The sequence below is a fragment of the Lissotriton helveticus genome, chromosome 1_1 (assembly GCF_964261635.1).
Source record: "Lissotriton helveticus chromosome 1_1, aLisHel1.1, whole genome shotgun sequence".
Taxonomy (NCBI): domain Eukaryota; kingdom Metazoa; phylum Chordata; class Amphibia; order Caudata; family Salamandridae; genus Lissotriton; species Lissotriton helveticus.
This window is the reverse complement of record NC_136057.1, coordinates 265,062,988-265,135,076: the sequence shown is the minus strand read 5'-3', so window position 1 is coordinate 265,135,076 and position 72,089 is coordinate 265,062,988. Positions and strand designations below refer to the sequence as shown.

The following is a 72,089-nucleotide window of genomic DNA, read 5'->3' as shown; positions in this document are numbered from 1 at the left end:
AAAGGTATCCCTTCAAACCAAAATATACTTTAGCCTCCAGGCCTTCGTCTTAGTGGAGGAAGGCGGAACAGGTTGAGTGTTTGAGTGGTAAGGGACTGCTTATTATCTTAAACTCACCAATATTTCTGTCTACAAAGGGCAGAAAGAGTTTGTCATTTTAATTTTTACTAAAAAAGATACCTTTTGGGACAGTTTGGAGTGAGCCATATAGGGTGGCAAGGGTTGCCCTTGGAATCTTTTTGTCCTTTGGCCAGGTTGTGTCCAGCAGTCATCCACAACTAAAGTCTAATGAAGTTAACAAAAACAGCTCCTCATCTCCAAACCTCATTTTTGTTAGGTGCACGAGTTAGGCCCAAGCAATGGAGCTACAGATTTTTCGAACATTGCCCTAATTCTGCACAATATCATTTTTGCAGTGAACGTTTGCTCATATTTGCATGCATGACAATGTGGGATAATTTTTCCTGGAACTTTTTTACACATCTAGCATTGCATATCAATATCATGATGCCTCGAAAACCATGCACAAGCCCTCTTGATGCACTATGTGCATCCAAGGGGCATCAGGGCTATCTACAAATTCATAACATCGCTAATTTCTATATACATCACAAAGATGCTTTCTAATATAAATATTGAGCATTTCAAAAGATTGGAAGAAGAGGCACTTCAGCTGACACCAAGGGTCTCTGCATGCCGAGACTTCACCATGCAGTGGTCTGACATCTCTGTGAGGGGATGTTCAGTTTGTGTCCAAGACAGGGTCCTACATTCCTCACCACCAGGTGATGGGGTTGGATTGTCCCTTGGGGTGATTCTTGTCTTCACACCTACACACACTCTAGGTTCATGCAGGTTTACAGAGTAGGATTTCTCCTGATTACTGCCTTGTTTATTTGCCCTCATATACATATATATATATATATATATATATACTAGTTGTACCCGGCCACGCGTTCATGTGGCTCAGTCTGGTTAAATGGAAGAGAAAGAAAAGAGTAAGCGCATGTTTCTAATATGTTTAATTTCACAATGCTTGTGGGTATACAATATGTTTTAGTGAGTATTGTCTCTATGCGTCCCTTGCAGTTGTTGCGCAGCAAGCAAATCAATAGGGTCTGTTCGGCCTTTCGATGAAAAACACGCGTGTATTGAACACGTCCGAATTCAAATCCAACGCTGTGTCTATATAAACACGGGCTAATGTTGCAAAGTAAACCAACTCCTCCCCCCTCCCTCCACCCACTTCCTGTTCTGCCATCCTGACACCAACTGCCCATCCTAATATATGTAGAATATTGTCTCTATGCATCCCTTCTTAATGTTGCAAAGTGAACCAACTCCTCCCACCTCCCTCCACCCACTTCCCGGTCTGCCATCCTGACACCAACTGTCCATCCTAATATATGTAGACTATTGTCTCTATGCCTCCCTTCTTAATGTTACAAAGTAAACCAACTCCTCCCCTCTCCCTCCACCCACTTCCCTGTCTGCCATCCTGACACCAACTGTCCATCCTAATATATGTAGACTATTGTCTCTATGCCTCCCTTCTTAATGTTACAAAGTGAACCAACTCCTACCCTCTCCCTCCACCCACTTCCCAGTCTGCCATCCTGACACCAACTGTCCTATAGAAATGATATTATTTATAACTTGAAGTATAATACTGAGGCTAACTCTTTACCAGTTCTTTACCAGAGTCTATAGCTACGACTAACAGATCCTATGGAAAACTTTTAAAACTCCAGCACACTAACTTTTTCGATTAGCAACATAGTTTATTGAACTTCTAATCTCTGTGCTCACTTAATTCTTCCATGAACTGTTTCTATGGGAACAGACAGTAAGCCGTTTAGGGGTAGGTTTGAAAGGTACTGGCTGTACAGAAACCGTTATATTTACCCAGGATCCTCTAATTGACAGAAAGGAAAGCAAAGTAAGACAGAACACTGTGTACCAGATTTACAACCCCCTTGCACCACATTTGCGTCAAAGGCCCCCCCTGCAAAATTAGAGTGTGGGGGCCTCAACGATACCCCTCAAGCCCCGGGAACCACCACCTCCTGGGGATTTGTGTATCGTGGGAGGCAGGCTACGATGCCCTCTGCCTGGAGCCCTCGAGTGCCCTGGGGACCGCCATGACGCGCCAGGCCGGATCCTGCAGTGTCCCGGGGTACCCCGGGACACTGCTGCTTGCTATGAGAGGGCGAAACTCTCGCGCCTTCCGTCCTCCCATAGCAAACTTAGTTTACATTTTGAAAGACACAGCAGTGAAATCTGTTCTCACTTTCAAAATCCAAACCAGATTGTATTTCCACATCCAAGTTAGCAGCTCCCCATGCGGAAAACCAATACCGGCTCCCGAAGAACGCGGGAAGCCGGCCGGACCGTGGGATCATTGTGGCTCCCCCCACTGTCCCCATTATTTTTTATAAGACCCGGGGGATAGGGTCCCCGGGAATATTAGAAATTACTGGAAGGGGCAATTTTTTACGGTAAAATTAAAAGTCGAGCACCCAGCGCAGCACTCAGTGCGACCCCCTGGTGTGCACCAGCTGGATGCATGACTCATAATCTGTAGGGTGCGCGACTCCAGCGCCTTTGGTGCATAACTTCTACGCGTTTGGAAGCCGGCATTACTTTTCCACACTGGGAACTACTAACATGCAGCTCCGCATGTGGAAAAGCAATCTCTTTGGAGACAAAAATGGCTACACCACTGGAAGAATCATCTGATTCTGATCATTTTGTTGCTGAAGAATTGATAACCATCAATGGTACTTTTTTTCCCCCTCAATGTACATGCAGTCCAGTATGCAACAGTCAATGCTTTGAGTGGAGCCTGTTCAGACCACGCATCATCGCAGGGTGAGCACATGCTAAACACCAGACGTACCACTAACTCAGTACACCATATATAATCACCACAAGGCTTTATTAAAGCAAAATTCAGTACTCAAAAAACAATACCCCCAGTGCGGCCTGCCCGGACCATGCATCATCACAGGTTACGTACACGCTCAGTCCCAAAGGTACTACTAACTCAGTGCACCATAATTCATCACCACATGGCCGTATTCAGGCACAATTCAACTGACTCTTCATTCATTATTTATAGAGTGCAGTACCAAACAAAGTAAAACTTCTGTTATATCAGCTCTAGGTTTTGTTGAAAACCAAAATTCACGCTGCAAGTGCAAAGGCACACTCAATGGTAGTCTACACTGCGGACAGCACAGGTCACAACTTGAACTATAATGTCCCTGAAACATACATATTTCGACAATGTATTCCATACATGTTTCATCTTTTATTTCCATCGTGATTACAGATTATGCCGTCCAGTAGGCAACACGCAGAGCACCATACGTACCCCTAACTCAGAGCATCAGTGGCCTTTTTAACGCAAAATTCAGTAGCCAAAAGACATTCTTACGAGTGCGGTGTGCCTGAACCACGCATTATCGCAGGTTCCACACAAACCGACCCTACCTTATTGCACCACAACTCATGAACCCTTTACGATAGAATCTTCTGTGTATTATTTCACATATAGTGCGCCTACCTTTGTACAGCAGAAGTCATAAACCGTTTATGATTCAATATCGGTGTATGATATCATGATTACTATTCTACTTGTTACCAACAGCAACGTAATAAAATGGAGTTGAGCACACGTACCCGTACCCACTTTAACTATATATCTGTGTCTGAGTATTTATTATGTTTGTAAAATACTGCTCCTGCACCCTACCATATTATATTGTACTGTAAAAAGTGTATGGAACCATCTTACCTCAGTCAGTAACAAAAACTTAGATTATACAACTTTCTCTCGCTCATTCTACAAATACGAACGTACAGACTGGATCATTGCAATACTGCAAAGAAAGTATATAGTAAATTTATAACTGTGTGCTATTTCTCATTGTTTTAGCAAATTTATATAGCGCGAAGTCGACCCAAAACTATAACAGCAATTTACATGAGCACCGTATTTACAGTACATTTTCAAGCACGCAATGATTATGTCATTTCTCTACAATAACAGGATGTGGACGCGTCTCGAACACTCATTTCCAGCACCAATTTCGACAGTATACCTGAATTACCACATACGTATATATATTAACTGCCCTTCATGTGCCAAAAACTGCAGCCTAAAGCTTACACAGCCCTGTATTACTACAACTACAACACTCCACTGAATGTACAACAAACATTCATCCTCACAGAAATGCATCATGTCCACCATCTTTTATGTGTGCAACTATGGATGAATATAGGATCATTGATACCCCGTTCCTTCCATGTTGCCATGTTGTAGTGCGGTGTTGGGTTCAAATCAGGCCTACATACTCTGCTAAACTCTCGAACACCTTAGTATAGAAGTTGGCACGGACACTGGAAAAGGTAAAAGACAAGTTTATTAAGACCCCATGGGGTGGTGATACATTCATACAGCACCCTTCGGTAATGTAAGAAGTAGCACACCGAACATCGGTGCGCGACCTCTTTTATACAGTTTAATAGCAATAAAAAAGATAGGCGGTTACAAGTTACACATCTTAGGTACATATAAGGTCATTTTTGGAACACAGCCAACATGTGGGAGGAGTTTCAACAGCACTGGTCAGTTAGCGTGAACATTCCTGGAGAGTGACCAATTGGTGCGAAATGCGCATGTGCGCTTGACCAGTACTAAAAATAGCCTGTTGCTGAGCAGACTAGTGACCATGGGTATCGAGAAAGGACAAAAGGGCACACTGACCACGAGGCAGCATGTTCATTGAAACGGAAGTCAGAGGGATTAAAGATGGCCCCCGTTCGTTTTGGTCAAGTTAACGGAAAAGACCGTGTAGCTGTGCTAAACGCTAACTCAGGAGCTGCCAAAACACGACAGACGGCCCTTTTAGCGTTTAGCAAAAGCTACCTCATAGTGGACATAGTCAGAACGTTCATCCTCAATGTTAATAGCCATAATTTTTAATACTTCATCATTGCTCAGTTTCTCTTGCTTGACAATAGTTCGTTTGGACGGAATGCAGGCTGTGATACATATAGAACATAATGTAGGGCCACATTGAATACATAGACAAAGGAAAAATAGTACTCCAATAAAAACACAGAGAATCGTTAACAATTTCCAGCCCCAAGTATTAAGCAGGGTCCAGAACCAACCAGAAAAGGTCCATGTTCCATTCTCTGGGTGGATCTCAGCAGCTATCTTGTGTAATTTTGTAATCGAATCATATACAGAAGGTGAGTTATCTGGTACGTACACGCAACAACTACTTCCGATGACGCGGCATGCTCCACCTCTATCAGCTAGTATCACATCTAGAACCATTCTATTCTGGAGCGCTACAATTCTGGTAATTTGCAATTCCTCAGTAATGTTCCCTAAAGCAGAAGCAGTTTCGTTGGCAACGGCTTCCACCACACGTGTAAGCCGCCTTATCTTTCTACTATTTAATGCAGCTCCTACGAATGAAAATAACCCCAAATTGAAATCTACATATTGTTGCAAAGTGGTATCAGTCTGGTCTATTTCATCAAGGTCTATTGATCGTTTCGCTCTATTCAATATGAAATCATGGTACAAAACATAATCATTGTGATACATGGGAGGAGCAATAAACACAGGTGGTAATACAAATGCTATATAACACGTTCCCAACCATCCCAATGGTAGACGATGGTATCCCTTATTTCCACAAACGAAATATGTGTTATGCGAAGCTACAAATGCAATTCCAGTTGGTGTATCAAAGGTAAGTGTAATATTACATTCACTGCGACCTACGGGGATTGTACCTTTATTTCTAATACACAAATCTGCTTTTGTATCAATGACTGTTATTATATGCATGTTCGTAACATTTATAAATCTTTTATTCGTATACACACGAGGTGTAGAAACATTGTCCGGACGATATTCTTCCCATTCAAATTTAGTTCCTTCAGCGTGTGGATAGCCATCTTTATCGTTATAGCATATTTTATTCAACCGAAAAAGTAATCCACCTTTCGTTGGCCATCGCATAGTAAAAAGAAGAGTGTACCAAGCATGACAAGAACCATTATGAGAAAACGGGAGAGGAATGAGTGGTGTTCCTCCCTTCTTCTGATGTCCGGGCAACATTCCACATACCCAACAATTGGACGTATTGGTCATGTTATGAGTATGATGCAAAATCTTAATAAAACTGTTGTTCAAATAAGTCTGCCTATGTCTTTCTTCGTGGAAAGGCAGAGTAAAATGAAAATGTTCAGACGGACTTGGAGTAGTGGGCAGTAAATGTTCTCGTGCAGGAAACAACAGTTCTATAGTCCAAGCTAATACTGCGATCACCACTACGGTCAAGACAAACAAAACAGCACCAAGAATTCTCCCTTTTCGTGTCGAAGGAGATGCCATGGCTCATAAAACAATACTCTTCAAAAAACGACACTAAGCGAGAAAAGAAAAAAACCGATGGTTCTGAACCGAGGCTGCCGTTGATTTGTTCTCCGGGATTCAAGACGGGTGTCGCTACACTGGACAGAACTGATCCCCCCCCCTTGATATTCCCGGCTTCCGTTTCACAAACCTCAGAGCGGTTACCAACCAGTTTCAAAAAGAACACAAAAGGAAGCTTATTTCCTGGGGCGTAGATTATATTTCACTTTATCAGAAACAACGTGGTCCGGGAAGGCTCCCTCCAATTCATCAGGCGTGACAGCTGGGCTCTTTTCTGTATCCAAAATCTTTCTGTAGTCGGATAGCACCACAGGGCTCACCAGATTCGGAGAGACACGTCGGCAGTGCGTTGAATGAATCCACCGCTTCTTGTTGGTGACTCTCACAGCAGTTCGCGTAGCCAGCAGCACTTGCTCAGGGCCATGCCATCTCGGTTCCAAACTGCTGGATCGCTCAAAGATTTTGACCATCACGTGGTCCCCAGGGCGGAGATCGTGAGCCTCACCAATGGAGTTATCAGGGAGCGCCTCTCGAACCTGTTGATGAATAGAAAGCAAATCATTTGTCAATCGTGCCAGATAATCGTTCATCATTATACAAGGCATATCATGTATCAGACGAGGCTTTGGAACCCCCCAAATATTCATAGGCCTTCCGAACACCACTTCGTAGGGTGTGAGGCCAGATCGAGAATGTGGCACTGATCGAATGGACAGCAATGCCAGAGGCAAAGCGTCCGGCCATTTCAGAGATGTAGATGCCACTATCTTTGCTAGCTTCAGCTTCAGAGTTGCATTGTATCGTTCTACTAAACCTGCTGATTGCGGATGAAAGACAGCATGGAATCGTTGTTTGATTCCCAATCCTTTCAGGACATATTCCACTACTTTTCCAATGAAATGAGGGCCATTATCACTCCACATAAGTTTACAAACACCGTAGCGCGGGAAGTACTCCTTCAGTAGCACCTTAGCTGTTGTCAACGCTGTATTGTCTTTCGTAGGGTAAGCCTCAATCCATTTGCTGAAGGCATACACCACTACTAGAACATACTTGAGATTATTACAGCGTTCCAGCTGGATGTAATCCATTTGTAGTACTTCGAATGGTGCAGTAGGTGGAACAAACCCACCTTTAGGAGTATGAGTCCCTTGTCCAGGATTATGCTGCAAACATACCAGACAGGTCTGCACTACTCTCTTAGCTGTGCTAGCAATGTCAGCATTTTCCCAAACTCGTGTAAGCAATTTAGTAATTGCGAGAGCTCCAATGTGTGCCAGTCCATGTGTCATTTGCACCATTGTTTGTAAATAGGCCATGGGTAGTTTCCATCTCTCCATATCTTTACTACGCCAGCAACCCTCATCATCCAATACTCCCTCGGTGGCCCATTTCACAAGTTCTGCCTCTGATGCTGACTTCTGTATATCGAGTATTTCTTCTCTAGCATCATGCCACCGCTCAGCTTGTGACTTCACCACATACATGGGGAAATTATTTTGTAGCATAGCGGTCTCTCTTGCAATGCGATCTGCAAAGGCATTTCCCTGTCCTATTTTGTCCGTCACCTTTTTATGTGCACTGCACTTGACTATTGCAACTTTCTTTGGGCACAACAGTGCATTCAGGAGATCGCGCACCAATTCTCCATGCATGATGTGTACTCCGTGTGAAGTCAGGAATCCTCGTTCCTTCCAAAGTAGGCCAAAATCATGCACTACTCCAAAAGCGTAACGACTATCCGTGTAAATGTTCACACATAGTCCAGCACTTAACTCACATGCCTTCGTTAAGGCTATCAACTCAGCCGCTTGAGCTGATTTTTGGGGTATCCGTGCTGCTTCTACCACAGTCTTAAGTGTCGTGATCGCATAAGCTGCGGAAGTCGTACCATCTGGTAGCCTCACACATGACCCATCAACCCACAGTTCCCCATCTACATCTGGAAATGGCGTATCCTGTAAATCAATACGACCCTTTGTCTGTTCCTCAGTCAGAAAAACACAATCATGTTGTTCTTCCTTCTGGGTCTCAGCAACAGGATCCGGCAATAAAGTAGCAGGATTTAGTGCTGCACATCGTTTTAGTGTGATGTGCGGCGCCAACAACGTTAGCTCATATCCTGTCAGACGGGCACTGGTTAGATGCTGTGTTTTCGTTTGATTCAGTAACGCATCTACCGCATGGGGAACTAGCACCAACAATTTATGTGACAAAACTATTCCCTCACTTTGTCGTATCGCAACTGCTGTTGCTGCAACTGCTCGAAAACATCCAGGCAATCCTCGAGCCACAGGGTCGAGTACCGCCGAGAAGTATGCACAAGGCCTCTGTTTGTCTCCGTGTGTCTGCACTAACATTGACAATGCGCACCCATCCTTCTCATGTACATATAATGTAAAGATCTTCGTGTAATCAGGTGTACCCAACACTGGTGCAGAACAAAGAGCTTGTCTCAATTGCTCAAAAGCATTCTGACATTCATCCGTCCATTCAATGGGAATCGGTGTATCTTTAGACAATAATGCCAACAATGGTTTAACGACATGTGAAAAACCCAGTATCCATTGCCTACAAAAAGACGTCAGACCTATAAAGGCGCGAACATCCTTCTGAGTGCGAGGGACTGGAGTATCTAGGATTGCTTGAATTCGATCTGGTGTCAATGCACGGCCCTCCTTAGACAAAAGATGACCGAGGTAGGTCACCTTTGGTCTACAATATTGCAGCTTTTTCTTCGAAACTTTATGATTATGTTTGGCCAGGAAGGAAAGCAAAGCAAAGGTACTCTTCTCACATTGTTCTGGCGTGTCTGCAGCAAGTAAGATATCGTCTACATATTGAATGAGAACCACTCCCTCTTGTAAGTCAAAAGAATCAAGCTGTCTTTTTAATGCTTGACTATAAATGCTAGGACTTTCAGTATAGCCTTGAGGAATTCGACAGAATCTGTACGATTTATTATTTAATGTAAAGCCGAATAGATATCGACTGTCAGGATGTACAGGGATCGAAAAGAAGGCATTCTTCAAATCGATAACTGTAAAAGTAGTTGCCGTCGATGGAACCAACGTAAGCAACGTGGTGATGTCAGACACCACTGGGTACTGAGGCACTACTATCTTGTTTATTTCCCTCAAATCAATAATGAAACGATAAACCTTAGTATCTGTGTCTCTCTTAAGGATCGGTAAAATTGGGCTATTGCAAACATTGTAAGAAACTTCCTCAACTACTCCTGCAGAAATCAAATCATTGACAATGTGTATTAATGCAAGTTCCCCTTCCCTAGAAATCTTATATTGTGGGACACGTGGTAAAGATACTCCCTCCTTTACAGTAATTCGTACTGGAGGGATTAACATCTGCCCCACATCCGTGTCAGAAGTGGCCCATAACGTATTTGGTAAGGAGGCCAATACTTCAGATTCATGGAGAAAACACACTCGCTCAAAGTCTGGGTAATTCTCATTCAGCACAACTCGCACTCCTTCTGGGGCACAGCGAATAGTAGCTCGAAAGTGTTTTAACATATCGAGTCCAATAATATTATCGGGTGTATTTGGGGACAACAAAAAGGGACAAGGGGCAGCAAATTTATCAACATGAAATGCAACAGGTTGAGACAGTGGGCTAGAAGTAGGTGTTCCATCGAACCCTATTGCTGTAATTACCTCGCCAGACAGGGGAGCCCTTGGAACCAAGTGTTTGGACAAAGCGCTACGAGTAGCTCCTGTATCGACCAGAAATTTATCAGTAGAACCCAAAACATGTGCTTCTATGTATGGACCCCTCTGATCAACTGGTACCTCAACCGATTCCACACCCCATCCTACGCAATCCTATGCGTAATGCTCATCCCGTGGTTCAGCAGGATCACCCTCATTTATCTGATATTGATTGCGTTTATCAAACGTATTATAATCTGACTGACCACGACCCCTTGCTCCATATCCTCCACGGTCATTCATGCCATAACCTCCTCGATCATTCGTGCCATAACCTCCTCTTGACCCTCCATAATAATTCCTAGATCTCCCACTTCCTCGTCCCCTCAAATTACGCTGCTCTCGAAACACCGGACAGTCTGTAATCCAATGCCCAAACTGTTTGCAGTATGCACATTGATTCACAGAAATGTCAGAACGAGGGGGAGGAGCATTACTGTATGATCCTCGCCCTCCTCTATTGTTCCCTCTCGTAGCCTGAACCTGAGCTAACATTACCTTCGTCTTCAAATCCTTCGCCTTCTTATCACTACTTTCTTTCGCCTCTAATTCCTGTCTTTCATAATATTGAGCCATAGTCAATAAAGAAGCAGGGGTTGCTGTGGTCCATGAACTTTCACTCGCTTTTAATCGTTTCGCAATCTCCGGTAGGAGATTAGCTACATACTTATCAACGAATAGATGCCTGCCAGTATCTTCTGTCAATAATTGACCACTGTAATCATGGAACGCTTCCTCGAAGCGAGAGAAAAAATCAGAAACTGATTCATCCGCTTTCTGCTTACACGAGGCTAATATAGTCCAATCAATCTTTTTAGCGGGAGCAAGAGTCTTTAATTTTGTTAGTATGGCACCTGGAAGATCTAATATTAATTTACACGGTTTACATGCTGGTTCTCTATCTAAATCAGCCTGAACAATATCTTTCCAAGTGGCCCCGAGAGTCGTCTGGTCATCAAACCTACGAATTACTCTCCACATATCAGGGGGCAATATCAACCCGAAAAATAGATCAATATCAACTAACGTCATGATACATGAAGAAATTGCACTTTCAACATTTTCATAAAAAGCCGCAGGGTTTTTACGGGGATCAGGTAACGCATTCTTAAGCGCCATAACATCTGCTCTATTCCAAGGCGTATAAACCCAATTATATACAAAATACCCTTTCGCGTCTTTGGAGCTTTTATCATCATCTGTGCCATCCCCTTTATGAGGGACATATAAAGGCGCGGCTTCTCGCATAGGTCTAACATTAATCGCAGCGATCTTATCTGTTTCAAAGATAGGGCATTCTTTGGATATCCCCGTCGCTCCGGACGTAGACGAATTCTTCGATTTTTCCAACTCCCGTAGCCGTGTCGTCTCACTACGCAGTTCAAGCAAACGCTTGAAGAAGTCGTCCGCATCTGAAAGAACAAAAAGACCTTTACGAAAATTCTCACGAGTCTTAGATATCTCCTTAGGTTCTAACTCGAGAGAATATTTTCTATATCGCTCAACAACTTCATCTCCAAAATGATCTAAAAAATACAGTCGTTCCTTATCAGACCACTGCTCCATTTGTTTAGTAACATCGGAAACAGTAACAGTATTACTATTTAGTTTTCGCGCAATCGAGCGCAATTCCGTAGCTCGTTCCGTATATACCCTGGTACGCTGTGTTCGATCACTATCCTCGTCCGAGTCCTCGTTCGGAGCCGTAGGTGCGACGTACGGAGGCGGACAACGATCTAGTAATGAGAAATCATCTGTTTCATTAGTAAGGACTGGATAGAGAGGACGCCTGATAGGGAATTGACCATTAACCTGTAGATTACGTTCTCGTCTCTCCCTCTCTTTCTTTTCCTGTAATTCCTTCTCCTGTAGCTGTAAAGCTTTGTCATGTGCAGCCTTCCGCTGCACTTTCTCCGCCAAGGCCTCCTCACGCTTCACTCGTTCACGCACCTCTTTCTCCCACGTACGCACACAATCAAACATATCTTGTCTAGACCTTCGCTGAAACAAGCACTGCTCTACATATTGTACCTTTCGAAGGTCAAACGACCCATATAGTGGCCACTGTAATTCACGATCAGTCTTAGTATACTTATGCCATAATGCACTATACATTATAGGTGGAATACCGTATTTAACATACATTTCACGATTTGGAGTCCCCTCTGGGGGAGCCGGCTGTTTTTCACTCAATCGATAATTGGTACCATTTTCAGAACAGCACATCCTACGGAGTGTGCTAAAAACAGGCATGTTTCAAAAAGTACCACGAAACCGCGATACTACAAAATGACACCTGACACGGTGCACTATTCAAATCAAATAAATCAGAGAAATATCCCTACATGCCTGCCTATGTGAGGTGCACTTCACATATTCAAATTCAAAATTCAAAGATTCAAAACGTTAGCTAACAGATTCAAATTCAAAATTCAAAGTTCCAAAAAAAAAAACAGTAAGTGTCAGTAGACTACCTCACCACTCAAAAGCTTACCAATTTTCTTTTCAAACGTCCAAAGTCCAACTGCCAAGTTCTGTGGTCGAATCAGCCAAAACGGCACATCACGACAATCCAAGATCAGAATCTCAGTCGAGGACCGGCGCCACCTGGAAGGTCAGATCGGAAGGAAGGGAAAACACACCGTGGGTGCCGAGACTCGGGTCACTCAATGGCAGCGATCGCGTCCATGGCGAGTTTCCTAACCTTCGTCACGACCTCTCCTTCGGGCCTCCGAGTCGCCGATGAGTCCCTTCGTGGTCGCCAATTGCGGTGTTGGGTTCAAATCAGGCCTACATACTCTGCTAAACTCTCGAACACCTTAGTATAGAAGTTGGCACGGACACTGGAAAAGGTAAAAGACAAGTTTATTAAGACCCCATGGGGTGGTGATACATTCATACAGCACCCTTCGGTAATGTAAGAAGTAGCACACCGAACATCGGTGCGCGACCTCTTTTATACAGTTTAATAGCAATAAAAAAGATAGGCGGTTACAAGTTACACATCTTAGGTACATATAAGGTCATTTTTGGAACACAGCCAACATGTGGGAGGAGTTTCAACAGCACTGGTCAGTTAGCGTGAACATTCCTGGAGAGTGACCAATTGGTGCGAAATGCGCATGTGCGCTTGACCAGTACTAAAAATAGCCTGTTGCTGAGCAGACTAGTGACCATGGGTATCGAGAAAGGACAAAAGGGCACACTGACCACGAGGCAGCATGTTCATTGAAACGGAAGTCAGAGGGATTAAAGATGGCCCCCGTTCGTTTTGGTCAAGTTAACGGAAAAGACCGTGTAGCTGTGCTAAACGCTAACTCAGGAGCTGCCAAAACACGACAGTAGGGGTTTACAGACATAATGACACCTTTGCCTTTAACACCTTGGCTGCTAAGGCTTTTCCCCTCCGGTGCTGGAGATTTATGTTTCCCATTATACATGACGAGTTGACCTTGTCATGAGCACAGCTCCAGTGTGCCTCATGACGAGTTCACCTTGTCATTAGCATGGAAAAGGTTAAGACCCAGGTGACGGCAGCCCTACAACACGGACACCCAAATCAGTTGATTTCTCATGTAGCTCATGACAGAACCACAACCATAGCTCTGGAGTCATCGTTCACAGCCTCGCGCAGCACTGGCATACATCAGTGCAGCCCACTCCGCTTACGCTACCAGGAAAACACAACAACGCTACATGGCCCAGATTTACATTGTAGTGATTTCTTACTTCCAGGTCTAGTAGTCAGAATGGCACACACACACTCCCTCATGGCTGGTATACACCCACACCAAACCCATCCAGCACATGCATCACTACACATGTGACACTACCAAACAAAAAAATGGGGCGCACGTGCACTACGCCATTTTAGAGTTGCTCCCATCGCAAGTGCTGTGATGGCCTGTCCTAGTGGTTTGGACACCTCATGTAGGCCTGAACTACCGAACAGGAGGGCCCACTACCACGTGCATGGCCTCTTTATTCACTGAGTTAGTAGTACTGCAAGGACTGAGCGCATGAGGAACCTGCGATGAAGATAGGTGCACGAGTATGTCCTTTGCCATTGTGATATCAAGACTCAGCACCAAATCTGAGACTTCATGGTGGCAGAGTGGGACTGCATGATGTAGAACGTACCCTCTCCACGAAAAGGTGAGCAGTGAGGCCAGGGTGCGCAGCGGACGGAGTAGATGGGGTGCATCAGACTGGATACAAAAAGGCGACGCAGCAATTAAGGCGTACACAGTCCTATACACCGTATCTTATTGCATTTGTTTTTTTTTCCTATAGCAGGAAAGTTTTTATAGTCGGTAATAAGTCTGTCGCTTGTGATGATTAAAAGCAAGTGTATCGCTGTACACCACTTGTTTTCAGAACCGGATGGAAAACATTACTACTCTACTATTTCTTCATAAATCAAAGCCCATTAAACAAGTTGGAACTGTACAAATAGTTGTTTTTTTATTACGGGAGGGAAGGTGTGTGAAAGGGCAATGTTATTCTACTCCACATTAAGATAGTGACAATTACCAACCATAACATCTTTCTTTTACTATCTTTTAGATATAGAGCTTCAGGGTGCGCTATGGCACGTGGTGGAAGACACACCGGTGACAGAAAGGTGAGCTGCAAATGTTCTTTTCAGTCATTCTCTCACTTCCTCTCTCCTTTGATAAACAACGCACAATCTTATCTTCCTTTTTATCTAACAGGTTGTATTTCACAAATTGGCGTCCTCCTCCCTAACACCTCCAAAGCTCAATGTTTGAGGATTCTACAATGATGCATGGCTATCGTAACAATGCCTGAGAAGGTTGCTTCGACACGTGGTGGACCCTCTTTGAATCACGCCTATAGCACAAGGGGAGCAAAGAAGCTTGTTTCCGAAGCAACGAGAAGTCACCTGTGGTCGGAGAGAGTGGGTATTGTGCAGCAGCTTGACTGCGTAAAAATGTACAATTACCTCTGGCAGTGAGAATGGAAAGGTTGGAACAGTCTGGGTGCGCAAGAAAAGGCACTCCCCTCCGGACTCTGGGAGTCAATGGGGTGCAACAGGCTGGGTACGCAGTAATAAGAACTCACCGCTATGCAGTGGGAGTGCATGGGGTATAGTACTCTGAGATAAAAAGAGCGCCCAGATACCACCTTGCAGTGGAAGTTGATGTAATACAGTATCCTGAGTTTCCAAAGGTATAAAACAGAAATATACTTGCGAAGTTTATGTACTCTGCTATTACTAACTCTATACTATCTTTGAGATCACTAAACTTGAGGTTGCACTATGAACCAGCACGTGCTTGGACACACACCAGAGGCAAAAAGGTGAGCTATGAATATTTTCTCCAGTATTAACACTACCTCTCCAGCTCCATCTATTTCTTTCTCTCTCTCACACTTTCAATGTCATTTTTTCTCTCTTTCTCTCTCTCCCTCTCTCTCACATTGTTTCTCTTTCTCTTTTCAAGTTATGGACGCTGCTGTTCACTCTGCAGATAAATAAATCAAGGCTGAATTTAAATACAGTCTGCAGTGTAGAAACAAAGCAGAACTCATGTTGTGAGCTCTGTTGAACACTGTGTTTACAAAAGGTAAGTGGAGCGGCCTAGATACACAATGCCTCCAATATCTCCAATTAAATATGTTGCAAATAAACGATATTGTCCTGCATAATGACGTGATCTCTCACCTAAATCTCATCTCTGAATCATTTTAAAGACATGCTGGACCATATAGTAGATCTGACGCATTAGGCACTTCCATATAGACACCTCTTCAACGTGGGCCTATGAGAGGGGTCGGATGTATCAGGCACACTGCACACATGCAAATAATCAATATTACCAAGTGTTATGTTAATTTGTGATCTTTGACCTCATTCAGTCATATCGATCTAATTTTAAACACTTATTTTCATTTTTGTTTTGCAGGGTATCTACCCTCCTACCATTGGAGTCCATCCCACCTTTTGTTTAATTCATTTTTATGTGAAAGTTATGTTTCTAGTTATTTATTTATGATATTCTTATGTTAAAGTTACTTTTCTAGTTATTTATTTTTGTTGTACAAAAAGGTAATTTTAAAAAGTGTATGCGTCTTCTTTTTCTGACAACATTTCACTATTATTTAGTGTGATAATCATATGCTTAGAGAACATTAAACAATAAAAAGTACAAATAATGTTTAAAACTAGAAGTATAATACTGAGGCTATCTCTTTACCAGAGTCTGTAGCTGCAATTAACCGTTCGTATGGAAAATGTTAAAAACTCCAGCACAGTTACTCTTTGGGAACATTGTGTGATGAACCTGTGACCTGTGTGCTTAAGTGTTCTATGAACTGTTACTATGGAACAGGCAGCAAGCAGTTTGGAGGTAGAGTTGAAAGGTACTGGCTGTACAGAAACCATTATATTTACCCAGGGTCCTCTACATGACAGAGGGGAAAGCAAACTCAGACAACAGAACACTGTGGAGTAGATTTACGAGCCCCTTGCACACTTTCGGGTCACTTTTCCCATGTTAAAAGTGATGCAATAGTGGCGCAGGGTACTTTTAAATATGACCCTATGTACATTACGGGCAAAAGAAGTACAAAACTCTTCGAATTCTTTATCGATCATAATTAGACAGTGTTGATTCACGATTCACAGGGTGCACTCCACTAAATACTTCGCGCCTATTTAAATAGGAGACGGGATTGTCAACATTACAAAACTTATGGGCATATTCACAAAGACGGCGTTAAAATTGTCACTGCTTTAACGGCAGCAAACTACATCTAAAACGGGGATAAAGGACTTCAAAATCCTTTGTTGTCTTACCGAAAGATTTTTTCAACACTGCTGTTTACTATGCCAGGGTGAGCGCCGAGGCTCCCGCCCTGCCATTGCAAACTTGGTTTGCATTTTGAAAGAAAGAACACGAAAACCTACTCTCTCTATATGGGGGTCTCTTCCATGTTATATTTTCATAGGAACTCCTACCTTGCCACTGGGAACGCCTACATTGCAGCTCATTGGAGATACGAGGAGAGCCGTTAGCAAACCGGCTGCTAACATGCATTAATGCATCTTAGCGTCGCCTAGTATTTTATTTGTTTATTTATTTATAGGCTTATATAGCGCTAGACTAGACTCCCGAAGGAGTATCTCTGCGCTCAGTTCACCCTACAGACAGAAAAACAATGCTTTCAAGATCTTAAAGAGAAAGAGGCGCTATATTTGAAACAGGAAAGTATTCAGCAATTTCCTGAAGGCTAGATGATTAGTGCAAAGCCTGAGGGTAGCCGGCAGATTGTTCCAAAGACTAGGACCCAAGAATGAGAGAGCCCTTCCGCCCAGTCTCGCACTTCTGATAGGGGGGATTTGTAGAAGAGATTGGTTGCTGGAGCGGAGGGTACGTACAGGATTGTAGGGGGAAAACTTCTCAGCCAGATACAGAGGGCCTAAACCATGAATACCCTTGTGGATGATACAACAGGTTTTGAATTTAACCCGTTGTCGGATCGGTAGCCAATGTAGCTTTTCTAAAAGGGGACGAGAGGGGGTTCTGGGCGGAGCATTTAAAACTAGACTTGCGGCGGTATTCTGAACCACCTGGAGTCTACTTAGCAAGTAGTCATTTGCTGATATTAGTAGCCCATTACAGTAGACCAGGCGGCTGAGCACTATAGCCTGAACAAGAGTATTTCTAGATGAGTCTGGCAGTAAAGGAAACACTCTTCTAAGTAGTCCAATTACTTGAAAACAAGACCCAGCTGTTTGATTGACATGCTCCTTTAAGGACAGCCCTTGGTCCAACCGAATACCCAGGTTCTTTACTAGCTGCTTAGGACTGGCAACGGGGCCCAGATCTAATGGCCACCAGTATGGCGACCACAGTAATGGGGCTTCCCCAAACAGCATAACCTCAGTTTTTCCTACATTACACTGAAGGAAATTCGAGGCCATCCATCGAGACACAGCCCTCATACCTTCTGAGAAGGAGTGCTTAATTGCAGCAGTCTGGGTCTGGAAAGGGAAGAGCAGCTGAGTATCGTCAGCGTACGACACCGGAATGAATCCGTAAGATCTCATAAGGTCAGCCAGTGGGACATGCATGTCTCTTTGTGGTGAAAAAGTTTAAAATCCCAAAGTTTGCTGAAGAGTACATCATCAGAATTAGTTACCAGAATGAGTGAGTTGTTTACTAAGAGGTTAAAGTATCTTTTTCTGCTCAGCCTTAAATTGTCTTCTATTTAAGATATTTGTTGTGCTTGGATGCCTTCAAGTGTTCATGTGTTCTGTGCTTGTTAATGTACAGGTTGGATTGCATTTGCTGTCAGGGAAAAATGAATTGCCCTCACTGCCATGAAGGTACTAAAATATGTTAGGTAAAGTCCATCATATCCTTATATTATTCCTACTATTGTCAAGTGAGAATGGCCTGTCTTCCCTGGGTAGGGCCAAACTGGGACCCGTAAGCAACCCTGCCAGCAGCAATATGGTGCAACGCGAGAGAGCCAGCGAGTGAGCCTGACCACTACAAGAGGGGTTGAGGAGGCTCTTCCCCAATAACATTTTAGAAAAATTGCAAAACGTGCATTCTACAACAACTTTTATGTTGTATATTCAATTAGATTCCTTTTTAAAGCATAGTAAATGATGACCTTACAGTGCACCAGTATACAACAAACTTTATTGGGGCTCTTTAATTATCCCCTCACTATGATCCTCCAACAGTGCCTCTCATCTCCACATAGCCTCTCTCTCACATGTATTTCATTTGTTGTATAGTGCCTCTGGTACCAATGTAGGGTGTTGGATCATTTTACATCAGACACACACACATACAGTGATAACGAATCATACATGTGTGAATCAGAGTATGGAAAATGTTTCATAAAACCAAGGGGACTACAAGGTGTTGAATTCATGTCATCCGTACTGGTAGTCATTTTTTTAGAGTGCGTTGTGTGGGGAAGCACAAACTCAGGATTCAGAATGTAACACAGTGGCTAAGGTTAGCTTTACTAATAAGAATGTATTTCAAACCCTTTTTAGCAAAATTGCGATAATGAAAGATTGGGAGAAAAACATAACTTTCTAATCTAGATTATGATTGTAAATTATTAACTACACTATAACAAATGGATCTCTGTGACAAAAGCAGTAACCTATTGAGCTATGTACATAAAATACTGGTCTTTGATCTGCATAGTACACACTCTTTACTATTAATCATCATCGCTAACTTACAGATATACTTGACTTTACTTGAGTTAAAGCTGTCACCAGACAAAACTCCAATCAGCAGGTATGATAATCAGCAGAGTTATCTTGGCAATTTTTCCTGTTACATGAAAACTGTTGGATATATAAGGAACTCTGTAATGGTTTTAAAACTACTGCAATGCTACAAAATCGGCCCCCAGTAAAAAGAGCAACACCCCCACCCTTGTAGCCTCATGGGGAAACGGCAGTCCAGACGTGACCCTGGGGCACTACAGCACATTTATACTTCAAATTCTATTTGTATATTGCGTTTTTTTCTTGCTATAGAGGGCTATAAATAAGCCAATTAAACTAAATAATCAACTACATACATGCATTGATTATGCATTGATTATCAGTACTGTTTATCACCAGTGTGCAGAAATGACTGCATCAGTTATGTATTGTATAAAATAAAGAAATTGGCGTCAATAAGTAGTGATATATTCTGTGGATGTATACTTCTGGGTTGGCAGATAGGATCCTCAATTTATGGTGGATTATCCTATGTCCCAAAGTCTAAATATAGCCCAATGATTCTTCAAACTCATTGGATTAAGGGAACTGAACATGTAATCAGCATTTACTTTAGTTGGTTTCTTAATTAGTTGTTGCTTTCAAGATTAAGGCACTACCACTGTTTACATACATACATGCAATCATACATACATACCATGACAGTGCAATACGTCCACATTCACTTGAAGAGTTTTCTGAATAAACTACTTAGTAAATATTGACTAATGGAAAACAGAGTGCATTATTTAAAAGAATGGAGGAAATAAATAGGTCCCCAAGTATCTAACAGATTGAAAATCTGTAAATCTAGGTCTGTTGTGGAATAGCTTGCTTCCCAAATATTTTTTTTAAGGCATTGATGACTTCCTTGTTCCTCAGACTGTATATTACAGGATTAAGTACTGGGGCGATGATGGCATACATGGCAGACACTACCTTGTCACTCTCCATGTTGTTACTAAATGCAGGGTGGATGTATGTGTAGATAACGTCCACAAAGAAGATGATGACTACCGTTATATGAGAAGCACAGAAGCGCCAGTCTTAGAGAAGGTGACAGAGGTATAGGCGGCAGCTAAAGCGTGTGTCAGGAAAAATAATAACACACGCTGTTTTACCCGACCTGACTCTTATTGCACTAACCTGTATTACACCGAAGGGGGAAGGCTCCACCAAGCAGACTGATCCTCGGGCTGTAGAGACCCCCCACCGCCTCTCTCCCGCCGTCCTGCTGTTTCTTTACACCAGACAGCGGGGCCGCCGAGTGGAGCGAGGCGAGGGGCTGCCTACAACTCCCGGCAGCCCTCGAGGTCTCCAGCCACACCCCCATCACGCCGCGCCAGGAGGCGCATAAAGGGCGTCACTGATACACGGAGCGGTGACACGCTGTTTTACCCGACCTGACTCTTATTGCACTAACCTGTATTACGCCGATGGGGGAAGGCTCCACCAAGCAGACTGATCCTCGGGCTGTAGAGACCCCCCACCGCCTCCCTCCCGCCGTCCTGCTGTTTCTTTACACCAGACAGCGGGGCCGCCGAGTGGAGCGAGGCGAGGGGCTGCCTACAACTCCCGGCAGCCCTCGAGGTCTCCAGCCACACCCCCATCACACCGCGCCAGGAGGCGCATAAAGGGCGTCACTGATACACAGAGCGGTGACACGCTGTTTTACCCGACCTGACTATTATTGCACTAACCTGTATTACGCCGAAGGGGGAAGGCTCCACCAAGCAGACTGATCCTCGGGCTGTAGAGACCCCCCACCGCCTCCCTCCCGCCGTCCTGCTGTTTCTTTACACCAGACAGCGGGGCTGCCGAGTGGAGCGAGGCGAGGGGCTGCCTACAACTCCCGGCAGCCCTCGAGGTCTCCAGCCACACCCCCATCACGCCGCGCCAGGAGGCGCATAAAGGGCGTCACTGATCCCTCTCGCGGGACGCGAGCGGGACTCTGGGCGAAGCCTGGGCCAAGGGTGGGCCCGTCCTAGCCCGTCACAGACCGGAGGAGACTGGGCTGGGCCCACCCCCCCAACATCTGCTATCAGCTAACACGTAACACGAACCCAAAAATATAAATGTGCTCTTTGGGGAGGGACCGCAGAGAACTCGCCTCTATTTTTCTACAGCAAACCGTCATTAACTACTCATTGGGACAAATCAAACATAATGTCTACAAGAGGTTCCAGGAGTAAAACGTTGAAAAATATGACGATTTCTACTGGCCCCATAGACCAATTCATCACCAAGGTGAATCAAACAATAGACCAAACTGTAATGCTGATCGAAAGACGAGTTTCTTACGAACTTGACCAAGCCAGACGCTCATCACTGGGTTTGCTGGCACAAGCACGAACACCAAGTGTACAACCACACAATATCACTACAGTGGATTCACATGCCGATATCCATGTAATTCCAAATACAGTTGATCTGTCGTTATCCTTACAACTATCTGACACACAACTGTCCCAGGGCCTTGAGCGAACCCCTGACATCTTTGCAAGCCCACAGTTACCTCAAAATGACCCCATACAGAGCGAAATCAGAGGGATAAGGGAAGGAGCAATCCCGAAACGTCCAACGCTCAATGAAACCCATTTAGGTAACCATGCAAAAACTGATATAGTGATTTCTGAATCTAATTTATCATCCTATCTTTATGACTCAAACAAACCTCAGAGTATGAACAATACCAATAACACAGCAGCTATAGAACTTAATAGTAACATCAATGCAAATGTTCTTACAAATGAAGATGATAATAATGGAACTGTAAAAAAGTAAGAGGCTTCTTTATATAAAAACTGTCGTTTATTTGAAGTTGGATAGAAGAAGCACAGCACATCCGTTAGGCTGAAGATGCAGGGAAATATCACAGTTGGGGTAGAATCTGGAACCAAGGATGTAAGATGCACGCACGCATCTTACATTCCAGGCTCCAGCACAATGGGTAAAATACAGAGAATAAACAAGCACAGGAAGAGCAAGAATGCAACACATCTTATCCCTATAAAAGAAAAGTCAACACAAGTACCTACTAGGTATTCTTTTAGGTCTAACTTCAGATTTGACCCTAGAAGCAACAGACAAATCTTTATGGGGAAAACTTTGGTGAGATTCACTAACTTTCACATGAGGAGACGCATTAACCTGCGCATGTGATGGTGATGGAAAAGAGTCCGGAGAACCAAGAGAACTGGACGAATTAGAGGAATTAGGACATCTGGCCACCCTACGAACATTCCAAACTCTACCATCTTGTGTGGCAACACTGTTTTTGAACACTTTGACCACTTTAATGGGAGGGAAGAATTAAGAAGATCCTTTAACCAGAAATCCAGGTTTTTTCACTCTCACCCACTCTCCTACAACAAAATCATGGAGTTTGACATTCATTTTTGAATCAAACACAACTTTCATACATTGTTGCTTATCTTCAACACGTTTAGCAACACTCCCGACATCAACTTTAGAAATATTCCTATTAAGCTTTTTAACCCACCAGGGGCAAATGACAGAAGTGGGTTCCCTACCTTTCAGAAGTTTGAAAGGACTCACACCTGTGACGGAATGAGGAGTGATGCGATAGACCCAGAGTCTATTCCTGACCACATTTAACCAAGAATCGTCAGAAGAACCCATCCCAGTAATGCAATCCTTGAGGACACGATTAAAACGTTCTACCTGACCATTCTCCCTAGGCTCATATAAAGAAACAGTATGATGTTTGATGCCACAGCTGTCAAGAAACTGTTCCACTTCAGAAGAAATGAGCTGTGTACCATTGTCAGTGACAAAAGTCTCAGGAAAACCTTCCCTAGCAAAGGTCTCTTTCAAGAAAAGCAAAACAGCCTGAGAAGAAATATTACTTACAAATTTAACTTCCGGCCATTTCGAATGGTAATCTACCAAAACTAAAGCAAAACGGGCATTTAAAGGCAACTGTTTAAAAGGGCCGGAGATGTCAAAAGCTACCTTTTGCCAAGGGAATTTAGGCCAAGCTACAGGTTTAAGAGGAGCAGAAGACAAATGAAGCATTTTATCGCTGCTAATACACTGAGAACATTCCCTTACCATTCTATCAATCATTTTGTCAATGCCCGGCCACCAGAAGTTTTCTCTAACCAGACGTTTCATAGATGACATACCAATATGACCTTGGTGGGCCAACAACAACATCTTCTCTTGTAAAGAGGCAGGAGGAATTAACTTACCAGTCTTGAAAAGAAGACCACCAAACTCTTCAATCTCCGAAGCAACCTGGGAAAAGGAAGCCAAGTCAGACGGAATGGACTTACTATTAGGCCATCCACTTTTGACAAAGACCAAAATTTGTTGACACACAGAATCTTTTCCCATTTCTCTAAACCATTCTGCCTCAGTTAAAGTTAAGAACTCCTGAGATCTTCTATAGAAGCAACTACATCTACATCCAGGTCAAAGGTAGAAACCTTATCAACACCACATGGTAACCTGGAAAGAAAATCTGCCGTGACGTTGCTTTTACCAGGAACATACGTGATCTCAAAGTCGTATTCCTGAAGACGTGAAGACAAACGAGCAATCCTTGCAGTCGAGTTCCAACCACCACCAGGGGACAAAATTCCTACTAATGGTTTGTGGTCCGTTCTCAAAATAAATCTGTTCCCCCACACATAATTTCTAAAATGTTCCACAGCCCAAATGCAGGCTAGTAACTCCTTTTCAATAACAGAGTATCTTCTTTCGGTGGAAGATAAGGTTCTAGAAGCAAAAGCTACGCACCATTCATCCTTCCCAGCACTCTGACTCAACACAGCACCAATGCCATACAAACTAGCGTCCACAGTGATGATACATCTCTTACTCTTACTAATACAAAATGATTTGAGTGTAGGAGCATTAACAATCTCACTCTTAATTTGTTTGAAGGCAATATCTTGCCTGTCCGTCCACACAAATTTGGCAGAACTCCTAGTCAGTTCTCTCAAGGGTTCCATCTTGTTAGCGAAATTTTGAATGAATTTACTATAATATTCGCATAACCCCGCAAAAGAGAGCAATTTTTCTTTAGTATCAGGGGCTGGTGCTTTCATAATGGCATCTACAAGATTTTTCTTTGGTACTACACCTTCTCCAGAGAGGGTATGTCCCAAATATTCTACCGATTTACAGAAGAATTTACATTTGCTGGCCTTAATAGTTAAACCAAACAGTTCTAACTTTGCACAGACCTCCTTAAGATGAGCATGATGTTCACAGTTATTTTTGGAAAATACAAGAATATCGTCTTGAAAGCATTTGACAAATGTTAGGTCTTTAAAAATGTGATACATTGCCCTTTGAAACACTGAAGCAGCTGACGCCAGACCGAATGGCATTCTCTTGAACTGAAATAATCCATGAGGGGTGATGAATGCAGTAAATTGTTTAGAGTCTTCAGTGAGTTCGATCTGGTGATATGCAGATCTAAGGTCTAATGTAGAGAATACACTAGCCCCATCTAACATGCAAAGCATTTCATTTATGTTAGGAAGTGGGTGACAATCCGTAACCAAGCTCTTATTAAGTGCCCTTAAATCCACACATAGCCTAATACTTTTATCAGGTTTAATGGCCAAAACAATGGGGGAAACCCATTCGGACGATTCCACTTCCTCAATTATATCATCTTTCACCATGGAATCAAGCATGTCTCTAAGCTCGTCCCTAATACTAATCGGCACTCCCCTTAATTTCTGTTTAACAGGGACAGAATTGGGTTTGACTTTGATCCTGTGACTAAACCCGTTCAATTTGCCTAATTTGTCAGAAAACACTTTAGGAAAGGTACTAGAGATCTCTGTGAACTCAGGTGATTCAGTAGAGTCCCCATCAGATATAGCCAGAACTAACACAGGATCTTTAAGTCTAGGGTTTAAAGAAACTCCAAGTTTCGCTTGATCCCTCCACCCCAAGACATTCACTCCCTTCCATGCAACATAAAGTTTTACATTAGCAGAATTACTTTTGATTGTAAGCAGAACTTCCTTAAAGCCAATAAAATTGATCATGGACCCATCACAATTGTAAGCACATATATCAGGCTTTGATAAAGAATTAATATCAATTAAATTCCCAAAAGACTTAATACAATACTCATGTGTGATAATGGTCCAAGGAGAACAGGAGTCCACCAGAAGCTCTAACACTTTGCCCAGAATAGTAACAGGACTCTTAGGAGAAGATAGTGTGTCTGCTTGAGATAAGTCTATTGATTCCTGTACAGAAACGACAATACCAAACTCCTTAATATCTGAATCATTACATGCTTTGTCATTGACATATGATACATTTCCAGAAGGACGTTTAGATGTAGGAAAGGAAGACCTTTTTGTGTCTTGGAACGGTCTTGCGGGAGTTTTACACATTTTGGAAAAATGTCCAGAGCGTCCACATTTATTACATTGTCTAGTAATGGCTGGACAATGTGGAAAAGAAGCAATGTGGTCAGGATTACCACATCTAAAACAAAAGAATTGTCTAGCCTTCACATCATTCCTGTTGGAAGACACAACATTTCTTTGTTCCTGGGGTTTAACTACACTAACTTCGCTAGAAGAGGTAGAAATACTCGAAGAGGTGGAAGCAGTAGACGCTTTATCTAATGTTTTTATCCATTTATCAGACTGTTCAAGAGCTTTAGCAGTACTGATCGCTATTTCCAAACTAGGATCACCTAAGATCCACAACTGCTCTTGAACCTTCTTACTCTTTACGTGTACAATGATTTGATCTCTGATCATTTCGTCTGTCATAAGGCCAAAATTACAATGTAAAGATAACGCACGTAAAGCTGTAAGAAAATCATCAAAACATTCTTTTTCATCTTGAACTCTGGTATAAAACTTAAACCTATTTAGTGCGACACTAGTAATAGGCTTGAATCTCCCTTCAATCCTAGAAACTGCTTCATCATAAACATTGCTATCACCCCCAGATCTTACATGAGGTAAGGTTCTAAAAACTAATTGCCCTTCTGAGCCGAGACAGTGTAGAAATATGTTCTTTTTCCTCTCCGCAGACATGCGTTCTCCATCGATGGCTTTGAGATATGTAAAAAATTCCTCTTTCCATCTTGTCCATGGAATGGGTGGATCACCCTTAGACTGTAAAAATTTTGATGGTGGATCAAACTGCATGTTAGATGCAGACTGAAAAATAAATGTCAAAATAACAACCTAAGAGCAATATTAATAGAAGTGAAACAAAATAAATAATAAAAAATTCCAGTAGATGGCAGTCTAATAAAAGGAGTACAAATTTCCACTGAAGATTTCCACAGAAAATACCAGGATAAAACTAGAAAAGTGGAAGCAGCTTGTAGCCAAGTAATAACAAGCAAGTCACTGAAATAATGTTCCCAAAATAGTATTGATGAGGAAATTGTAAAGTAAGTGTCAATAAAAATTATTCATGAAAATAAATAAATGTGGGGACACACGCAGTGAGAAAGAGTGTGTCCAACAGTACCTTTATCTTTTCAGTTAAAACGAAATGATTCAAATGCGCTTGCCCGGTGAAATTGATGCAATTCTTCGTGTTACACACACTCGGTGATAGGTCGCTATGGCAACGAACACAGCAGATCTGCGTGATGCGCAATGGCTTGGGGAGTAATGCGCCAAGGTACGCGATGACGCGTGATGACTCACAGAGGCTGGTTCCCAATAGCCAATCAGGAGTAGCAAGCACTGGAAGATGCTGATTGGTCGGCTGGTTCCCAATAGCCAATCAGGAGTAGCAAGTACTGGAAGATGCTGATTGGTCCGAGCGTCGGTGTTTGCTGACGTAGCGTAGCTATAGATTTCACAAAGAAAACTAAGGAAAACACGAAGAAATCAATAATAAGCTGAATACTTAGCGCAACTTCACCGGAGTAACAGGAAAACGAGTAGGAAATACTCCGCTTCCTTCCTGAAATAGACAGAATGACTTCTGAGGATGATAACGTGGATTCTTTAAACTTCTGCTCCTGTGCTTCGAAGAGATGTGGCAGAAAATAGATGAGAGTCCCTCGTCGCCAGTGTAAAAAAGTAAGAGGCTTCTTTATATAAAAACTGTAGTTTATTTGAAGTTGGATAGAAGAAGCACAGCACATCCGTCAGGCTGAAGATGCAGGGAAATATCACAGTTGGGGTAGAATCTGGAACCAAGGATGTAAGATGCAGGCACGCATCTTACATTCCAGGCTCCAGCACAATGGGTAAAATACAGAGAATAAACAAGCACAGGAAGAGCAAGAATGCAACAGGGACTAATTGTAATCAAATTCATCAAAAAGAATCATTGCCACCGCGAGCTAGAAACCCGAACAACGATAAGTTACAATCTTTTCTAACTAAAGAAATAGCGGAAATAGTTAAATATCAGCTACAACCTATCCAAAAAAGTTTAGAGCTGATAGAAAAACAAGTAGCAATATTAGTCGCTTTCTCAAAAAGACCTATAAACCCAAGATTACAAGATCCACCAACAGTGGCTGGGCCTAAAGCCCAAACTGGAAATGTACAACCTGCTAACTACTCAAAACAACCAGTTAACAATACTACGACAACAAACCTTCCAAATACAAAACCAGGTCAATCAGAGAAAAACTCAAAAAATTTAACTCCTTCAACTAACACTAAGTCTTCTCAAGAACCCTTAAAAACAGTACCAATCACACGAAACCAACCATTAGTCAGTGTTCCTTCAGACAAAGCTCCCTCAGTAAATGCATCTCCCAGACCACCTGCATCTTTACTTTCACAGCCTGACCACACACAAAGGCACTCTAATAAACCAGAACGACCAAAATCAAGATGGACTAAGCCAGCAAACCTCCCCCCCGGAGGCAGCGCCATTCGTAGTTATTCTGACAGGGGTCCCAGAACTAAGCAATAACACAGATGTACCAACCTGGTCTTTGCTAAATAAAACCCAACACTGGTTGAATACTAACAGACCTAACCATCCCAATAACATCACCAGGATTACTACGGTTAGAAGGGTCTCTTGGATAGGTCATCAACCAAAAACGATCTCTGGCGACTGTATAATAGTTAACCTTGTAAATCCCATGTGCGGTGGATTATATATGCTCATGGGACTCACTGGAAGGTAGCGGCGGAATAAACACCAAACGCTTATCTTTCTTCTACCCCCGACAAGGTCATCAGGCCGAGGACCACAACTGGTCATCAAACTGGTCCTGGAATCAACAAGAGCAGAGAAGCAGGAATCAGGGCGATTGGGGCTTTGGTAACAATCAAAGGAGCAGATTCCGAGGAGAATGTGGGTACGATCAAAGAGACCGGGACGACTGGAACATCCACGGCAGCAGGGCACAATAAATACCACAGAGGGAACTATGGGCCGGAATACCTACCTTTAACTCCTACAGCTGTTTGGAGATGGTCGACTGACCATCACCACAGATCTACGATAAGACTCCCGTGTGGAAAAAGAGTCTACCGTTAAACAACCTAGTTAGTCATTCCTCAAGTAATCTATCCAATAAAGAACACTACACTCAAAAAACCAGTACAAACGAAACAACTAGGATGCTAAAAACTCGAACCAATGCTAAAATGATACAGGACTCTCAATGTCCTTCTAAGGCTTACATGAGATCCTCACCAACAACACAAACTCTTCAAAAGTATCAGGCTAAACCCCTAAATATGACATCTGATTTAAAATCCATTCAATACGAAGAAACAACTGCTCAGAATACGACACCCACCTTAACTCCAGAAAACCCCGATAAGAGGGTGCTCTTCTGGAATATAGCGGGATTAGCGACCAAACACGCAGAAACAAGTTTCCTTGAATTGATAGAATCGAATGATGTCATCTGTCTACAGGAGACATGGCTTAATAACCCAATCCATCTACTGGGATACAAAACATTCTTCTCCCAAGCAATAAGATCAAATTCAGGGAGAAGTAAAGGAGGATTAACAGTATATATTTCTAACCTGTGGTCATGTCATGAAACAACTCCCACAATACTACATCAAAATTTTCAGATCATCAACCTTCAGGGAAACAATCGCGAGGTCTATACCATCATCAATTTTTACAATAATATGAACACGACGGAGTGGTCTAAGACCCTAAATGAAATTTTTAACCAGACCAATGATCTCAAAATAAAGTATGCTAAGGTTTCTCATACAATAATCTGGGGAGGAGATTTTAATCTTCACATATGCAACGAAAATAATACCTCCATTTGTGGGACTCCTGACGAACAAGGAAATTGTTTCATCCACTTCTCCCACACGACTGAAGGTAATAATATGCAGGCCATTATGGCCGAACTAGACATGGGGTTTGCCAATCTGTTAAAAAAACCCATAACTCAATTCACTCCCACTTTTCACGGAAGAGGTCTCGAAACTTTAATCGATTATATATTAATATCTAATAACAAAGCCACACGTTTCAAGACCTTTGAGGTGCTCAATAATGTACTTAGTGATCACTTCCCATTAAGATTGACGCACCAAGAACTGATCCACTGAAAGAACAAAGACAAGGTGAATTTCGGAACGCTCAATCAGGAAGCACTAATATTGGATAGACTAAATGGGTATACCCTTAAATGGAACACAATGGATCAAGAAGCTGTCAATAAAATAATAATTACCATATGTAAAAACCAAATAGACAAGTGCCTAGATCCCTCAACATCCTCAAAAGAGATTATGACCAACTATGAAGAGATCTTACTGAACATAAGAAATGAACTAACCAAACCCTACGAACCTAATAAGGCTATAAGAACAGGATGGTTTGATACAGAATGCACCAAAGCTTATTCCGAACTAAAGAAGGCCTTAACAAAAAAAGACAGAAACAGACAAGAGGTAACTAATTTACGAAAAATTTATAAACTAGCAATTAGGAAAAGAAAAAAGGACTTGAAAGCAAATCTCTGGACACAACTATTAAAAAGCAGCTCTCTAAAAGACAGCGCAGCATTCTGGGAGATAGTAAAAAATCCCTTCCTAAAAGACAACAATGATGATCCCTCCCTGGACGTAGCTATAAATGCACAGGATTGGGTGCAACATTTTTCAGGAGTATTCGGTGCAGATTTGACCATCCAGGGATCTCTTCCACCTGTGAATTATCCAATAGCTATCCACTTTACACTGAGTGAAACAATAAAAGCCTTAAAAACGGCAAAACAGGTAAAGCACCAGGACCTGACTCGGTCCCAATCGATTTCTATAAACTTTTACCTGACCTTTGGTCTCCGCTCCTTAATAAAGTACTAAACGCGGCACAGAAAACAAACCTCCCCGATTCCCGGTCCACTTCGATACTCGTCCCCATTTTTAAAAAGGACAACAGGGACAGTCCTTCTTGTTACTGCCCAATCTCCCTCCTGGATTCGATTGGAAAGATGGCGGGGCGCATACTTCTAGATCGTCTCCAGGAGTGGTCGAAAGAACATGGCGTGCTCTCAGACCTGCAATATGGTTTTAGGGCAGGACTGAGTACTGTGGATCAAGTGTTAAATTTAACATTACTGGTCGGAAAATACGTCAATGCAAAAAGTGCTTGTCTACATATGGTATACGTCGACCTCACAGCAGCATTTGACTGTGTCCAACACTCCAAACTTTGGAGAATAATGCTGCAAATGGGGATTGAACCATCAATTATCGACTTTCTCCACTATATACAGGAGCCACGGGAAGGGTTAGATTTGGGACTGGTGGACAATTGACAGACAGTTTTCCCATACAGAAGGGGGTCAGACAAGGGTGCGTACTGGCCCCCTTCTTATTCACGCTTTACACCAACGGCCTTGAGAGTGCAATGCTAAAGGACGTAAAAGATCTCCCTGAAGCCGGTCGTCGGCAGATTCCTGCATTATTATATGCCGACGATGCGGTAATTCTTGCTCAAACTCCTGTCCAACTTCAACGGGCCCTAAATAATTACTGCTCCTTTATGACCAGCTTAAACTTGAAAATTAACATCAAAAAAACGTATGTGATGCACGCGGGTACCAAGGGGAAAAAAGTAAAAACTATCTACGTGGACAATGTACCCCTTGCAAGAACAAAAACGTACCCTTATTTAGGCATCACTATGGACGAGGCTTTCAATTGGAAAGATGCAGTAAACTCTCGAAAACTGTCCCTCATAAGAACAATCGGGGCACTAAAATCCTTCTCCCTTCGTCTCGGAAAAAGACCTCCGACCGAAATGATCAAGATCTATAACGCTAAATGCATAAGCACTGCCACCTTTGGAGCAGGGGTATGGGGAACGAGAAATGTTGAGCAACTGCAAAAAGTCGAAAAATTTTTTTTTAGATTTCTACTGGCCGTCCCGAGAAGTACAACCACGTACGGATGTCATCTTGAACTCGGGGTCGACTTTATTTCCGACATCATCAAAATCCAACCAATCATGTTATGGCGCAGAATATGGGCCACGGACGAGTGTCACCTTACAAAAACAATAATCCAGGATTGTCTGAAATTAGATAACATGAGAAAGATAAAATGGTTGGCTTACGTGGAATCCTTCTTTATAGACATTGGTTTCCCGAGGTTCTTTGATGATCCATTGTCAGTTGTAGATATATCAAAAAAGGAACTTAAAACAATTTGTATGTTGCATTTATCCCAACTTCGGCTGTTGACAGAAATAAGGAAGCCATCAGTCCAGCAGTGTCTAATGATTCAGTTGGTCCCTACCATTCAACCTTACCTGCAGTACGATCTAACTCAATACAAAAAATTTCTTCTCACTCGTTTTAGGTTTAATTTATATCATTACTTGGTTCTGTTTCCTAAACAAAATGACTGGACACATAATATTGCAGTATGCCCATGTGATTCAATGTCATCCCAGTCCACAATTCATGTCTTATTTTTTTGCATATTTTATATACCATTACGCAAACGATGGATAATACCAGTACTAAAAGTTCTAAAAATTCGCAGATGCCGCCCTGCGTACTTGGCACTACAATTTCTGGAAAACAACCTGATGACTAAATCGGTTGTACAGTATCTCAACCTTTGTATCAGACATCGATTGAACTTATGATCACAGATGGCGAACCTTCTTTTTATATATATGTATCGTTTGATTTAAAATGAATGCAATTTTTTAATGTGTTTTTATGTACTTTTATGGTTTTAAAAAAAAAACGGAAACCGAATAAAGATGATTTGATTTGATTTGATTTGATTTGAGAAGCACAGGTGGAAAAAGCCTTTTTCTTCTTCTCAGCTGAGCGAATTTTCATGATGGTGGAGATAATGTATGTGTATGAGATGGCAGTGAGCAGAAAAGAGACCATACCCAATATTACATCACCGATTACAATCACAACATCATTCACTAAGGTATTTGAACTTGCAAGTTTTAGCACTGGTGGGATTTCACAAAAGAAATGATCATGGTGTCTTCCACACATAAGGACAGCCTCAAGATGAGGCTTGTGTGGGTTAGAGAATTCAAAAAGCCTAGCACCCAAGCAAAACCTGCCAAACACAAGCATGTCATTCTGTTCATTATGACTGTGTAACGCAATGGGAAGCAGATTGCAATGTAGCGATCATATGCCATTTCTGTCAGAACAATTAGCTCAGTGCTGAGGACAGCGGTGAACAAGTAGAGTTGAGTAATTCACCCAGAGTAGGAGATAGCTATTCTGTTCATAATTAGGATGTCCAGCATCTTTGGAATGGCAGCAGTTGTGGAGCAGATATCCAAGATTGACAAGTTGACTAAGAAAAAGTACATTGGTGTGTGAAGGCGGGGTTCTGAACTAATAGTGATGGTGATGAGGACATTTCCCACCAGAGCCATCAGGTATATGCAGATAAAGATACAGATTAGGGTGGACTGCAAGCTAGGGTACTTGGATAGACCAATCAGGTTAAACGCCTTTAGATCTGTCTGGTTCATATCATCCACAGCTGAAGTGTTGAGCCTCGGGATGTAGAAAGAAACATAAAGGGTTACATTGAAGTAAGCATCATGATTGATAAAAGATGCATATCCTGATACCAATATGTCAACCCTGAACATTTGATTATACATAAGTGTCTATTTATGCCACAGAGATAAAACAAATTGCCCAATTTAACAGGGTTGGTGGAACAATTGTGGGGCTAAAACTTAATTCACCCATTTATTAAAACAGTGGAAATATCAAGGTATTAACATACTGCGGCCCAACACTCAACAATCAATGGTTTTGCTTGCAAATTGAATCTCTATTCCGTGGATAACAATTGAGTTGATAAAGTTCATTTAATGTGTAATCATTTCATAGCACAGATTAACCCCTTTGTGGTCTTGTTGTCTTTGCTTGAATTTATTACAGACACACTAGAAAACAACTGCAAAGACTTATATCCTGTTCATTATCATTGTTGAGAGATGGACAATATGACCCACTAAAACTCCACCTTTTGGAGTATTGGTAAATTCCCGAAGTCAACAGTGATGTTGTATTGCACTTTACATATTCATACCCAGGTGTAACAAAACTTGAGGGAGCACCCCTGCAAGCAATATTGACGCCCCCCACACTGTGTCTTCTTGGCTCAATAATTCAGGATCAACCCTACTCATTTACAGCACCTAGAAAAGGAAATATATGGTAAACTCTATAGATAACAACATATTAAATTAGATTAATATGCTGCACTGGAGTGAAGAGGCTGGCACCATGTCCCCTTTCAGAATATAAAGGATAACCTGGAATCTGAAGCAGAAACTTCAAGATTGAACATTTACATTGAATATTATTCTATTGACCAAAATAATTATGTTACAATGTAATTTGTAAAATAACAGTTGAATATATTTTCATTCTTTACTTACCATAACCTTCTGCCATGGAACAAAATGCAACTCTTTTTTTCACCTTCAATTTTAACTTGCTTTAATCCAGTAAAACAAGAATAATACCATGAATTGCATTATGGTGCAACAGACAGATCACCCCTCAAATAGAACTGGAGATGAAACCCCTTCACTGCTCATTTAGGTGATTGGGAAGAGTTCAACACTTACAAATTGTAGGTTCCTGGGCAAATCACTTGCTCTTGCTACCCCTCAGTTCTTTTAGCTTCCACAACTGACCTATATAAGGTTCAGCATGGCAGGACATTACCCCACGGAATTATCATACTAGGGGGCATAGTCTCAAGGACCTATCACCGAGTTATCAGTACTCTATCGCAGCCAAAGTCATGATAAATGTATCACTCCATTCACAAGCTGTTGCAAACAGCTGATACCAATAGTTTCCCTACTATAGCAGCCTGTTCTGCCTGGATTTCCTGATTAGATAGAACCAGCTCATCAGAGCCTTACTAACCCAGCCAGAACGTTACCCTCTGCCCCTCCCTAGGACCTATTCACAACAGGTATCTACCCCCTAAGGACAGGGAATTCCTAAGATACATACCCAGACCTCTTATAATATCAATATCGGCGATATCGCGGTCTCATACAGACCCAGACAACCTACCCAGACGGCAGCATTAGCGGCGATCTCGCGGTCTCATACAGACCCAGACAACCTACCCAGACGGCAGCATTAGCGGCGATCTCGCGGTCTCATACAGACCCAGACAACCTACCCAGACGGCAGCATATCCTATGATTACCATTACATAAAGGGATCAGTCTCATTATTCATCAGGGGTATAGTACTACAATATTCTGGATCACACAATAGTTGCCAAATTAGGTGATGTACCACCTATCCTTCAATCCAAGAGCTCCTCTCTCCCTTATTCAGTTACCACTTACCTGATCAGGGTTAGCATCTGTTCACATAGCAGCATCTGACTAGAAGAACAGGTTACCTTTTCATACAAGAATAAGAAGCACACCGATTCACTATGCAAAGGTTATTATCAAATATAAGCTCTCCTCTACCCCCTTGCTCAGACCCACATGGACGGGAGATGCATCCGTTCACCTGCACCTGACTAGAAGAAAGGTTATCCTCACTAAGAACAACAACGCCTGCACAATGGTTCACTAAGAACTGGGGTATCTTTATTTCTCAGTACAATAAACAACATTAGCAACACATAATAGACACATACACAGATCTGCAGGGTCTCTGTGAAGACCACATCCACATCTAACTAACAGGGACGGTAAATAGACTGCACACTGCTGAAAGGAAAAGGATTAGTAATAATGTTTCATGGGCACTAACATAACAGGACAGAAATCACCTTATTAGCATGGAGTCTTGTTCTAGCTGTCATCTGGATTCCTCCCTCGTCTGTGATTCTCCTCTGCACTCTTGGACATGCATCTGCGCTGATCACTCTGCACTGGACACCTCTCCCCCACAAACTGTCTCCGCCTTCCAGCTTCAGTCTAATTGTTTCTGTTGCTCTGATAACCGTTCGCTCCACTAGCTTCTTCATTCTGTCTGATTATCTCTGTTCAAATGTCCAATTCACTCCAGCTGCTCTCACAGATTAGTATAACTTCAGTCTCTTCCAAAAGGCATCACCTCAGACTCCAGCTGATCACAACTCCTCCGGATAAGTAACTACTTCTAACTGCTGTCTTCAGCTCCAAACATTGCTTCATCTCTCTCTGTTCAGAACACCATCTACTCACAACTGCTTCTAGTTTCTCTCTCTCTGGTTCCAGCTCACTGGCTGTCTGTCTTCCCTCTGTTCCAAGCATCCACTGTCTCTTCTCCCCTGCTCCATCTCCTCTCCTTCTGCACTCTAACGCTCTCCGTTCCAATCCACGACTGCACTCCTTCCAACCCAAAGTCCTTCTCTCTGACTCCGCCTCTGCACTTCACTAATATGGAATGCTGTCTCCTCATGGAAAGTTCCAGGCATCAGCCTGCCGCCCTCCAAATTCTTGCACCTCCCCGTACCAAGGACACATCCCCAGCCGGCCGGCCCGATGTTGTGTCTTCAGCACGAAGAGAAATACAATCCTTCGACAAGGGCCGGCCTGAACCGGTTCTCTCCAAGCGAACAACACCTCATAACTAAAACATTACCTTTACCCTGCAAGCATCTCAGTCTGCAGGGACAGAAAGCAAAATGGAGTCTCTCTAGTTCTGGGCCTTGTAGGCCTGAGAAGGATGAAATAACACTTAGCTCTATCAGAGTACCTACACAAACCATACCAATATGTAATATGAAGTCAAGACAACAGGATCCACCCTCTACTATAGGTAAAGGACACATGTCAAAGCCAATAGGCAATAGATGGATTAGAGTCAACAATAAGGGATCTATCATCATATTAAGCAGCTATACTCTAGTTTATGCTTCTAGGTATGGCAAAAAGGCCTTAAAAGGACCAACACAAGGCAAGAATACAGATTCAGGATGGTAGCAAGCTTAAAGTCACCATCACTCATGAATAGAGCCCAAAAATCGAGCAGAACATTACACCCTTTGACTTTAACTTGCTAACATCTATAAACAACAACAACCAAATAAACAAACATCGACATGATCTATCATCATATTAAGCAGCTATCCTCTAGTTTATGCTTCTAGGTATGGCAAAAAGGCCTTAAAAGGACCAACACAAGGCAAGAATAGAGATTCAGGATGATAGCAAGCTTAAAGTCACCATCACTCATAAATAGAGCCCAAAAATCGAGCAGAACATTGCACCCTTTGACTTTAACTTGCTAACATCTATAAACAACAACAACCAAATAAACAAACATCGACATGATCTATCAACAAAATCAAAAACAAAAAGACTCCCTAAAATGAATGACAACCAAGGAAATACCACCGAAAGAACAAATCAAAATATCTGATAACCACAAAAACTAACTTAAGCACCCTTAAACTAAATGTGCCTCAACTTCTAGTACTAACTCACGAAATCTATTAATGTAGCTGTGAAGTAAAAATAACAAAGGGCCTAAATGAGGCCTACCTACTTCGGCCAACTTAAGAAACTAACCTAAGCACCCTTGAACTAAATGTGCCTCAACTTCTAGTACTAACTCATGAAATCTATCAATGTAGGGACATGTCTGTGAAGTAAAAATAACAAAGGGCCTAAATGAGGCCTACCTACTTCGGTCAACTTAAGAAAGGATTTGGTAAAGTCTGAACAAAGGGTCCTCAATGTCTGGGCAACTATTACTAGTAAATCTAGGACATGACCTAACTAAATGACACACCTCCCGGGACAACTTAAAGTCTAGGGTGACCACCCTTGGAACTAATCCCACTGCTCCAATTAAAAGTTGATGGATCAAAGTAAAAGTGTAATAACAGGAAAACAAGGACAACCCCATTCCTACAAAATAGCTGGTGTAGCACTATGCATATCAAGCAAGAAATCAGAAACAGTGATCTAAGTGTGGTGCATATACTCTTCTAAAAGATAATTCAGACATAGTCTGTCCAGAAATCCCTATAGCTAAAATAGCTGCAACTTAAACTTGAAAAACTAAGTGATAGGAGACCATGCCAAAGTCAATAGGCAAAGGTCATAAGTCATCTAACTCAGGAAACAGTGTGCACTAATCCCTCTGTATCAATCTGTGGAACACATGTGTGCACCATCATGCAGAACACTACTTTCCCTTCATTGGCAAAACTGTTTTACAGAAAACAGGAAAACTATCCAATAGGTGAAAGATAAACAAGTGTAAAGTCAATCTGTAATAGCATAGCATACTAAGATCAAAATATCATGTATCACAGGGCATCAGATTACTAAAGCAGCTCACTAATTATATACTGCACCCTATGACTTTCAAACAAAATCATTTGCATATATCAAAAGGAATCATTAAACCAAAGGCCAAATTATGAATGTGGCACTGCATCTTTCAAACTGGAAAATCAAAAGCATAAACAGGACTGCAAATTTAACATTATCATTGGGGCCTGTTTGTGGTAACTGCAAAAAGTGGCATTATGTCCATCTGAAATAGAAACATGGGAAAAAATGCAAGACTCAAGAATGCAGGCCAAGGAATTACATTGTAGACTCCTTTCATAAAGGAACATCATTATAACCAAATACCAATGGTTTTTTTTTTTTTTTTTAAATCATCACCTTACTATTGGCTTTGTCACCCAAAAATTTCTCTTAGGAATTAAAAGTGTCTCTATCAAAAAAAATTAGTCTGTTCTTTCTAAAACAGAAAGCAGGTATGACAGTTCTCCAGTGTGCAAGACACACCGCTCCAAAGTTCTTTGCCAGGAAGGAATCCCATCTGATCTTGTCATCCATGGAACTCCAGCTATCCGCCGTAAGACATCGCTTCTCGCCATCAGCTCCGGTGTAGTTTGGGCCCAAGCTGGTTCCGCATTTCAGAAAATAACAAGCTAACATAACAACAAGAAAATAAAAAAACAAAATAATAAACGGGGCGGGGCAGACCATCCATGCACTCCCGCACAAGCCATCAACCTGAAACGAGAGATAAGCATCAATCATCTTATAAAAGAAAATTTTCCATTCAAAAAAGCACCCCAAGTGCTTTTCATTTCTGTAAGAAGAAAACCTCCTAATTCCTGAAAAGAACTCTCTAAATCCAAGGGATAATTTGAACACTCTACCTATACCATAATTTGTTTGGGCAAAATCTCCCCCAAAAACTTTTTTACACAAGTCAGAAGGGCTGGGGCCTAGTCACTCTCTCACTCCTTTGAGAAACAGCCCCTCCCTCTAGAAAGATGGTCGCGCTCAGAGTTTTGAACCAGCTCCAACCATAACAAGCAGGAGCCGTGCAGAGAACGGGCCTGAGTTATCTCGTTCAAGGTTACAACAACAATTTTCTGCTTTGTGCTCACACATTTTTAAATGAAACTCCATGCAGCTGGTATTTTACCCTTCTCCTTTCAGACAAGCACCGTATTTCTCTAACTAATGTAATCAAGTTCTTAAGCTATTATTTTTCTATAGCCATATGAAAAGTTAACCAACATTCAAAAGACGGCATTCTGCACTAAAGCAATTTTAAACTGATGTAAGGGATGCGAGTGTACTAAAGTCAAAATCAAAATAGAACCTCATATCCACCCTTGACTGTATACATGAACATCAAACAATTCTGTCACAACGGTTCACTATTAGCTGAAAGGGAAAAAATATTAGAACAACAATGCATGCAGACACATTTCATTTTTTATAACATGTGAAACACCATCAAATTAAACAAGGGGCAACATAACATTTTGCATTGCACAACCAAGAATTCATAATTAAGTGTGCAAACTTTTCCATTCTACCTATAAAAAGGGCCAGATTCATCATTTCATTTAAAAGCACACGGTTGCATTTCACCAATTAAAGCACATTCTACATTGAAATAATTTCATTTTCACAACCGAAGATTGCACCATCTGTGCACAGCTGAAAACGATCAAAACACCCCCTCACATTCCGACAGGTTGATGTACACCTCCGAGTCAAACTCATTAAATCATGTGTACAAAGGGAAGACACACAGAAACCCGTGGATGCATTCCAAACAGTATGTAAAAATGAACACTGCTGTCTCAATTCAAGATATCAACCCTTCGGCAGCTGAAACCTAAGCCTTCCCCGAGCGCAGCAGACACAAGGGAAAGTCCCAGGACTAATCTCTCACGTTCTCACATAACAGTCGAGCTCCTTTCAAAAACACATTTTCTCCCCCAACAGACAGAAAGGATCCAACCCTTCCCTGCTCAATGGAACAAACTATTCACTAATCTCAAGCACAAAGCGCTATGCACATGGTCTGAAGAAGCCACTCATACATGTTTAGCACAAGGCGCTATTCACAAGAAACACAATGATAACACGCTATTCACAGGCCAAATATACAAGGCACTACAGACCATATGTACAAGGCGCTACACACAAGGCACACAAGCCTTAGTTAGAAGGCGCTATGCACAAGATCCTTAAAAAGCTACTCACAAGTCAGAAGCACAAGGCGCAATTCACAAATAATTCAACTAGTCACACCCGAGGCGCTATGCACATGGATTCAACAAACTATTCACAAGTGAGAAGCGCAAAGCGCTATGCACAAGGCACGCAAGCCTTAGTCAGAAGGTGCTATTTACAAGATTTTCAGCAAGTTATATTACAGAATACATTTCACACTTCACAGCATAAGCAAATGCAGCAAGCCATTTGATAAGCAATTTACAAGACTTTTTCATACACAGGCACCCTTCAAGCCTGACAGTTCAAACACCAAGATGAAAAGCATTTCTCCTACACTGCATAAGTCAGATGCCATGATATACTGCAATCTCCTCACACTCCAACTGTTCAAGCCAATAGGTCAGGGACCAAACCTCACCATGCAATCCACAGACCGTCCACAGATGACAAATTTGAAAGGGTTTTAAGTCCAACTACATAACAGGGGTCACTCCCCGCATCTCGTGCGAAAACTGCCAGACTACGCCAAATGTTCTGCCTGGATTTCCTGATTAGATAGAACCAGCTCATCAGAGCCTTACTAACCGAGCCAGAACGTTACCCTCTGCCCCTCCCTAGGACCTATTCACAACAGGTATCTACCCCCTAAGGACAGGGAATTCCTAAGATACATACCCAGACCTCTCATAATATCAATATCGGCGATCTCGCGGTCTCATACAGACCCAGACAACCTACCCAGACGGCAGCATTAGCGGCGACCCCGCGGTCTCATACAGACCCAGACAACCTACCCAGACGGCAGCATTAGCGGCGATCTCGCGGTCTCATACAGACCCAGACAACCTACCCAGACGGCAGCATATCCTATGATTACCATTACATAAAGGGATCAGTCTCATTATTCATCAGGGGTATAGTACTACAATATTCTGGATCACACAATAGTTGCCAAATTAGGTGATGTACCACCTATCCTTCAATCCAAGAGCTCCTCTCTCCCTTATTCAGTTACCACTTACCTGATCAGGGTTAGCATCTGTTCACATAGCAGCATCTGACTAGAAGAACAGGTTACCTTTTCATACAAGAATAAGAAGCACACCGATTCACTATGCAAAGGTTATTATCAAATATAAGCTCTCCTCTACCCCCTTGCTCAGACCCACATGGACGGGAGATGCATCCGTTCACCTGCACCTGACTAGAAGAAAGGTTAGCCTCACTAAGAACAACAACGCCTGCACAATGGTTCACTAAGAACTGGGGAATCTTTATTTCTCAGTACAATAAACAACATTAGCAACACATAATAGACACATACACAGATCTGCAGGGTCTCTGTGAAGACCACATCCACATCTAACTAACAGGGACGGTAAATAGACTGCACACTGCTGAAAGGAAAAGGATTAGTAATAATGTTTCATGGGCACTAACATAACAGGACAGAAATCACCTGATTAGCATGGAGTCTTGTTCTAGCTGTCATCTGGATTCCTCCCTCGTCTGTGATTCTCCTCTGCACTCTTGGACATGCATCTGCGCTGATCACTCTGCACTGGACACCTCTCCCCCACGAACTGTCTCCGCCTTCCAGCTTCAGTCTAATTGTTTCTGTTGCTCTGATAACCGTTCGCTCCACTAGCTTCTTCATTCTGTCTGATTATCTCTGTTCAAATGTCCAATTCACTCCAGCTGCTCTCACAGATTAGTATAACTTCAGTCTCTTCCAAAAGGCATCACCTCAGACTCCAGCTGATCACAACTCCTCCGGATAAGTAACTACTTCTAACTGCTGTCTTCAGCTCCAAACATTGCTTCATCTCTCTCTGTTCAGAACACCATCTACTCACAACTGCTTCTAGTTTCTCTCTCTCTGGTTCCAGCTCACTGGCTGTCTGTCTTCCCTCTGTTCCAAGCATCCACTGTCTCTTCTCCCCTGCTCCATCTCCTCTCCTTCTGCACTCTAACGCTCTCCGTTCCAATCCACGACTGCACTCCTTCCAACCCAAAGTCCTTCTCTCTGACTCCGCCTCTGCACTTCACTAATATGGAATGCTGTCTCCTCATGGAAAGTTCCAGGCATCAGCCTGCCGCCCTCCAAATTCTTGCACCTCCCCGTACCAAGGACACATCCCCAGCTGGCCGGCCCGATGTTGTTTCTTCAGCACGAAGAGAAATACAATCCTTCGACAAGGGCCGGCCTGAACCGGTTCTCTCCAAGCGAACAACACCTCATAACTAAAACATTACCTTTACCCTGCAAGCATCTCAGTCTGCAGGGACAGAAAGCAAAATGGAGTCTCTCTAGTTCTGGGCCTTGTAGGCCTGAGAAGGATGAAATAACACTTAGCTCTATCAGAGTACCTACACAAACCATACCAATATGTAATATGAAGTCAAGACAACAGGATCCACCCTCTACTATAGGTAAAGGACACATGTCAAAGCCAATAGGCAATAGATGGATTAGAGTCAACAATAAGGGATCTATCATCATATTAAGCAGCTATACTCTAGTTTATGCTTCTAGGTATGGCAAAAAGGCCTTAAAAGGACCAACACAAGGCAAGAATACAGAATCAGGATGGTAGCAAGCTTAAAGTCACCATCACTCATAAATAGAGCCCAAAAATCGAGCAGAACACAGCCACGAAACACATTGCCACAGACAACCCACGGAAACTATCGTCAATGAGATGCAGAGTAGGCGTTCCCGAGAAAAAGCTGCGACAACACCACACCACAACTTTCTCAATGACCAGTCACATCGGTGATAAGATCACCAAACAGGCGGTAAGGTGCGTTAGGAGCAGGAAATTAATACCTGCTCTGACCTGGTGCAAAGTGGGACTGAAACCTGCACCAGAAAAGGGAACCCAGCCCACAGCCACACCTAAAGAACAGCAGATCCATGGAGCTACTCATCATGCAGCTCGGGCCCCAAGTGGGCCCAACACCCGTCGCCATCATACCCAGTACCCCCCCACCCCCGTACCCGCATGCCTCTCCCGGACCACCACAGAGGCAGTGCAGACAAAGTCAGTGGACCTTCAGGAAACACCTTCAGGAAACACCCCAGTCTCACAGACTTAACACCAGAATATTTAATTGACCACTACAGGCTGAAAAGTACAACCATCCTCTACATCCACAGGCTGTAGTACCAACACAGCGGACAACTAAACATCCCTCCGCAAACAAAGCTGCTTGCTGTGCTGCGCCTGTTGGCCTCTGGGTCATTCCAACCAACAACCGCCAGAGTAGTAGGAGTCTCACAGTCAGCCCTATCCAAGTTCCTCAGACCTGTCCTGGATGCCATCATCAGCTTGGTACCTGAGTACCTATACTTCCCCCACACTGAGCAGGAACATCTGGAGACCAAGCAAGGATTCTATGCCATAGCCGTATTTCCACACGTGTTGGGGCAATTAACTGCACACATGTCCTACTTGTGCCCCCTGCCGACACTGCACACAATTACCCCAACAGAAAGCACAAGCATTTCATCAATGTACACACAATAGTGGACCACCGGGGACTCTTCACCAATGTTGTTGCCAACTACCCAGGCAGTATGCATGATTCATACATCTTCGGACAGTCTTTCATCAACTGGCGCTTCCAAGATGGCACCTACAGGAATGCAGTGCTCATTGGTAAGTACCAAATGAACACACTGATAAATCCCACAGATAGATAGTTGCACCACAAACAGGTCTGAGGAAATTAGCCCCATTAAAACAAGTTTGACCAAAGGCCTGCCCTCCCCAAAAATACCACAATGCTAAATACAACATTTAGATAGAAACACTTAGACAATCAGGACACGACATGCAGAACAAATGTAGTGATCACGCGCTCCTCATGCCAGATATGTTCACACATACACTGGGGCAAACACTAGCTCTCCCAGAGGTTGAGAGCCATCTTTGACCTTAATTGATGCCCAGGCTTGGTAATTTATGACTGAGATGCTTTTCAGGAATGCAGAAATTACTTTATTGTACCTCAAAAGATGTATATATTGTCAGTCAAAACTTTGGACACCGAGACACTTTCCTCAGACGCATTCCTTCAAGACTCTCACAGCTGCTACGTTTAATTAAACCAATGTATTCCCGTTTTGCAAAATGCCTATTGTTGTTTCATTTATTTAAGGTAAATTCATATCCAAGCAACAAGTCTCAGGAAACCCTCATCCCATTTTTTATACACCCCCCAGCATTATCTTGTAGTCTTCAGTTTCTATGCAGCATGTTGATAAGCAGCAACCAACATAATATAAAGCTAACTATATGAGCAAGGCAAAAATAGCGAAGTCAACAGTCAGGCTTTTATAAGCCATACAACTCATAGGGAGACCATATACCTCCATCTGGCTGGTCTGGGTGATATATGCTCCATCAACAGGATGGGCAGGAATCACCACAGAGGAAGGCTAGAGGACCATTTTGTCTCCAGGATTCAGACACAAAAGAAAATCTGTTGGCTCTCATTTTCAACATAGAACAGGGGGGTCACTTATGCAGCATCTCGAAGTTGCAGTAAAGCCTCATCCTCATCCATCCCGCATATTGCTCCTCATGCCCCAAGCACTACAAGCCCAATGGAATATCTGCAGCCAAGACTATCATTTGTGTCTGGTGCCCCTTAGTCTTCATGTATCAGCTGAGACTTTCATCGGTGTCTGATGCAGAATCCTGGCTAACAGCATGAACCTCTGTACATTGAAACAGGATGTTCTAAAAAAAGGTCTTTTTTTAATAAAGTTTTATTTTCATGCCATGCTTTGTGTAATGAAATCCATCTATAGCACAGAACAAAAATGCAATGAGAGTTAACAATGAAAACATTTTACCCCCTTTTAACTGAACTAACTAAAGTAAAGAGTGACTTAAGATTGAGGGAGAATCAATAATGGTTAAAACAAAAACTCCAAATGATATGCAAATCACCTTTTTAAGCCCTACCTTAGCCCTAACTTCCCCACTGACATCATATTTGAACGGTGGACAGGAAATCTGAATTAGAGACTAAGGGCCTCATTTATAGTTTAATGGTACAGGAATCCCCCTGCAAACCAGCAGGTCTCCTGTCTTACCATGCACACTGTCCCCCCACCTCATCTAGAAGTGGAGACATGCCTCCTTTCCGACAATGGAATCACAGATGGTTCCATTATTGGAAACACGTAAGCTTGTGGCCCATCTGCCCCCTAGAGTAGTGCCGACAAGTAACAGAGGTGGAAGCTGACTCTAATTTGAATAGGACATCCACCAAAATGTTTTGTACCTATGACCACAATGCAAGTTATTAGGATATTTGGCAGGGAAAGAGAACATTTTCCTGATACACAGGAAGAAAACTCTCTATTTATCAGGAGAAGGAAATACTTATTGTGGTGGCTCATTTATGCAAATGCTGAGTAAACCGCTATGACATGGACTATCCAGCATTTCATTTTGTCCAAAGAGTAAACACTGCAGCAAAGAGACCATTGCAGTGCATGGGGATATCCCTAATGAAATTTGTAAGTTCTCCACTGAGGACGGACAAAAGAGCCTCCACTGGTTAGAGAGCCTGGAAGACTTGCCCCATGTTCATAATGAGCCCCTGAATGAGTATGCTGTTAAGTGGGTAGGAGTTGCTATTTTTCTTTCCATGGGTGTGTAATGAGGTTAGCATATTATTTGCATATATGCATTGGCATTGGAGAAGTGTGGCTCACTGGTTAGAGGAGGCAGACCCTGAAGCAGAGGTCAGACCGGGACCAGGGTTCAATTCCCAACACGGCAGGGTCTTGAGCTCAAATGTCCACGGACTCGATAATTCTCGCTTCGGTGTCTGCGCCGGGTCTGCGCCGGGTCCCGACTGATGAGTAGGGGATGCATCAGTTCTTCTCGGATGGGGAGGTGATGCGTCGGTTTCTTACTGCGCTTCCGTGGCGATGGGACCAGCAGTGGTGTGATGGGATGAGGATCCGGTGCAATGAAACAAAAATGGTATATTCTCCTTGATGCAACACAATGCGTGCACGCCCAATGGACGTGCAGTGACACAACAATTCTTCTGAGCTGCAACAGGCCCTGTGACACGCTTTTCCGCTGATGCGACGGCATCTGATACGACTGCGACACTCTTTTCCGGTTATGCGAGACACTTCGTCAATGCAATGCGACAGCTGCAACTGCAACACCCTTTTTCAGTGATACGACGACAGCGGCGGTGACACGCTTCCCGGTGATGCGACAGCATCTGATGCGACGGCGACACTCTTCTCTGGTGATGCGAGGTGCTTTGCAAGGCGAAGCGGCAGCGGCAACACCCTTCTCCAGTGATGCGATGACAGCGGCGGCGACACGCTTGTTCTTCATGAGTCGCGCTTCCAGCTCCTTGCGACATGCAGTCCCTCAGAAAGCCCAACACGACTGCTGCCACTTCCAAAGAACTCTTGGGGAGCTGGTGGGTGAAGACTGTTGTCCCTGAGACTTCAGCAGTAGGCAACCTCTATCTCAAGCCCTTGAATGAAAGTAGCACAGAGTCTTTTCTCCTTTCTTTGGCAGTCAGGCAACCACTGCAGGCCAATCCCCCAGACAGCACTCAGCTTAGGAATAGTCTCTTCATCAGGTCCTCTCCTCAGCAAAGGTTTCTTCTTGTTTCCCAAAAGTGATCTAAAGTTCTGGGGTCTGGGTCCCCATATTTATACTAGCAAATACTTTTTTCCCCTGAAGGCAGAGGGTCCTGTACACAGTCCATACCAGTTCTGTGCCGTCCTAGAGCACTTTGTTGACAAGACTCCTTCTTTCCTTTGATAGGGTGGGCCAGGGACATCAGACGCACCACAGGAGTTGGAGCCAGCATTGTTGAAGGGAGGCACAACGCTATTCAGGTCCCAGGTGCAACTCCTCCCACCCATCTACATGCAGATAGCTCTATTCAGCCCTGTGCTGACTCACCCTGTCTCCTGGAATCCCCCAGCCCATGTCACTCCAACTCGAGACAAGGAATACACAACCTAGCAGAGGCTGGTTTGGACAGTTAGGCAAGAAAATACCTACTTTCTAAAAGTGGTATTTTTAAACACAGAATGTAAAAACCACCTTCACTAAAATATGTATTTTATCATTCTGAGTTCAGGCATACTAAACTCGAATTTTCACATGGTACCCTGAGTCATTTAGGATTATAAGATGTAATAATCAAACTGCCCATTCCGGCCTTTGGGGAACAGGTAGCCTTGCATTAGTGAAAAACGAAAATGGCTGTCATTCACTATTAGGACATGCCACACACACCATGAATTACCTTTACTTACAGGTTTAGGGACTGGCAAATGGGTGCACTTGCCCAGTCAACATGGCATACCAGACTGCACACAGGCTCTGCAATGGCAGACCTGCAACAAACTTTACAGGCTGCTTCTGTAGGTGTCAAACCAGTGCTGTAAGCCCACCAGCAGCATTTGATTTAAAAGCCCTGGGCACTGTACTAGGGTCTGACAGTAAATCAAATAAGCCAATCATTGAGTTACTAATCCATACATCAATTTACAATAGGGAGAACATACGCACTTTATCACTGATCAGCAGTGGTAAAGTGCCCAGAGTCATAAAACCAACAAAAACAGGTCAGACAAAATACAGGAGGAAGGCAAAAAGTTCAGGGATGACCCTGCAAAGATGGCCAAGTCCAACAAGTAAACAATAAAAATACTAAAACAAATGCAAAAAAGTAAATATAATTAACAAAATGACAAGAATATAATAAGCTGATCCGGAGATTTGTATTGAATGAAAATAGTGCCAGGAAGCACAAAGTGCCAAATATAGACATTGCTCTCAATAGACCTGGACCTAGGTGCAATGTGAAACTGACCACAACGGAGGAACCATCCTGGTCAAAGATTTTATCTCCTGGCTTTATTAGTTTAAGCCCCAATCCACTATTGGAGCACATTTCAAACTCCTTACAGTAACTCAGGGGAGGCACTGACCGGCACTGACAGATTCACAGGGTGTCAGGCAGAGGCCAAACAGCTGAGTAGAGTCCAGTTGCTGGCTCAAAGCCTTAAACGCCCTCAATGTTGATTTTGTTCCTACAACCTTCGTCAAATCACTGGGGATCACTCTGGACCCAAAACTGGACATGAAAGAACACATCTCTAAAACTGCCAAAAGTGCTTTCCTTAACCTGAAACTTCTTTACAAACTTAAACCCTTCCTCCCCTTGAAAGACCTGAAACAGGCCACTCAGGCACTGCTACTCTCTAGTATTGACTATGGCATTGCTGCTCTGACTGGAACAGCCAATTCTCATCTAGGTCCTTTGACTGCTACCCTGAATGCAGCAGCTAGAATGGTCACAGGAACTAAGAAATATGAGCACATCACCCCGGCTCTCAAGGACCTGAAATGGCTTCCTATTAACCTTGGAGCCAACTTCCGCACAGCCTGCCTCACACACAAAGCCCTGCATACAGGTAAACCGGAATATCTGGCCAATAAACTCAAGAGAGACGGTCAGTCCAGGACCCTCAGAAGCTCCAACATGCTACTACTCATACCTCTGAAATCACAGAAACGCAAAAGATCTAACAGGTCCTTTGCGGGAAATGCTCCTAAGATATGGAACTCCATCCCCCCCACATCAGGATGACCGCCTCCTTCCTGAAATTCAAGACACTACTCAAAACCTTCTTTCTTGAGCGGGCTGGAACGTAACGAGAACCACCATCTGACTTTGATAGTTCACTATCTCTTTGGTCCTAGCGAGAACCTGATGACTCTCCCTTGATCTCCGCCATGTCGCCTTCATGCTGACACTGTATGGACTTTTACTTGCTACCATGATTTCCCATACTTTCCCTACCCTGCTTCGACCTACCTGTTATGTTGATGCTTATTTGTATCCTTTGTGAAGCGCTCTGATACCTTCGGGTCTAGCTAGCGCTATACAAAACGTACATAAATAAATTAAAAAATAAAGTTGTAATCGGTCAGCTGGACAGTTGCAGGGAAATTCTTGTTGTGTACCTTTTGCTTTAAGAGGAAGTGAGCCTTAGGACCTTTTGGGGTAAGTTGATGCCTGAAGGTGCCACTTGTATGCCTGGCACAAACTAGTGGGTTAGAATGATGCCTGGGCATGCTCTAACCAATGGGGTGATCTTCCTTGTGGCTAACTTTACACTTTTTTTTATCATTTTCAATATGGTAAAAGTCTTCAGCCACAGTACACCTGGACTGTGTGTGAGTGGGGAGTGTGTTATGGCAATCCTTTTGTCCTCCTACGTCTAACACTAAAATCCAGTTTGAAGTTTCATGTCTGGTAAAACAAAATCAACGTTTTACAGCAGCCAGGCAGTAGATCCTAAAGAATTGTTTTTTCGTCTGTTATATGTAAAAACCTATAAGAATTGTCCAGGAGGGTTTGATACTCCAGCAGGATTTGGCACTGTAATTCCCTCTATGATTGGACCTGCCTGGCTGTTTGGACAATGGAAGGGGACAGCTCTAGGTGTTGATTAAATCTACTTGTGACAGGGGAGGCCTCTTAATCAAGTTTCTGGGGCCAGCCCAAAGGCCATCCTATAAAAAGAACAATAACACCTCCCCACATCCAAAGCCTGTGTCTCAAATCTGGGAGTAAGTTCACATCAATGGGACTATCTGAATGCTTGTTACTGATTGACAGAAATGGTAGAGCAAAATCCAGATTAGCTTCCAGGAGCTTCAAGCTTGAAAAAGGTCATTTTCTAAAGGTACCTTTTCTGTAATGACTTCACCATTGTATCGGATGTTTAATAACTATTGAAAATAGTGTTCTTTAATTGAGATATAGTATTAATATATGATGTTGCATCCCAGTGTTTTACTGTGCAAATGACAGCCTTGCTACAGTAAAAATAACTTACAGAATTATTTTCTGGTAGGAAGATGTGCAACATTAAACCTTTTCATGTCCTACTTTTTAAATACCAGACATCCTGCCTTGTGCACAATAAGGTCTACTTCGGGGTGATTTATACTTATTCAAAAGGAATGTGTAGGGCTGACAAAAGCTGCACAGCCAGGCTACAGAGGATAGGCCTGCAGCCATGTTTACACTATCACTGTGATGGATAGCACTACAGGTACTGCAGCCCACTTGTGGCAATTATCTTACAAATCCTGAGTACATTTTGTATCACATATCAAGCAACTACAGGTAAGGTAACTATGCCAATTAAAAGCATTTAAATGTTATCATGTTTGAATGGAGGAGTGCAAGGTATTTAGCAGTGGTAAAGTGAATGGAGATCTACAGCCAGAAAAAATAAACAGCCCACCAAAAGGTAAACAATTAGGGGTGAGCATAAAAAAATCAGATTTCCTACAACAGTCTGTCAATAAGGCTTTCAATTTGTGCCTGAGTTCCCTTGCAATTATGGGCAGGCTTTTCATTTATTAGCAGAACACTTTAAATAGTTTGTGTCCAGAAAAGCCTGTGGTACAATCAAACATCTTTCCGATTCGCTGTGCTTAAGTTTCTACATTCTTCTCAAACTGAACTTATGTTGCATTTTTATGTCCAACAACTTCTTAGCAATACGTTGGAGTCATTTAGCTCAATTCCATCCTCACTTTTCTGTTTTGCATAGACAGCAACTGCTTATGTCTTACTGAGATAGGCAGAGTTGCTGCAGTCAATAGTGAAGATATGACATGGAGTGCTTCTATTGTTTTCCTAAAGTCTAATCTGTACCTTGCCTGTAAGTCCCTTGTAGATTGTAGGGCATGTAGTTTTAGAGGCCCGGTAGATTTAATGCACGTAGTGTGCACTGATGTGTTACCTGCTAAAATTTGAAAGACAGCCCTGCTTTGCAGGCTGCTTTTAAAAGTAAACCATATGCAAATGTGACTTTGAAAATAAAGATACTTCCAAAATCTCAAACTACCATATCGGTACTTATTGGTCACCCCTAATGTCTCCCCTAGGTCTCCTAGGGGTACAGGGCCATATAACTATAGGCAGGAACATTATAGAGGATGTTTTAAATGCCTTGGTTAGGGAAAGCATTTGTTGTACCCCATTGTAGCACATTGGCTCTATAGGCTAATAAGGGAATACTTTAAAAATATAAGTATTGGTAGAGGTGAGCTAAAAATATACTTCAGAATATTAAAATGATAGAATAAATCCAACAACCTGGCATGGTTATATTTATTATAACTATCACAGAAAATAAATTATTGAACTTGCTTTAATGATGTGCCATAATCCAGACTTCCAGTATCCTCTCCTGATTTGCTAGGCTTTTGCAGGGTGGTCCAAACTGCTCTATGAAGTGTGAAGTGGCCTGCATAGAGACAGAGGACATCTGGTGGGAGGAGATCTGCAGCGCAAAAGGCTGGGTGAGGAGAGCTAAACTGTTCTTCAAAAGGGGAATGACAGGATAGGACCCAGGCTCTCCTCCACATCCTGCAGTCGCAGCCAGATAGGATCCAGAGTAATTGAATTGTAAAAAGAACAGTTGATGGACAGACTGCAGCACAATGTCATACAATCACACCAGTACAGAGATCTGGGTCTAAATCCATCGTTTTTTGCTCACCATGCCATTCCAGTTTGAACCCAGCCATATGCAAATCAGTCTTGACCCTGTGCCTCATGGGAACAGTCCAGCCTGAACTGTCAAATCCGGTCCTCCCTGGAATGGAAACAAGCATTCTAGGACCGGTTTCAGGGTTTCACCCCTTATCAGCCAGGATGGCTGGACTCCAGTGGCATGGAGAGTACGGGACCCACGTCTGGGCATACCCACCCCACTCGTGGTGATAAATGCAAAAAGAACAGTTGATAGACAGAATGCAGAACATTGTCATTCATTCACCCCAGTACAGAGATCTGGGCCAGAATCCATCATTTTTTTGCTCACCCTGCCATTTCAATTTGAACACAGCTATATGCATATCAATCCTGATCCTGGGCCGCAAGGGAACAGTCCAGCCGGAACTGTCAAGCAAGGTCTTCCCTGTATCTGAAGCAAGGATCCTATGAACAGCTTCGGGGTTTTATCCCTTATCAGCCTGGGTAGCTTGACTCCAGTGGCATGGAGAGCACGGACCCACGTCTTGGCATACCCGTCCCACTCGGGGTGACAAATGCAGATGATGGACAGACTACAGCACAATGTCATACAATCAAATAAAAACAGAGATCTGGGCCTAAATCCATCATTTTTTGCTCACCATGCCATTCCAGTTTGAACCCAGCCATATGCAAATCAGTCTTGACCCTGTGCCCCATGGGAACCATCCAGCCCGAACTGCCAAGCCAGGTCCTCCCTGGACTGGAAACAAGCATCCTAGGACTGGTTTCAGGGTTTCACCCCTCACCAGCCAGGATAGCTTGACTCCAGTGGCATGAAGAGCACGGGACCCATGCCGTCCAGTGGCTCACTCTGCCACTGGATTCAAGCTAGTCTGCTGATGATGGGTGAAATACTCCAAACCCGGTCCCAGGATACTTGTTTCCGGTCCAGGGAGGACCTGGCTTGGCAACTCGGTCTGGACTGTTCCCATGAGGCACAGGGTCAAGACTGATTTGCATATGGCTGGGTCCAAACTGGGTTGGCGTAGTAGGCCACAGAACAATGAATTTAACCCAGATCTCTTGACTGTATGAGAAAGATTAAATAATTCAGCATTCCATCCATCATTTTTTACAGTTACACTTTTAGCCCTAAATGGGACGGGTATGCCCAGACGTGGGTCCCTTGCTCACTGTGTCACTAGAGTTAAGCTGGCCTGGCTGATGAAGGGTGAGATACCCAGAAACCGGTCCCAGGATGCTTCTATCTGGTCTAGGGATGACCTGGCATGGCAGTTTGGTCTCGACTGTTCCTATGAGGCATAGGGTCAAGACTGATTTGCAAATGGCTGGGTCCAAACTGGGGTGGCCTAGTAGACAAAAGAACAATGTATTTAACCCAAATCTCGTGACTGTGGAAGAATGTTTTAATAATTTAGCATTCCATCCATCATTTGTTGCAGTTACACTTTAAACCCTAAGTGGATGGGTATTCCCAGACGTGGGTCCCTTGCTCACTGTGCCGCTGCATTCAGGGTAGCCTGGCTGATGAAGAGGGTAATACCCCAAAACCGGTCCCAGAATGCTGGTTTCCGGTCCAGGGAGGACATGGCTTGGCAGTTCGGTCCGGACTGTTCCTATGACGCACAGGGTTAAGACTGATTTGCATATGGCTGGGTCCAAACTCGGGTGGCGTATTGAACAAAAGAACAACGGATTTAACCCAGATCTCTTGACTGGGGGGGAATCTTTGAATCATTCAGTATTCTGTCCATCATTTGTTGCAGTTACGCAAGTAAATAAATTAGCAGAGGTGTTGACAGGGGAGTGTTACTGAAACTTAATCATGCTCATGGGTTGGCTTAGCCTGATCTTAACCTCCTGGTAAGGGTTTCTTCATTTTGGACTTTAAAGAATAGTGCTTTCTGGGACAAGTATATCCACAGGTTGGAGGACGTTGTCATACCTTAGGGTGGAAGACTGGCAATGGTATCTAAGCAGCATTAGGCCTCCAACCCTTGGATGGGAGGGAACGTCCTGGGTCTGAGGTTCACATCCGGGTCCTTATGGTAGAATCAGTACTTAATCACACTGTATTGGTTGAGAATATATCCCTTTTTGCATCAGTATCACCATTTTATCTGAAACCTTTTGCAGTGTGTTTGTTCACACATCTGGACACTACTGGAAATATTAGGGAGAGGTGTGGCGCCGCGGCCAGGGCGACTGACGCTGGAATCTGGGGACCACGGTTCGATCCCCGGCTCCGGCGGCAGGTTAGCCCAGCACCCTGTGACTCTGGGCAATAGCTCGCTTAATCTTCCCGACGGCCCCGTAGCGCCTAGAGACCCTTACGGGTGATTGTGCGCTTTACAAATGTGGACTTTACTTTACTTTACTTAGCTAACTAAAACTTGCTAAAAATGGGCTGATTACTGGTGGCTAAGGCACCACTCAAGATGGCCGGCTAGGGTTTCTGCTCCTCTGCACCAGGACCATTTTGAAGTTCGCCGGTGCGTTTATCTGCGCACTTTCTCCTGGAAACCAGCTGTACTGCAGAGCGGACCATGCGCTGGTGAGCCGTTTCCCGAATTTTAGCGCAATGCGCTTCATCTTTTCCCTGCCCCTGCCTTTCTCTCCTCACTGCGCCCGCCATATTAGGCCAGTGCCGGCTGAAGCTACTCGGCAGGCTCCGATGGCCGAGTTCCTCACCATAATTGCCTCTCAGCCACAGAGAATGAGGTGTTTATATCTTGTCCACGCTGACTGCTGATACTTTATTTCTGCTGGTTTATTTCTCAGAAGCTTCTCATTTTCTGTGAACTGTGCTTCACTACAAATGCCTGAATTTGGAATGTTTTCTTTTTGAGAATCCTGCTGCTCTCTTCATCATACAGGAACATATGCTCAACCCAGCTTAGACTGTTTTGTTTCAATATATACTACGCTACAGCTAACTTTTATGTTGCACCCTTTTCTTCATGGTATCTGCCATTTTAGGTGTATGCTCTATCAAGGAAATGGCATTTACATGTTATCCACAAGCTGCTCTGCACATTTAACAGACCTATAACATCTGAACTCGGAGTTTGTCTGTTTCATGGACTGCGTCTCCTTTACTATCCAGAGATATTAATGCCTCTATGCTGAATATCATTGTTCTCACATGAAACTCACTATAGTGCAAAGTAGATTTTATGCTGTTTGTGATTAATCCTACATTTGCTTTATCCTGGGACACAGACCCCTATCTCACCTGGATCATCCATATTTTCTTGCAAATAGTCACTGATATTAATACCTGCTGTTTTGCTGTTCACATCTAACTACTTTGCACTGTCTTCTGGATATATTAAGAATCTGACGCCTATCTGCTCAGTTCTCTTTTGCACATATTGAGAATTAACGTTCTGGGTGTGAATTTCATTTTATTCTACTATACATTTGTGCAACATTCATTTTGAACACTGAATGTAAACCACTTATGGGAAAACTGCGCAAACCGAAATTTGTCTTTGTGCCATCAAAGAGTACCTCGCTGGCAGCATCTTCATCCTCACCAACGTCAACATCGGCCCCCTCTTCCATTTCAGATCAAATGGTTGGAATATCCTATAATCGCTCGTCCTCAGCGCAACCTACACCAAGCAAGTCCTCCCCGCCAATCACTTCAACTTAACGTCTGAAACATGATCCTCCATCTCCTGATAAGACACCATCTACAATCTCTATGGAGCTACTTTTTGAAGAAATACTCGCTTTGGCCCAGTTTGTGGAGGAAACAAACAACAAAATGCAATTCCTTGAAGAAAAATGGTCTACCATGGATAACAGAATTACTTTATTGGAGCAACAAACCTCAGAGATACAGGTTAACTCCCAACGGATCTCCTCTTTAGAAAAAACTGTTCTCAGCCTCCAGCAACACAATGAGGATTTAGAAAATAGAAATAGGAGGAACAAACTGCGTATTTATGGCTTTCCAGAATCTTTGGAGGGTGATGATCCTGTGTCATTTTTCTCCTCTTTCCTCCCAAAGCTCCTAGAGATCCCATCATCTACTTCTCTTAGTATTCAAGGAGCTCACAGACTTGGTCCTCGATGTTCCTCTTCAACTGCTCCAGCAAAACCTTGAGGTGTCATCATTCTTTTTTTTAAGTTCACGGACCTCCTCTCGGTCCTCTCTGCAGCTAGATCCAAACGTCAAACTTCATGGTTTGGTCAAAGGGTGTTTCTGTTTCAAGATGTATCCAATGCTACTGCCTCAAGAAGAAAAGAGTTCCTCAATCTTCGTACTCCTCTCGATCTCTTGGTGCCAGATATGGTTTATTTCATCCATGTATTTTCAAAGTGACATATCAAAATAAAACATGGACTTTCCAGAACCTGCAGAACTCAAGAACTGTATCCTTAATCATACTACCAGTGACATGGACACTGCTAACTCTTCTAATGGTTGATCATTTAACTTTTCTTTTTTCCTTGCAGTATTCTTGTTGATATTTTACATGGTTTCTCTTTATAGGTTCTACAGTGACTTATTTTTTAAGTTCCCTAAAGCTTGTTAGCATTGTTCTTTATCTCTTTTTGGATTGCCTCTTTTGGTAATTGCTCATTATAGACAGTAGTACATTTCTCAGGTTTATTATACTTTTTGTTTCATGTTATTTAGTCATTCTTTTTCCTGCTTCCATCCTCATGTTAACTGTTTCCTTCTATTTTTCATATATTGAGATGTTTATATTCTCCCAACACATACTATAATTTCTTCTTCGGTTATATTATGCTCTGTTTTTTTGACGATGATATATTGGTGTATATTCCTTCATTCCAAATGATTTCCATACTATTTCCCTTTTAACCTGATGCAGCCAGGACTCCTGTTTTCAGGTGGCTTGTCTTGTTGAGTGTCACCATTGCCCCATTGTCCTTTTTATGTCCCCCTCAGGTATGTTACTGTCAGTCATCCTTTTTGGATATGTACTGTCTCTTCTTGTATTTTCTTCCTCTCTTCCTTCTGCTTCCTTCTCTTTCTCTCCTTTTTATTCACTGGTTAAACTAATTTTTCTTCTACTTCTGCTCTTTTTTTCTACTCCCATATTTGTACAGATTTATTTTCCTTTTGTTTCCTTTACTTCATTCTGACCTTTTCTTTGATGTTATCTGTTATATTCACTTCTTCTCTCTCTTACTTTTCGGCCGTACTTTACCTATATGCATTACTGTACTTTTTGCTTCTATTGTTTTTATGCTGTTTGTAAATTCAAAGTTATCTCCTGGAATGTGAAATGTTTTATTAGCCCTATTAAACGTCAGAGAGTCCTTTCCCATCTAGCCTCATATAACCCTGACATAGCTCTTTTACAAGAGACCCACCTGCCGAAATCGAATCCCTTAAATTAAAGAGGGTGGGTACAGTCTTATTTTCACATTCCACCAACAAAAAGAATGGGGCTGTCATTTTATGTCACAAGAAATTAAAATGTAAAGTTTTAGCACAAGAAAAGTATACTGATGGTAGATGGGTACTAACTAAGTTACTAATTAATTCTGTTCCGTTAACTGTTTTTAATGTCTATGGCCGTACCCAACCCGATTGCTCTTTCTGGCCTTTATTCAACAGAAGGATGACTTATTTATTTTAGGTAGGGATTGTAACCAGATTGTTGATCCGTTCCTTGATCGTAAATCCACAGTTCGCTTTATACCTCACAAGACTCACAAAAAATTTCTTGACATCCTGATACTTTGGACTACTCCTTTTTCTCTTCTCCTCACACATCGTTTTCTCGCCTTGATTCCATTTTTCGCTCTCAACCTTTATCTCAAAACTTATTGTCTTCTTCTATTGAACCTATAGTAATCTCGAACCATGCCCCTATTGTAACTGACCTTGAATTACTTCCGCCGCACCCCAAGTCTTGTCGTTGGTGCTTCAATAGCTACCTTCTTACTGATCCTAACTTCTCTTCCTCTTGTCGTTCCTTTACTAATGATTTCTTTTTGTTTAATTGCGACCCAAGTGTTCCTCCCCACATCTTCTCTGATTCCTTTAAAGCCACGGCAAGAGGATTCCTTATTGATTTAGTCTCTAAAAAAAGAAGCAATATTTCCAGAAGCCGAAATCCTCACTGCCTCATATTAAACTTTTAGAGCATACATTTTATACCTCTTCAGATAAATCTATGTCACCAGATCTTTTACGAGAAAAATTGGAGTTCAATAAATCTACTACTGACAGCGCATCTTCGATTCTTCTTCGTAGTAGTGCTCATTACTATGGTGGTCGTAATAAATCAGGGAAATAGTTAGCTAACTACCTTAAATCACGTAAAGAGCGTACTGTTATAGTATCTAATTACTCTTCCTATAACATTATTCTGCATATAGATAAGGAAATACTTGACCAATTTTTATTGTTTTACCAACATCTTTATACCCCAGAATCTCCTCCTACTCCTTCCCTTATTCAGGTCTACTTTGAGAACTTCCTAAACCCTCAATTTCTCACCTCAACTTTCCGGACCTTGAACTTGATCCTTAACTACACAAACTTTCCATGGCTTTGAAATCACTCACTAAAGGTAAAACACCTGCAGCCTGATTCATGAAGCTAAATTGCACTCGCAAAGGGCAAGATTCTCAGAATCTTGCCTTTTGCGAGTGCAATTTTGGCATTTGGGATTCACAATCCCAAATGCAAAAATCGCTAATGAAGAATTAGCTAATATGCGAGGATTAGCATTTAAGGAATCTCTATTAGAGATTCCTTAAATGCTATTCATGACACTTTCAAAAATTGCGATTTTGCAAATTTGCGCCGCTATTTACCGAGAGGTCAGACCTCTCGGTAAATAGCAAAAACTTAGAAAAATGTTTTTAAAAGCATTTTTCTAAGTTGCATGTTGCACACACACATGTCCTTTGGACATGTGTGTGCGCAACACCTGTTCAAATGTGCATTTTTGGGGTGCTACAGGGTGTCCTTTGGACACCCCTGGCACCCTTAAAATCGCTATCTTATTTGCGAGTAGTAAATTGCTACTCGCAAATAAGGGATACTCCCCATTCATTCCTATGGGCCTTTTGGCCCATAGGAATGAATGGGGAGTTATTCCTTTTTTTGCGAGTAGCAAATTTCTACTCGCAAATAGAGAACATGTAGGAATCGCTATTTATTTAGCAATTCCTACATGAATACCGTTTTGCGTGTCCTCAATAGCGAGTCGCTATGATTCGCTATTAGGGCCACGCAAAACGGCCCGTACATGAATCAGGCTGCTGGTCCTGATAGTTTCTCAGTTGAATTTTATTTACATTTTTCTGATCTCTTACTTCCTAAACTTTTAACACTTTTTCAATCATTTTATTCATCTGGTAAGGCGGAAGGCACTTTTCAAGATGCTACCATTTGTCGTATCCCTAAACACGGTTGTGACCCCCATTTCTGTAAAAATTATCATCTGATTTCTTTAGTTAATGTGGACTATAAATTATTTGCTAAATTGCTTGCATTACGCTTAGACCCCTTTATGCCCCATCTCATTCGTAAAGAGCAATGTGGCTTTGTTAGAGGCAGACTTACCTCCGATAACTCTCGTCTTTTCCTTAATGTTTTTAATAAAGCCTCATCTCTTCAATTGCTTTAGCCGCTATCTCTGTTGATGCAGAAAAAGCTTTTGACAGGGTTGATTGGTCTTTCTTGTTTGCTTCATTACGTTGGCACAGCTTTGTCAGGTCCCAAACTCATATCCCTTATCTCCCTGTTATACTCTGCACCCAATGCTTGGGAGCTTGTGAATGATCAGGTATCCTCGTCCTTTACTCTTCAACAAGGCGTTCGTCAAGGCTGTCCTTTATCCCCACTTCTTTTTGTCCTAGCACCTGAACACTTTTTGTCCTCCATCCGTAACAATAACTCTATATTTGTTTTTCCTTATGGTAATGATCAATTGAGACTTTCTGCATATGCAGACGATATTCTCTAACTTACTTCCGATCCAGAGTTATCCGTTCCCCCTTTATTATCTGAATTTGACTCATTTTTACTGGTTTCAGATTATAAGATTAATTAAGATAAGACTGAAATCCTTCCTCGAACCAAAACTTGTTTTCCTCATCACTTCTCCTCTAATGTCTTTGCTTGGAATAGTTCAAAGATTAAATACTTAGGTATTTGGTTCTCTAACTCTGTTCCTTCTTCAATTAAGTTAAATATGTTCGCTGTTTTGTCCCGAATTGAAAAATCAGGCTCGACTTGGAATCCTCTTTTTCTTTACTGGTGGGGTCGATTGGACTCAATTAAGATGATGAAAGCCCCTATTCTAATATACATCTTGTCCATGTTACCCGTTCACGTTCCTGCACTCTATTTTAAACGTATCGACTCATCCCTTTTGAAATTTCTTTGGAAGAACAAAAAATCTAGAATTTCTCTTGCAGTTCTTCGAAAGTCCATATCAAAGGGTGGAGTCAACTTTCCAGATTTCCGTCTTTACCATAAACCCTTCTCATTTCATCAGACCTCTCACCTTTTACTCCTCAGTGAACAAACATTATTATTACCCTTTTCCTTCGATGAAGTTGTACGCTTCTCTGCCAAAACTCCCTATACTTCACTTCCTTTATTTAAACATACTTCTTCTCTTTTAAGACCTTCTGGTTCACCCTACTACGATTATGCGTGAATCTTCTTTAAATACCCCCATTTGGTATAACTCACTTATCCTTTTAAATAATAGACCCATTTTTTGGAATGCTTGGAGGTTAAAGTGCGTCATGTGGGTTTACCAACTCTTTGATGGATTATTACCTTCCACCATTCCCCAATTTCAACTCTTATTTCATTGTCCTGATCCTTTCTGCAGAAATGTACTACTCTCATGGCAACAATTCTTGAACTTTATTATTCTCTTCCCTCTTCCTCGTTATGTGTACCTCAATCTCCACTTCTCAATATTCTCACTACCCTCCCTAAAGCGTCTCTTATTTATGAATTCTTCTCCTCTCCTAATCCAGATCGTGCTAAAACTAAATTGGAACTTTCCTGGGAAGCAGATTTCGATTGTACTTGATCTGTTGCTCTTTGGGATAAGCTCTGGTCCAGATCCTTAAAAATCCCTCGCTCTGCTTCTCTTACTCAATCTCTATTTTATCTATATCACATGCATTATCTTTCTCCTCTTTCTTTGTCACGTTTCTTAACCTCTTCTAATTCTAAATGTTGGACATGTGGTCCTCCTAATGCTGATCTTCATCTCTTCTTTTTCTGACCTGTCGTTTCTAAATTCTGGGAAAAAAATGTGGTTATACCTTACTCGCATCTTTACACTTTCTGTTCCTTATACTATTACTCTTCTCCTTGTGGGTAGTCTTTCTGACTCTTTAGATCTTCCTACACATTCACGTGGTCTTTTCGATCTCATGCTTGCTCTTGCATTTCAACACATCACATCTAATTCCAAATCCCTTACAAACATCTCCATACAAGGCTGGTGGAAAACCTTATGTCATTTTCACAGACTTGATGTTGCCTTTACCTCTTCCTGCAAACCAATCCGTAACACTGATCTCTTCTAGTTGCCTCTCACTTCATACTTGGATCGATTGGCCCTGAAGAAATCTCCACGTATCAATTCAGAACATTTTAAACCTCCTTGAAGGATTTCGACTCTCTCCTTCTTGTCATCTTTTACAGGTTTCTTATGTTATACAATTTTTATGCTAAACATTTTGTATTGTTCATCTATACCATTTGTTTATATGCCGTAATTAATATTTAGTATTTATATATTGCAATGTTAACTTCTATTCCCCTACCCCCTCATTCCTTTCCTATCTTTCTCCCTTCTTTCCCCTTTCCCATCATCTTTAAAACCCCATAAAAATGCTTTTTTGTCTTTTAATATTTGATATCAGCACTGTCATTGTTCTATATTCTATTTGAACATGTTTTCTGTTTCTGCTGATGTTTTTACATGTTAACAATTTCTTCAATAAAGCTTTTCAAACACAAAAAAATATTGGCTGGTGCCTGATTGGCATACTTAACTCTCCTGTGAGGCCATAGTATATGGAACAGAAACTATATCCATGGCATGCAAAGTTAAAGGTCACATATGGACCACAGCACTTATTGTGCTATCCCCTAGTGTGACAAGGAAAACATATCTGAAGGCCTACCAATGTAGCTTGACTGCTGTAGTTTAAAACCACTGTACGAGGTGTCATAGTAACAATTTTGACAGGGATAAGACCTCTCTTTTAAATATTAATAAGTTGCCTATAGTCCACAAGATAGGCTGCCAAGTTTTTTAAAGTATCAAAGAAGGGTCTTGACTCCTACCCCAGCAAGGCTGAGTCCAACCAATAATATATAACAAAACAAAAGCCAATGCTGAGAACCTGACTTACCAAAGACAATTATCTACAACGGCTATAATGAATTAAACAAAAACAGCCCGCTCATGAAATAGCATTGTGTGAGATTTATTCTCTTTTCATTGAATTTTTACTTTTTTAGGCACCAAATTTTTGAGTGCATGGGAATACAAAGAGTTTATATACAATATATACAAGCATAGAAGTGAATTACAACAAACATTTTTAAACATTACATACACACTTGGCCAAACAATCATACAAAATGCATTCATACAAAATCGCAAAACACAATATGTCCACGTCTTGGTAGCCAATAAATGAAATGAAATCCTTTCGTGATTGTCACTTTAACGAGTTTGTCCAATTCACAAGTTATTCAGAGATTCTCATGTATTGAATAAAAGGACTGGCTTTCAAAATCAATAATGAACCAAAATACGGGACAAGGCTGGTCGACGCGTTTCGAACCCCTGTATGTGCTCGGGGTTCTCCTCAGGACCGGGTGGGTTCTGAAAGAATAACAGAGGCTTGCTTAGGATTTTTTACTGCAGGAAGAAATAAGTAAGAGACCAACTCCAGAGAAACCTCAGCTGCCCCTACCTTAGGATTGCTGTCAATAGCTCAGACTCAATCGTGTGGATGTAGATATCCAAATTTCCAATTCAAACTTGTATCCCACACAGGAAAGATTTCACGGGGACTGTGAAAATGACAAGGACAAACATGTACTACATTTAGTCATGTATTCAAACCCACATTCATTCTGTAAGTCCTAACCAGGTCGCATTATGCTTACCTGCTGCTGAACCGGCTTCTGACTCGCCGACATCTCTACTTTTCTTGCGAGCGTTCACTCCTTAGCTAAAAAATGCAAGGGACAGTTTTACCTATTGGCCGTTCAAAGGGAGGGCTTAGCGTGTGAAACGTTTGTAAAGTTTCAGGCTTGGCGCGTTATGTATCAAAAAATCATACTAGAGACCGTCTCAGCCTAAGCGTTTTTGAGAGAGGGCTTGACGCGCTTGTGGGGTGTTTGGTTTTGCGCGTTCAAAGCTTGCTGCAAGTCAGGGGCATACCGCTCGAAGTGCATAGCTCGTCCTCCGCTCCGGTTTGGTTGAGTGGCTCCTTCAGATTGATCGTGCCTCTGGGAACCTTACTTCCTGGTTGTCAAGTGGAGTTCCAGTGCTCATGGGAATTGTAGTTTTCAAGTCTGTCCCACAAAGCGGTGTTGCAGATCCCGGGCAGGGAAGTATTACATTCTAAAGTTCAGTACATCACGTGAATACAGACCACTTATGCAGTTGGTTTGTAAATTTCTGATATTTCATTTAACCCCCTAATGGCTGTGTTAAACTTCATGATTAACATTGCTTCGCGTTGGGCTAATTTCGCTTCCAAATCACCACCTCTAGGGTCTTTTTCGATTTTGGAAAGCACTGTTCATTTTAAATCGCCTTTCACATGTTTGTGTTTTGACCAATGGTTCACTAGTGGGGCATTCTCAACTCCTCTGTTGATTCGCGATTTATGCTGCGTAATTCGATTCCTCACCTCTTGTGATGTCTTCCCTATGTATATTAAAGGGCAAGGGCAGATGATGGCATAAACTACGTTTCTAGTTTTACAATTAGTAAAAACGTCCTGTTTCCAGGAAACATCTTCAAAAGTGAACACTGAATCCTCGATGGTTTCATTGCAACAGGTGCAAGTACCACATTTGTGGTGCCCTTTTGGTGGAGGAAATCCAAATAAACTTTGTAATGTTGGAGCTTTCAGAGCTGGTAAAGCCGCCCTTACTACATGGTTGGCTACGCTCTTCTCCTTTTTATATGCAAAGAGCGGTGGTGCAGCAAAATCCTCATGGAGGTCTTTGAGTAAGTGCCAATTGGACATTATAAGTTTTTTATGTGGATTGGCAGCTGGACAAAACGTAGTTACGCACACCATCCTTTTTTCAGACACGATTGAGTCTGAGCTATTGACAGCAATCCTAAGGTAGGGGCAGCTGAGGTTTCTCTGGAGTTGGTCTCTTACTTATTTCTTCCTGCAGTAAAAAATCCTAAGCAAGCCTCTGTTATTCTTTCAGAACCCACCCGGTCCTGAGGAGAACCCCGAGCACATACAGGGGTTCGAAACGCGTCGACCAGCCTTGTCCCGTATTTTGGTTCATTATTGATTTTGAAAGCCAGTCCTTTTATTCAATACATGAGAATCTCTGAATAACTTGTGAATTGGACAAACTCGTTAAAGTGACAATCACGAAAGGATTTCATTTCATTTATTGGCTACCAAGACGTGGACATATTGTGTTTTGCGATTTTGTATGAATGCATTTTGTATGATTGTTTGGCCAAGTGTGTATGTAATGTTTAAAAATGTTTGTTGTAATTCACTTCTATGCTTGTATATATTGTATATAAACTCTTTGTATTCCCATGCACTCAAAAATTTGGTGCCTAAAAAAGTAAAAATTCAATGAAAAGAGAATAAATCTCACACAATGCTATTTCATGAGCGGGCTGTTTTTGTTTAATTCATTATAGCCGTTGTAGATAATTGTCTTTGGTAAGTCAGGTTCTCAAGTTTTTCAAAGTAGGCATTTCCATACAGTGACAAAGAAGACTCTGTTGGTACAATTTTGAATGTATATTAATTTATGAATTCTGCTACATCAGGTTTCGGACAAGCTAGAGAATTTGCTCAACCCCTATTTATAATATCTATTAATAATCCAACTCCATGGTGAACATAGATTAGGAAAATTTACTTTTATGAAGTTACATTTACCAAGCTCCTAAATGCTAAATTGCATTAGCCTGTCAACGTCTGCCCCTGCCTGTGTTTTTCCGTTATACTGTGTGAAAACTGCTTCCAGAACAGTGACAATGGCTCAAATCTGGTGTCAGCCTAAGAAGAGCAACTGAGTGGGTGTCATCCCTAAACATTTTGCTTTCTCCGAGCCTTTTTTTACATGGTGTTGGTGGTTTTAGGACTCTGGGCACTTTAGCACTTCTGTTCAGTGTAAAGTGCGTTTGCTCTCTATGTTAAAGATGGTAAGATTGGTCTACACCTGTCTGGCCTATTTAATTTACCTGTCAGTCCCTTGTAAAGTGGTATTTCATATACCATGGGCTGGTGAATTAAACGCAGAGTGTGGCTTGCAGCGCTGATTGCCCCACCCACGAAAGCAGCCTTACAAGCCTATCTCAGGTTTCTGCCATAGCAGGGGCTGTGCGTGCAGTGTTACTGCCGCTGTGATGTGGCACCTAAAGTGTGTGCCATGTCTGTGACCCCCCTTTTACTACATATCAGTCACCCCAAAGGTAGGCCCTAGTTAGCCCTATGGGCAGGGTGAACTGTAGATAAAATATAGGACATGTACCTTAAATGTGACATATGTCCTGGTAGTAACAAACAGCCTTTTTGGTTTCTCACTACTGAGGGGCTGCCCTCCCATATGAATGCATTGGGGATTACCTGATAAGTGTTTCAGTGGCAATTCCTGCTATGAGAGGCGTAGCATGGTGAAGTTTGGTATATTTAGAATAGTGATAATAAATGCTGCGCAATGGTGTGCAGAGATTTCTTATAACTATTTTAGAAATGTCAATTTTAGAAGTTGCCATTTCTGTGTTCCATGTGTCTGCCTGCCTGTTGTGAATTGCATGTCTGGCTTTTGAGTGACAGGGGCTGGTGAGGTGTGTGTGGATCCAGGAGTGGCAGCATGAGTCAGCACTAGGCTGCATGGGAAATCTGCATTTGGAGTAGTGGGAGGTGTAGTCCCTGGTCCCTGATTAGGCCTGTGCCAAGCCTGACCCCCCTCACCCAAACAAGGGTGTGGGCACTGTAAACAGAGTGCTCCAGAACCTTATCTGGCCAGTACCCCCAAGCCCTGTGCTCTGCAGAACAAAGAGAATGGTTGTATAAATGTAGGGGCTGTGATCTCATGAGGAGGTTGTGCTTTTAACTGTGCTGAGGGGACTTGCTGTGGCTGTTTCAAGTTAATTTTTTGTATTGTGTTGTGTCAAGCACTTTGGCACTCTGTGTAGTATTTGGGTATATGATTTTGAATATAAAAAATATTAATGGTTGTCAATCCTTTTTTATTAATTGTGTTATGGGGGTGTTAAAGATTGGTCCAATGTAGGCCCGCATTCCTACTACAGATGCAGGCTGGAGAGGAGGTGTTGTGGAGTCCACACTGCGGTAGTCTAATGAAAGGAATAGTAGTACTCCGCCTCTGCCCTGACCTATGAAGACATTCTAAAACAGAAGCTAAGGACTGGACAAAGAGTCCCCTATGAACAAAAATGAAATAAAAAACCATCAAAAGTTGGAGAGAAGGTATCCCATTTGATTAAATTTCACTTCATGAAGGGATCCTATAAAACAACCTTTCATCCTGACAAAAGCCATCTACCCATAGGGTGCAAATTTAGCTGAAACATGTTGACCTGGTTCTTACAGAGACAGATGTGAGAGACATCTAATTCCACTCTTTTAACATCTCCCATTTTTTAATCGTACCACTACCTTTGATGTTCTAAAAAAAATGTGTCCTTTCTAAATGTAGATCCCATATAGTATCAGATTCAAGAGATAATACCTCCTGGTGGAGGAAAATACCCAATAATGTAACGATCAGTGGCTAAGTACACCAACCAGAGACATGCCTTTAGTAGAACAACACTGTTGAGGGTCTCACAACAATTTTGGTGCTGCCCTCCGCTCCCCTGCCTCAACCCATCTGTTCCACTCCTTTTGATTTAACATGTTCATTTAAGGGATGTTGAGTTTAACTTTAACTTCTCCCTCCCTCCCTCTTTTGAATCTTGAGATACTATATTTTTTAGACCATACATTGATTCGCATACATAGATGAGACATTTTGGACACCATTTTTTCACACAATGCAATTGCGTTTCCCAACAGAACACATTGTAGCCTATATCATTATATACCCAGGTTCTGAGGGACACAGGCCATCTCCTTTATTTTTGATGGTACCTCATGCTAATACCCAGCATGAGAGAAGCATCAGAATTGTCTGAGTGGGCTGGATTGATGCTCAATAAGGGCCTGGGAGCCTTTGCCCTTCTCAAACTGGCAGTACAACACAGCTGGATTGAGAACATGTTAGTGGGCATGATGGTTTGGCTGTCCTAAGACAGCTAGCCAAACTGAGAAGCACACTTGCGGTGCCCAACTATCCTCCTCCCTGCTGCTGTCTATAGAGGATGGCTCCACCCCGGCCTAAACGTAGGCCACTTGGCGGACCCAGTTCAGAGAAGGAAAATTAAAATAATATTTTTTTTGAACAGCTGGCTCTGAGGGTGGTCCTCCTCAGCCATATAAAAGGAACCACCCCTGTCAGAGATGAAGGGGTGAATTCAAAACAGCTCTCTGAACTGCACAAGGATACCTTTCAAACCAATCCTGTCTGCCAGGCAAATCCTGGGGACTGGGGGGTAAATCAGTGCTTCGTAATGCATTCACGGTTTATTTTGTACATTGTTACATATATATAATTGTTTGAATGTTTTTTCAATGTCTGTCTAATCACAGTATGTGTTTATGGAATGAAAAGTTGTTTAGTTCTATTTATGCATTTGATTGATTGATTGATTGATTGATTGATAGTCTTTATTTCGATATAAAAATACCATAAAAGCTTGTACAACAAATACAAAATACAGCATAAATAACAATCACATTCTATTTACACAAAAAAATTTTGACAGAGAAGAAATATTTAAAACAGTTAAGACCGAATTAAATTGACAAAGAAAGCCTTCTTATACGAATAAACCACAGCCATTTAAAAAATTTAGACACAGCACAAACGATCACAGTGGATGTGTCAGACATTAAAATACGCAGAGCCACTATGTGCTGGGGGGTGCCTAAGAATCTACATAAGGGTTTTAACCAGCGGCACCTAGGTGCACGGTAATCCGGACATTCAAAAAGAATGTTGGCTACCGACTCTACTCTGGTGGGACAACGTGCGCAGAACGGGGAAAACTTATAAGGCGATTTCCAACTGGCAACTACTTCACCTACTGGGAGAGTCCCCACTCTAAACTTGAAGTACAGGGTACGGTCAAAAGGGGTGGAAATGATGTCTAGATAAGGTTCATAGACCACCACATCTTTAATCCTCACAAAGGCTACAGTGGTGTTGCAATGTCGTGTTTCTGAATGTAGTTTGGAGGAGACCCAGTTCCAGTACAGCTTTTCAATCATAGATTTGGGTGGGGCGGTTCTCAATGCCCATGCTTCTACTAACCCTACCTCCGCTAGTAGCCATTTGACATCCCTCAGCCATTTGATCCTAGACCAGCCTGCCATGGCCATATTCTCTAATAGCGCTTCCGGATAAGAGGCTAGTTCGGGCACCCGCCGCAGCCGGGCCCAAAGAAGCAAGGGGCGGAGTTGCGCTTGGTCCTTGATAGATCTGCAACCTAGATCCAATAGCACTGGTGTAGTTGGTGTACTCCACGGGAGAGCCATCAGATCTTTCAAAAATTTGCTCTCCGATTTGGCTAGTGCGTCAAGGTTGCAGGTGCCCCACAGCTCCGCCCCCAATAGGGCGGCGCTTACCCCTCTGGCTTTGTATATTTCCACAATTGGGGCTATAGGTTTACTTGTGGAGGAGCGTTGTTCCTTGAGTAAAGTACCTCCCACCCTTTTGTGGCCGAGGAGCATTTTTGGAATGTGCGGGTTCCAGGTAAGGGAGTCATTAAGGCGAATGCCCAGGTAATCAAACTCGCAAACCCTCTCCAATGGAACGGAGTTCAGAGCCGGAGGTCGCCCAGGTTTCTTGGGGGGATTCATAATCAAGAACTTGGTTTTGTCGATATTGATTACCAACCCCCTCAACAAACAAACAAACAAAACTCCTGAAAACTATTCAAAAGACTCTGAAGGCCCATAGGAGACTTTGAGATGAGAAGAGTGTCGTCTGCAAAAAGCAGTGTTGGGATCCGTTTGCCTGCCAGGGATGGAGCGTCCGAGGGGTTTCTTAGCAGATGCTCAACCACACCGTTTACATAAAGGGAAAACAGGGTGGGGGCTAACACGCATCCCTGGCGGATGCCCCTTCCCACAGGGATCCTGTCAGTTTTTTCACCCTTCGTGCCCCAGCGAACCTGCGCAAAATTGCCAGCATGTAGTTTTACCAAGAGCGAAAGGATATACGCAGACAGACCCAGATCTAGCAGAACCTTCCACAGCTCCTCCCTAGGAACTAGGTCAAAGGCAGTCTTAAGGTCTATAAAGGCCAAATACAGGCTGCCCTTGCCCAGCACCACCACCTTCCAATGTAGGAGAGCCAATCTGAAGGCCTGTTCAATTGTCCCAGTGCCAGAGCGGAAACCGGCTTGGAGATCCGACAAGATGTTATTGTCGTCCACCCACTGGAGCACCCTTCCCAGAATCACGTTCCCTGCCACTTTTTGGGAAGAGTCGATAATAATAGCCTGTAGTTGGCAGGGTTGTCTTGACACCCCTTTTTGAATAGCGGGACAACCTCTGCCCCCTTCCTCCCATTCTCTTTTAGCTGCAGACGTAGTCTGGGAGTACTCTTTCCTTGCCAGTCTTATGGCAGCCAAAGATTTACTTCTGACAGCACCAATCAACAAAGTTTTCTTCTCCCTACATCTTTTAGTGTACCAACCATGTGAGTACGACATATTCTCACTCTTGTCTATTCGAGAGGCCTTACTTGGGAGATGGAAAAGTTCACCCAGAGCCTTAGTGGTATCACAAAAAAGCGCTGAGACTTCCTCGGACTGTGGAATCATCGAATGCAGTTTGGACTGAGCAGTATCTAAGAGTGCCGCAATAGCTAACACTTTCTTTTCATCCATAATGAGCTTACTCCATTTTAGGCGTCTACCACAATTGGAAGGATATACTTCCTGATGGGCAGGCGCTAAATGGGACGTAAGCACCCCCGATTTCCCCGTCCACAAAGGACAGAGGGCAAGAGAGAGGGGATTATGATCACTCTCGACTGAAGGGAGTACCTCCATGTCCTGTAAGAAGCCCCAGAGTTATACGTCGAGGAGGATATAGTCTATCCTGGATGTATGATCCACCCTATTATAGGTATGGGCTCCAGATGGATCCGAGGTCGTCCTTCCATTCACAGCCCTGAGGCCAAATTCCATGTTTAGGGAGTAAATTTGGACCACCACTTGAGACCACCTTCTAATGGGAGGAATAGTTAGAACTGGTATTCCTCTCCTAGTATCTTCATCAACAGTCCCCAGAGTGTACTCCTGTCCAAGGGGCTCAAACGTACAGTTAAAGTCCCCTGCAATCAGGACATGAGACCTATTCGTGCCCTGCCTAAGCAAAGATTCCAGCTCAGATACTATGGGTGAGTGTGAGCCTCCCTTCGTGCCCCTGGCGTAGATATTAAAGATGTCTAGGGTCAGCCCTCTCCTGGGTCCCTTGAGTGATATGCTCAGAAGGTCAAGTGAGTTTGACACTTGCTGAGTAACTTTGCAGCCAAGAGAAATGGCGACCCAAATAAGAAGGCCTCCTGAGGGGCGGCCCTTCCCGGAAAGGGATGGCACTGCTGGTAAGAAAAAGGATGAGTAACCTACCTTGTGGCAGGGCTCCCTACTCCCAGTTTCTTGGAAGATGCAAATAGAGTAGCCCTTAAATACGTGAGCTCTGAGTGAAAAAATCGGGCATTAGAGCCTGGTGGGGGCGGTTAGCTTTTTTCAAGTGTGCGCTCCAGTGGGGGCGTGATCGCGGTACTTCCCCTGAGCATCAGCTGTGTAGATATCACGAGCGCTACCAGGTCGGGTTTTGAATTGTGAGAGTTTTTCATTGGGGCAGTTAAGCTACGGGCACAGCTTGGGTGTGGGAGTGCATTTTGTTACTGTGGAGAGCTGGTAAGCATTGTCCGCCCCCCCTTTTCCCCTTCCTGATTGTGCTGCAGGAGTCAAGAGAGGCACAGGGAATGATAAACTCAGACATCGGTTGGCTGTTGTTGCGAAAAGGCACTGTTGTCGGGACCTGTTGGGGGGCAGCGCCGGCAAGCCGCATTACCATTGCCTCCAATGGCCACGCAGGTTCGAATTTCACTCACCTGCCCCGCTAGATTAGTTGGTGGGTAGTGGCTCCAGTTGCATGGGTGCAAGTCTGGCTGGTGGCTGCTACAACTACCAGGTAAGGGTTTGGCTTCCCAGACCAAGGGTCGGTTAATTTGACCGTTAAGGTCCATTTGTGATATTTGGGGGCGTGTATAAAGTAAAAATGACCCTAAGGCAAAGCGGGGGGAACAACCCTCTTGCTTAGATGCATTTATGGCAAAAGTCTTGCAAGAAATGGGAGCGATGGGGCGAGCAATCACAGAGCTACGGGAAAAAATTGAGGTGCTTGATGGGGCACTAGAGAGCAAGCCTAGGCTACCGATAGTTCTTCTTAAATCTTACTCACAGCCAGTGGCCAAGAGAAAAAGAGCCAAGAAGGGGAGGGGTGAAATTGCAAAAAACACAGTTGATGGACAGAATGTAGAACAATGTCATACATTCACCCCAGTACAAGGATCTGGGCCTAAATCCATCGTTTTTTTGCACTCCACACCACCCTGGGTTAGACACTGGCTATATGCAAATCAGCTCTGACCCTGTGCCTCATGGGAACAGTCCAGTCCGAACTACCAAGCCATGTCTTTCCCAGACCGGAATCAAGCATCCAAGGACCGGTTTCTGGCTATCGGCCTTCATCAGCCTGGATAGCTTGACTC

At 42.8% G+C, this 72,089-nt stretch overlaps 1 pseudogene; it reads right to left on the bottom strand.

Annotated features, from left to right (window-relative positions):
- Positions 1–20,272: 20,272 nt before the first annotated feature.
- LOC144761810 (olfactory receptor 13G1-like) lies at positions 20,273–55,531 on the bottom strand (annotated as a pseudogene).
- Between the last annotated feature and the right edge of the window lie 16,558 nt (positions 55,532–72,089).